At 35.2% G+C, this 65640-nt stretch overlaps 1 protein-coding gene across 1 annotated transcript; it reads right to left on the bottom strand.

Annotated features, from left to right (window-relative positions):
- Positions 1–22848: 22848 nt before the first annotated feature.
- LOC142351642 (uncharacterized) lies at positions 22849–45831 on the bottom strand. Its single transcript, XM_075403781.1, has 5 exons — positions 45741–45831; positions 41560–41752; positions 40984–41102; positions 35599–35726; positions 22849–23077 (listed from the first exon to the last, which is right to left on the bottom strand). The coding sequence occupies exons 2-5, from the start codon at positions 41690–41692 to the stop codon at positions 22849–22851; spliced, it is 609 nt and encodes a 202-aa protein (XP_075259896.1). The 5' UTR covers positions 41693–41752; positions 45741–45831.
- Between the last annotated feature and the right edge of the window lie 19809 nt (positions 45832–65640).

Here is a 65640-nt window from a genome sequence, read left to right as displayed (position 1 = left end):
AATAATAATGAGTGGAATTGATCGCGGACACAGGAAACCCAATAGACCTCATCAATGAGGAGATGGCAGAGCACATACTGAAGAATTGCCGAAAGGCAAAAAGACTACAGTACACTCAAGACCCGTCGAAGTATCGACGTTTCAACAATGTATCAATCCCTCACGTCAGGCGACCTCACATCAGGCGACTGGACACCCAAGGACAACTGGATACTAATAGTAAGGATCCGCACGGTGAACCTAATTGGAAGACACATTTTCCCAAAGCCTGGATTTGCACTGTCCCAAAGCCCAGTTAAACAAATAAACTATATATCACAGACCTTTCATTCAAAACAAAAATTGTGGAACCATTCCCCCACCTCTGTACAAGAATAGTAAAATCCAAAAATCACGTAGCGAAATCAGATATAAAAAGCAACATCAACCCAGCACAACATAAGGGAAGACAAGTACCGCTCCACCTGACGGACAAAGTAGACAAAGAGATAAAACACTTGCTCGACACAAAACAAATAGTTCAAGTCGACAAAGGCTCCGACGATGGTTTAATAAGTCCAATCTTTATTACCGTAAAACATGATTGCGTAAGACATGAGTGCAAGTCCATCAAACTCGCACTCGACTCTAAACTCCCGAGGGACGCTATCAACAAAAGCAAATACCAAATGCCACAATTAATAACCTAATGCATGCCGTAGCCAAATAAATATCAGACAATAAGCAATTCCACAGTGAATTCTTTTTCAGTAAAATGGTTCTAAAAAACGCTTTTTGCCAAATACCCCTTCACCTATCAATTCAAAGACACTGCAAATTTAACATCCACCCAATGAACCTAATAACGACATGTATATTCTAGTAGCCGTAGACCGATATTCGCGCTGCCCATCGGCAATCGTACACTCAAATTGTGACACGCCTACCGCATTAAGCTTCTTACAAAAAGATTGTAAACTCCAGGGTATACCACGCAGCGTCTGCTGCGACCAAGCACAAGCGTTCAAGGCAAAATCATTCGATCTCTTTTGTAAAAAAAAACATAAAACTGATTTCTCCCCCACGCACGACCATAAAGCCACAGGCATGGTCGAACGACTAATTCGAACTCTTAAACGTAGACTAGCCTCGATGATTGCAGACCCACTATTGGACAAAACTACCCACGCAGAAAAAAATCTCAGCTATAATTGAATCGATCAGACTCATACCCAATAGGGTCACAAAAATAACTCTTTTGAAGCACACTTCGGGCGTCCACCTAACACTGAATTGTCTAATATACTAACCAAACCAAATAAAAACAACCTGTTCTACTCTAAGATAAAATCTTTCTACCTAGACAAGAAACTGCTACAACACGCCGCCTTGACGCCAAGCGACAAATGGGACAATGAGACAAACAGCGAGGCCAAGCTCAACATTCGGTACCAGAACCGCCAACTGACTCCCCAGGGATCGAAATCGGACTCAGATGCCAACTCAGAACATGTCTCATCAGGAAGCGTAGCAGACAGGGATACGATTATACCTTCTAAAGTAACCTTTCAATTAGGAGATAAGACAACAACAATTGACCAAACTAGGAAAAACTTAGCCCGCAAAACGATTAGAAGGCGAGTACCTGAACCAAGAGGAACTCTAACACCATTATAATCGATAATCCCAGACGGAAGGATTACTAATTATACTCCCCACACAGTAGATATAGACACACATAAAAGGAAAAACACATTAATAAGAAAAAATGATATCGCAATCTCAACGGAATCGCAATCTCATCGAAATATTGAGAAAACTTGAACAACTATTATCAAAAGTACTAAATGTGTGACATTTCTCGGAAAATGGAGTTAAATTGAAAAGAAATAATGGCTGAGAAAATTAGGACTTTATCAGCGGTTTATACAAGTAAAATTGATCTTGACAAGTAATCGCCTTTATGATTTTGCCTAAAATGAATAAACTTGAGAGCCTTTAATGAAACCTAAATTACTCATCTCAAGTTAGAAGTTACCAACTAAATTGTAGAGGAGCTTGTTTTAACTATTTTAAATTTTTTGGTATTCTCTCATATCACTGAGTTATAAAACAATGGATTTGATTATATCTCTATTATTTATGCGGAAAAAATATTCCACTTGATTTTTGTACTTTTTGAGAGCATCTTTTCAATTTAACTTTGTAAGTGACGTCTCTCCTTTCTGTTGGTATTACAAAGAGTTCGTAGTTGGGTTTCGGCGCATTTTGTAACTTTCTTAGTAGGTATAAGTACTACAAGTTAACTAGGGTAAGTTAACTTTTGTTAAGTACAGGTTTATGCCCGTTTCCCTTTGCAGGGTTGGTCGGGGCAGTAGGTCTTGAAGAGATTTAAAATCAGCTAGAGGAAAAAAACAGTACCTTTTAGGAATTATGTTGGTCGAACCATCTTAGCTGAATTCTAAAGTTCTTAAGTTAGCATTAAAAACTTTTTTTATCAAAATGCTCCAAAAACAGCTAACATTAGCCAGAGTTTGAAATACAACAACAGGGAAATAATTGTTTGTTTTCAGAAGAATCAAAAAGCCTTAGTAACCTTCATTTACGAAAGAACATTTAGTTGCCCCTAACTTATTGTAAAATATTTTCAAAAACTTTTTCCTCAAACAAGTTTTTACAAAGCATAAACCATTTAAGTTTCAATCCTATTTACATTACTGGCGATTTTGATTATGTTTTACACAGGGGCGAAGTGATTTTTTTGTTTTAAAATAATTTTCCTCAACTATGTTTCTATCAAGCATAAAGCAATTAAGTTTCAACCCTATTTGCATTACTGTTGGTTTTGATTATGTTCTATCAGTCTTTGTCTGTAGCTCATTGAGCACTTGATATTATACTTTTCTGTGTTCAAAAAGATTACTTATTATTCAAAGTTAGTTGTTTTGAAAACTTTCTGTATTTTTCTCAGGAAAAACTATCTGATGAAAAACAGTCAGACGTTGTTGTAGAAGTCCTTCTATTTTTTTATAAAACTATAATGCTTTATCTAGATAACTAAAAACGAATCAAAATCATCAAGGAAATAGTTAGTCACGTATGTTCGCTGAAACCCTTCTCGTTCAACCTATGCGGAGCTATGAGATTGTGTCTCTGAAAAAGACCATATTGGAAACTGAAACAATGAATTTTTGTATTAACTGCCATAATTATGTCGATTATGTGGCTGACATCATCAACGACACAAATTTGTTTCAACTTTCTGTATTTTTCCTGGTTGCGTCTGCTTGAATTTGGTTTTGGTAAAGCGAAGAAAATAAAAGCCTGAAAGTAGCTTGCAAATTAACAAAGGATACCTAATTTTAGCTGACTGATTGATATCAATTGACAAAAAAATGATGCTTCACAATTGGGAGAAATGTATGACAAAATCTACTATCTCAAACATCCTGTGGAATCAAAGTAATCAAAATATAAATTGGGGCAGATTAAACTTAGCACCCTATTTAAGCACACGCTACATTCTATAAAAAATATTTAGTACAAAGAAGGCCCTGAAATGAGGCCAGAAATTGCTATTATGATTTGGATTTTGCAAAAAGCGCGGCCTCCCACTTGTTGTAAAGTAAGTGACTTTTGAAAAATTATCAAAAAAACTAATATATAAGGTATCATATATCTAAGTAGCATTGACAATTTTGAGATTCAAACAATTAAATAATAAAGCGCTCACCTTCTTTCTTCACCATCTAAGATATGTTTGTTTCGTTGTTTATTACATCAAGATTTATACTTCAAAATTGTTCCATGACTTGAAATTGATCAATGGAAATTAATATGTTCAATTCGATATTTGACAAGTTTGGCAAAAACAGATAATTTTATTCGAAAAAAAGATAATTGTAACATAAAACTTAAGAAACAAGAAATCAATAATGGATACTTGAGTAGTATCGCATATATGCATGAAGATGGGGAGATCTTTTCGAGATCCGTTCGGCAGAGTGGGATCCCTGACCCCTTAGGGGAGATCTTTTATGTTAGGAAAGTGGTAACTGCGCTACATAATTTTGTCTGGCGGCTTATTGTTGGTATTGCGCTATTGGAAAGCCATTCCAGTTTCAATTTTTCTTGCTTATTTGTGGCACCACAAAAAAGAGAATAGATAAGAGAATTAAACACGTACAAAAGCGTCAAATTGAATAGAAAATACCGCTTTGTTTTGTTAATTAAGAGTGTGATTCCATCGCTTCACAATCAATAAATGGGTTATACAATGGACGTTCTTCTTCTATTTCAATTTCGTCGACAATTTCATCAGAATCAATATCAGACTCTGTGATTGCGGCGGTTCTTAAGAAGCAGGGGTCAGGAATTTCAGCGTTGTCAGTATTCGTTTCAACTGTGGTTTCAATTTCCCTTTGGTTTTCAATTTCGTGTAACTCTCCAGGCAACCAAGAACTCAACGATTCATCATCGAAATTGTCGTCTTTGTCGAAGAAACGGTTGTGGACAACAATTATGTGACCAAACGGCAGCGTATCGTTCCCATTGTCAAGAATGTATCGTTTATCGTCGAAAGCGTTGAGCGACACTTTATTAATGGTTACTGTGTGGAGCTGGTGGCTGCTAGAAGCTATTCTATGGTTTTGCGTGCGGATCAAACCACTAGAGGAGAGATTTCCTTTGAATCTGTCATGCGTCAGTACTCTTTGTGCTAATTTTGTGACGCCTTTAGCTGATTTATTTTCCCCGCCATCTAATTTAAAAAATTAAACATTAGGATTAGTCCCAATTAACAAGCTGTATATTGATACGTGTCAGTGTGATGAAAAGTAACCTACCAATTGCAACTACTGAGTAGAGTTTCGGCTTGAGAGCACAAAATTCTTAAAAAGGCACGCCGGAAAACTCGTCCTTAAACTTCAGGACGAAATATTCGTTCAATTTGGAGAAGAGCGGGTTCTGTGTTGGATAATTAGAGAAGTAGAAATGTTGCAAAATATGAATTTTCCGTCGTATATCCTTATAAACCTCTATTGTATTGATTCGATATAGCAGTGAATCAGTATCTGAGTAGAGGACTTTGCAATTAAATTTTGGCTTCATCACTGTATAATGGAATTAGAATATGTGTAATTTGGCCAGATCCAGTACACATGCCCCTAAAATAGTAGGTTTACTCAAATAAACCCGCTCTTTTGCCATTTTCATCGCAGCCATGCTTTCTCCAAAGATTTTGAACAATTTAAAATGAAAGTTTTGCGTTCTTTGTAGCACACTTTGAGCATTTCGAACAATAACGACTTGATCACGGTTCCTTTTCGACTCGCACGTTTTTCCGAACTCTGAATTATTCGTGCCTTTATAGAACTTTTTGCCAAAAACAGTAGTGGCAGCAATCGAGAGACTGGTATTTAGCTCCACGTAGGGTCGCATCCAGTTCGCTTGCTCAAACTTTAATGCCCGATGAAGTTTTGAGATTTTGAGCCCCAATGAATTGTAGAATTGTGCAAGCTGATAATGTAGCGTGTAGCGGTTTTTAATCAACAGCGTTTGAACGAGTTTTGGCCCATATGACTTTCCAGATAAATGTATCTGTACCTTCAAATTTTTCTGGTAACCACCCAGCCAAGAATGTTTGATTTTCAATTTGGATGGCGCCAGAGGGTAATCTTGATGAGCTTCATGAAATTTGGGTGGATAATCAATATCAACTTCAACGATATATCCAAGCTGTTCCGTTGACGAAACTTTGAGTACTTCATCGAGCGTGATGTGAGCATCTAGCGCAAAATCCTTCAGGAGCAAATGATCGTTCTGCATTACGCCGCCGTAAAGGTTATTTGCGTCTAGCATCAACGCATATGTAGACGGCTTAGAAGCATCATAGTTCGGCAGATGGCAGTTGTTTGCTTGAAAAAGTCGTTGCTCACAGATTGAAGACACTCCTCCGCGCATCATGTTCTCTACAATTTCAAGTTGTTCTCTCACAGTTAGCAAAAGCAGGTCGGATTTGAACACCTTGAGGAAGGCATTTCCTGATAAATTTGATGCTCCATAGTACTGCACGCAATCTAAACCGTACGTGTCACAGAAGATATCTCTGAAAGCCCCAAAGACGCACGCCGAGAGCAAAGTGTCACAGGTTAGATAAAGGTCGTGGTAGTCGCCGATGTTTTGACAACCAAATTTTGAAAAAACTGTTTAAGCATGATTGTAGTCGGTTTCGCTGATAGTGACTTCACTGCCATGCAGTGTATTTTTCCATTCCGATAATGGAGGCAAGACTTTTTCTTCAAACACTTGCTCTGATGTGATGTAGGACTAACAGTTAAAACCTTTTTGGCAGAGAAGTTGTAAATCGCTATTGAAGTAAGATTCATACTTAGAGCGTAGAATGTCAAAGCGATTGTCAGGCAGATCAGCTACCAAGGACTCGAGTGATTGCGGCATGAAGTTAAACGAGTCAATTAACCTTATGTATTCGAAGATGGGTACTTGTTGTCCCGCCTCCGATTCCAAGCTTCTTATGAACACTCCGACAGAGAGTGATATATAGTTTTCGTCCGTAGAATGTATTACTTCAAACTTCGTTTCCGGCTCACACTCTACTAGTGCGAGACATATATGATGAATATCATACTTTTTGATATTATGACCAATCATTGGCGTAAAGTTACATGTTGTTCTGAGACGAGTGCTACAGAGTTGATGCGCCCACCCTAGAAAATGGCCATCGTAGTGACAATGGTCAAGAACAAGCTCAGCCTCATCGTTTATATCGTTTTCACAGATGTAACATCTTGTGTTATTTTCATGTGCTGGAACATGTCCTCGGTAGGGTCGGTAAAAAGCTCGTTTTCGGTTGTAGATGTCACGCGCCAGTACGTGCAAAGATTTTACAAATTCGTTCAAACTGTTGTCACCTCTTTTCTGTTCAAAGTAGACAGGAGTTGCTTTACCGTGTTCTATGGCTGCTATGGCATAACCACAAGGTTCGTGTTTTTCAATTGCAACTGTGCAGGAAGTAGAGAGTGAGGGTTGTGCTGTAGCGATTGGAACAAGATAAGATTCTGTGTCAAAGTATAGAACGATAGGAAGAAACCAGCATGCTTTCCTGTTTTGGAACTGTAGGGAAGTGTTGCTTTGTTTTGGCATAAAAATTTCTGCTGCTGCATGTTCACTGCATGTTTTAACAGTGTTTTGATAAGTTTCTCTGTTTGTACACAAATGAAAACAATTTCGACAAATGCGCTGCGCTGCACGATGCGCTATACCTTTGAAGTATGCGACAAATCAATCCAGATTCAAGATCAGATCGTAGTGATGGGCATTCTCATCGTAGAGGAGGAGAAGAAAGTCCATTGTGAAGGGTTTGCTTGGCTTTTTGGAGACATAAATCATCACCAAACGTGTTCCCTCGATTCTGTAAACAAAACAGATTCATGAAGAACAATACAGTTTCAACATTTTGATTCGTTCAGCAAGAATATTTGATTTTTATTGATTTTATTAAAGAAACACGTACCCGAAAACATTAACGCGAAAGTCTTTGGCGTCTTCAAAGTATGAGATCCTGTTTATGGGCATGGGCATTTGATAGTCACCAACTGGCAGTCGTTCCGCATTCTTGTACGTATCTGGATTCGTCTTTTCAATTCCCGATCGACCTTCTGTCAGTAAATTGATTAAATTTTTGATGTGATACGCGGCAACGAAACAATACACGAAGCCGTTGTGGTCAAAATGATTTCGTATGTTGAGCAATGAACGGCATCCGTTCAGGAATCTAGGTAAAGCTTTATATGACGATGCATGCACGGGGGAAAAGGCGGCTATCTGAATTTTCAGTCTGTTTAGTTTGCGTAGAATCTATCCACTGCCTTGTGACGGAAACATGAACAGAATACTCAACATCATACTCATTATCTTGAAAAAATCTTCGTTTGAGAGTCCGTCCAAGTACACTGTAGTCATTTCAGAGCTAGCAAAGATTTCGATAGCTTGTTCTTCGTTGTCATTTTCGTTTCTTTCTTTGTAGAGGTCCAGAGACACAACAAACTGAACTTTTTTGTCAGCATTCGAAACTTCGCTGTTTATAAGGTCAGTTATTATAGTCTCTATTGTTCAGCATGAAATCCATGAGATCTTGGTCGTCCTCCGTTCCATCAAGAGTGAAAACTTGAAGTGCTCCTTGAAAGGCAGGTTCTGTTGGTTTTCTGCTTGTTTCACTAGTTCTTGAGGGCAGTCCATGTTGATCTCTTATGTGTGTGGCAAAGCGATCAGCAGAATCAAAGCCAATGTAGCAGTAGAGGCAACATTGTACTAACGGCTTACGTCGGTTTCCGAAATTTTGTTCGAGAGTTCGTAGATCTCTTGAAGTGAAATCACAGTGTTCACAGCGGTACCTTGGCACTCCGACTTCATCTGGATGCAAGTTTCTTTGGTGACAATTGCAGTTGGTGCGAAATGCAAATTTGGCGTTACAAAATTTGCATGAGAAACTCATAGTTGAATCAATTTGAAGATAAAATGGTTTTGAGTTCGAGCTAAACCAAACCTTCAACTCTCCAAAAATAACCAACGTCCTGAGCGGTTGAATTTGAACACATAATCAAAACGAAGTTTCTAGGGACAAAGTTTGCTTCCAATTAGTTAACTAAAGGATTACACAGGAGTGAATAATATCATTGCACAAGGTTCACAGCCCAATTGATTAAATTAGGAGATGGATGAAGCTTTAGAAACAGCATTTTTCTATCCCGTATGAGGGTGTTCAGCATTTTATGCAAATTTAGTCCCTGCTTTTTGCAAATTCCATCATTCGCCAGTGAGGGCGTAGATCATGTTGTATGCAAATCCATTTGCATATATGATTGGTATTCTGGCCAACGAGGGCTTGAATCATGTCTTATGCAGAGTTGAATTAAATTGTAAATACCAATGTTTTGCCGTAATATTCGGCAACATATGCGTAACTTCTATGCAATATATGCGTAATTTCTATGCAGTGACGTGTTTTAGCAAGCCCTATATGGTTAAATAGCTTTATTGGTGTTCTAGTGGAACTGAATATCTCTTTTTAGTGACAAAAAACTTGATTATTACCGTTTTTTTAACCAAAAACATTGAAAAAAAACATTTTTGAAAATAATTTTGAATTTTAGTATAAAAAGTCTCATCAGTGATTACTGGAGGCTGTAGTAGAATCCATTTAGGGTTGAAAAATTTTGTAAAAGAAAAAATGTTTCTATAAATTGGGAAAAAAATTGATTTTTCGTGGTTTTTTTCGCAATTTTTAATGGAACTCATACTCAAAGTTTCACAGCGTGAGATTTTGTGAAGAATAGTTTTTACAGAACTCTGAAAAAACTTCGGGAACACGATTTTTCAAAACATCTGGCAGCCACATGTTTCCAATTGAAAACAGGTGTTTGCAAAAATCGTGTTACCGGGGCTTCTTGGCCATGATCAGCATAAACTTTTATTTCTGTTAAAAGGACGTAAGAAAAACTCATTCTGAGTATTTTTCAACAAAACAACCACATCATCAATTTTTTCAATTTTTCTGAAAAATTGACCTTTTTTCAGAAAAAAAGTGTTTCATCTCTAAAAATTTTTATGAGGCATTTCTAAAGTTACACCTTCAAAATCTATTAAAAACATAGGGATAACATTGAAACGTTAAAAAATTGCATACTTTCAAGTTATCTGAAAGAAAAAAGTTTTCCAAAAATTATAGTTTTCACAAATTTTTTGCTTTTTTACAAACAACTTTTTTCTGTTACAGATATGAAAAAGTTTATGAGGACCAAAAATTTAGAGTGTGTTGTTTTACATCAAATGAGATACTTCTCAGTAGTTTCCTCATCAGTCTTCCACTTGTAGGGGGATAAGCTAAAGACAAAAATATATGACTGAACATAGATTTTGTTCTCTGTGACCCGAAAATTGTGATCCTCCAAAAATTTTGTTAAGAGGTTTATTGCAGAACACTTTGCGCTCAGCAAAATGTCTCCTTGCAGAATTATCCAACTTTTTCATTTTCATTGTTTTTCGTTTTTCTTCAAAAATTTGCCAATTTTTCGAGCAATTTGTTCAAAAATGGTTTGAAAATGGCCACCACTTTTCAATAAAATTGTTCGAGTCCTATTTTGTACACAATATTGTGCTCTATAAAACCACGTTTATACATGTTTCTTCGTTTGGCAAAATTAGTCACGTTTACAGGTTTTCGAAAAAAAAATTTCAACTTGGCTTTACTTCTTCGAATTTTTTTTTTCATTTTTCAAAAACCAAACTAATTATACTAAATTTTTATTTGTACACAAGCAATATTTAGTCTCCTTTACAAAATCGAAACAAAATAATCATGGAAATTGACTCAACATTTTCATAAAACACAATTTTTGATTACTCCAATAAGCAATTTTTCAAAAACATCAAACTGAGAGTTAAAGTTTCCTTTCACACTTTTTAATCAAAGAGTTTTTCACAGGGTCCAATGCACCTTCTTTTTCTTGGCGCGAGAGTGACTTTTGGCGTCTCGGAGTTATCAGGTGTTGTCTCTGTTCGTCTGTTTTCATTTTCTGCCGTTGCTTCATGCATGTTTTCCAAAAAAGTTGTTGTTGTCGTCGAGCCAGACGGTGTTCTGAAGTCGGTCGCAGACAAATTCTGCAGCAACTGACTTGCAGTTGGTAGTGAGCCAAAATTCCATGCAAGTTTCTCCTCTGTAGTGGGGGAAAACAGAGACGGTGAGCTCTCCGGAGTCAAATTTGCACTAGAATCACACTAGAAACACTAGAAACACATCCTGGTGTTGGTGGTGACTCTGGAGAATGTGTAAGGCCCCATAAATCGGCTAGGTCATTGCAGGTCCGAACTACTCCCATTTGTTTTTCGAAAAAGGGTACGCAGTCACAGTCGTATTTGTATAGAATAGTTCGAGTTTCTTTTGGCAGTGTCACGATGTCATACGGGTAAAGATGATGTCTTAACAAAAAAGTTGGAACGAACCCGTCTGAAGTGATAAAGGTTCCACCGCAATCTTCACTCTCCTCTTTGTCCGGCAAGGTTTCAATGAAATTAATGAAGATTTTGGGTATCATAAAGTGTTCAAGAGTTGTCCAATTCTCCTCTTTCTCGTTTGTTCTTTTTTGTTGGATAAAAACCACAAAGTTTTCGTAAAAGGTTCGTTGATTTGTTCACTCAGGATATGGAGAGAATTTATCCCCATGTAGTTTATGTTAGTTAACAATGGTTCCAGTGGCCTCAATTATCTGCCCCCTGCAAACCCAAAGACCAACTATTTTGACCCAGAATTTTTAATGAAAACATATGTGCTTTATTGCTTTGTCTATAACAGATTTAGGCACATGCCTTAAAACTGCACATGTAATTACAAAATTTTATTGAACGCCAGTTGTTTCTCATTAATTTGGACCAAGTTGGATAAGTAGACTAGACACGTGTAACCCACGCATGCCGCGCGCCTGAGGTCGAGAGCACGTTGCTTGTAATTGAAACCACACTTTGGTTCTTGTTACGAGGGAATTACCACAACTAACACGTATTCCCCTCTTATCAGTCAGTTTCTTTGAAACTCGTTGTGTTAGGCACTATTACCAGTGTGTATTTGTGTGTGTGTGTGTGTGTGTGTGTGTGTGTGTGTGTGTGTGTGTGTGCAGGTGTGGGTAGCAGGGTGCGTGCGCGCGCGTGTGTCTATCTGTGCCTTTGTTTGTGTGAGAGTTGGTGTGCATTTGGTTTGTGTTGACGCGTGCGTGCCTTAGTGTGTGGGTGCGTGCGTGTGTCTCTCCGTTTACACGTGTTTATGGGCGTGTGTTATGTGTGTTTAAAGCGTGGTATTTGTAGGTGCCTGGTTTGCTTTGTGCGTTTTATCGGTGAATGCGTGTTTCTGTATGTAATTGTGTGAGTGTGTGTATGTGTATGTGTTAGCGTGTGTGTGTGTGTGTTTGATAAGAACCTAATAAAAATCTATGAGATCTTCACAGAGACCAAATGCCTTTGGGATTCATGCTCCAACGAAAAATTGATCAAATGATAAGCAAGACCACCAGGAACTAAATAATTGCTGCTAACTTGGTTTGAGAGCAGTAAAAGTACGTTAGAAGAAAACAGAAATCACCCTTTTTGAAAATCAAGATGAATAATTAATTCAATTAATTGAAAAAATTGCAATGCCCATTAAATTTGTTATTTTCATTGCTACTTAAAGTTCTTTATTAACTAAATGAACACTGAAAAAGCTTTTTTCTATACGGGGCAATAGGTTCAGGTAGACACAATGATCAAACCATGAAAATGCGGCAGCCTTGTTCTGCTGTTGTTGGTGCTTGAGGTCAAGTTGGTACTGCAGTCCAGCTATCTGGGCCTGTAATTCTGACTCCATCTGCACTTTTTCATCCATCAACTTCTCCTCCAACTGAAATAAATCAAATTGTTGTTCCAGCACATTTTATCAAACCGGAATAAATATGCGAGGCAGGCTTTTTCTTTAGTCAAATTTTGACATCTTGTTTACGCATCAGAGAAAAAAAGAAAAAAATCAATTTGTAGCATTTAGAGGCTACTTTCAATATTTATTTAAAAATATTTATAATGGATTATACAACTTTGTCCAATAACACAGAAATCTGTTGATTTTTTCGACGTTGAATTTCGAAAATCCGCTGCTTGTATTTGGTTTACAAATTTCGTTCTCGACGGAAAAAAAGATCAAAAGCTACATCAAAAAGGACACCACTGTAGATGATATTCAACAACAAACAACATTTAAATGTCGTTTTAAATGTTCAATTTAACGTTAGTACGTTTCACATATAACAACTCATTGATAAAAGTTTTTGCCGAATTTCAGTTACACTTCCTCATGTAATCTTTTCAAATTAAGCAAAATATAGCGGGAAATTTATCAAATTGTTCAATCAGAATGAACATTCAATACATATTTCATAAAGTAATCAACGATAAAAGTGATGTTTTTCGTAGTATCTGTCAAAATCCTTGACAATAGATGTGTAAGTTTTGCTTTATGTACTTCAGCATTACAAGTGTACGCTCCAAAAAAAATTTGGAAAAAATAGGCTGGTCAATCAACAGGTTATAGAAAAAAACCTTCAGAATTGCCTGACTAAGATTCTCATAAAAAAGTATATTGACAGATATTACATAATTTATGTTTCATAGACATAAAATGGATGATACACAAAATTAAAATGATTTAAATAAAGAGCCAGTTTAAAAAACGCAGTCCGCTAATGCAGTAGTTTCGCCAGTTTTGTAATTCTTTGGTTTGCAAATTTTTCTAAGATTTTTTTTTCTTAAATATTGTTGCTCAAGAGAAAGAGATTGTCTTTTGTGTGTGTGTGTATGTGTGTGTGTGTGTGTGTGTGTGTGTGTGTGTGTGTGTGTGTGTGTGTGTGTGTGTGTGTGTGTGTGTGTGCGTTATCAAGGCTATGCCAGGAAACTCCTCGTGTTGTTCTAAATAAAACTCCGCGATATGTAAATTATAAGGTAAATACACGGACCTCTAAAGACATTGATATATGTAAACCACTTGAAACACCCTTATCAGTACCATTTCGGAATGAATAGTAAACATTTGAATAATTTAAACTTTCGCTAACAGTTGACTACGTCCTACAACAAAAACTTCCACGCTAATTTGATACAAATGAGTTTCACTGCAAGCAAAGACAAAGAGTACGGTGATGGCTATTTCGATATATCTAAAACAGAAAAGAGGTTGATAAGAGCTACTCTCAAAACCTATGAAAACACCGACACGTATGTCTTTTTGAAACTTTTTAATAGAAAAGACAATGAATATGAATTTGAACAGAGAATATCCCTTACAACAGAGGAATTTGACAAACTTATGAAAAAAAAGTGGCAGGATGCGAAACTCGGTGCCAGAGTCAGAAGGGAAAAAAAGAGACTTCTGTTGCTATAAAACCGGTCGATTAAAAGCCTAAGCTAGCGGAAAAAGATTCTCGATACGAATCCGCGTCCTCATCCTCGGCTGCTTACACAGATTAATCACAATGGTTGAAGCAATGTTTGAACGATCGCCAGGTTACTTCAAACAATTTCAGAAAGCGTTCAAATTCTCAGTTTGAGATGAAAAACCGGAGGTGTAAAAAATAAATGTGTAAATAAATGGTGTAAATAATTTTGCAGTGTGTGTTCATTTTGAAAACCCCTTTTGAACTTTGAAAACTAACCATTACCATGTTTTGGTGGATACATCAGACGTGACAAAGTCTTCAGACAAATCAAATTTTAAAAAAAGCTATACAGTGCCTTGTCTCTACACGACATTCAAGATTTTGGTTGCCAATTCAAATACCCTAGAGTTGAATGGAGAGAATTTTTTCAAAGGCTTTTTTGGCGGTTGAACACAACAAAAATTTGAGCATAGACTCCCACTCAATTCAGAAACTGTTGCCAAACTTCCCTAAAGTAGCTGCTAATCAAAAGCTCAACAACAACAGCAGCAACGTGACGTTGTATGAAGACAATCAACGACGACTACAGCAAGGAAACAGCCCACTGTTTCAACTCCATCGAAAGTCATTGCAAAATTGTATTACAACGTCCATTAAGAAACAAACTCAAACTGATAGCTTTGCAAGTGAATCTCTAAAGAGATTTCAAAATATCTTGTCTAGGTCACACTCAAGTGCTTTCTGCCAAATAATGGACATTTTTTGAGCGAATTTGGCAGTGAAGAGAAAAAAAATTTTGAAAAAAAAACTTTATTCAACTAAGCAGAGTTTTAGTAGAGTTAGTTAGAGCATCATATGAAGCGCAAATCGAGTCAAATCAACATCAGTCATTTTTACAGTTTCTGTTTTGTTATAAATGTAATGAGCAACTTAAGAACAAAATCAGCCATACAAAATGGAGTTTTGTGTTTGTATAGGTTGATTTCTACGCAATTCATACACGTTTTGAACATCAAGCGCAGCAGAGGCCAGTCTGTTGTACAAATATTTGTATGATGTTAGTTTCTGTCCAAGCGGATCTGCAAAAGTATAATTGCCATTCTTCCTACACAAAAGTGTCCAATGTGTTCAAATAGAATCAGAGCTGGATACATTCACAATAATGAGTATGTTCTGTAATAATTTCAAGGGAAAATTATCAGCTGCAGAGAAACCACAAAATTTGTACTTTAGAAGTTTAATTGAATCAGGCTGTTTATTTCGTCGTCATCCAATAGTTTGTCAGAATATGATTTTTCGAAACTTTCCGAGCCGATTCGATGAAAATAGTACTCGCTTTCTCACCAATAATGAAAATTTGTATATTAGTTGGCAAGGCAACTGAAAACTCGAGTTCAATTGAAATTGAACAATTGGTGAGTTCAGGGTGAATAAAATCATGCGACGCCTGCTGAGTGCTAGTGAGATCAAACATCATAATAAAATGGCTCGAATACTGAGACAATTTAATTCCATGATCATTGTCATTACAGGTTAAGTCTGCCATTGTGTTGAAATATAAGCGTTTTTTCATCAGTTGTATTTATTGGACTGTCAGCAACAGGAAGTCCATTTCGGTAAATACAAATCTGCTCCAGATTGAATTTACGAAAGTGGAAAGGATTGAGTTGTTTGCGTCCTAAAAATGCTTCATTTGTGTTAAGGCATATAGCTAGACGTCGAATTGGATCCCTGCTGAAAACATTCTCTTGTTTTCAGCTTTGCAAGCCAGTGGAAGCAAGAAACGTTTTAGTTATAGTCTCTAAATACGGATAGGACGCTGGACTTGATAGTAAAATTTTTTCAATCGCAGAGACCACGTCATCGTTCAACGTCATTTTTCTCACATACAAATTAGCTTCTATGATTTTTACTTTGTAGGATTTTGCAGCATCGTCGGAAATTGTGACAAAATCGTCTATTCATTGTCGAAATGAAACTCGCGGCGTCACACCATATTGTCTAACTAAAGCTTTTCGTCTGTTAACTTCAGCTGCCGGAATTGCCCCGGGGTTCTCTCCTTGACATGCCAACCAAGTTGTTTTAGCATCTTTGTAATGAGAGAATTCAGTTTCAATGAAACTTTTGTGAGCATAATTTCCATTTGCATTTGAAATTTTTAATCCGCTGGCAGATACTGTGCAGTCAGAAAAGAGCGAATGTAAAACAATATTGCAGAAGTAAGGGGCGTCTGTTTTGGTTACGTCCGCTGCAGCTCCAGCGTCATATTTCAGATCGGCTTCAGAACCTTGAACTACCTTGCATTAGACTTCCAGGAATATTTTTTGTGAGTCAATAAAATTCTTTCTGTCTCCAGCCACCTCAAATTTGAGCATGGGTCCGTTAGGGCTGTACACCGGCCCTACTTTTTGACAAAAACTACCATCAAAAGTTACAGGAAGCGCTGGTTTTTCAAACAAATCCAGAGAACTATGTGCTGCCTCTGTTGGTAACATATTACCGATCATCTTTAACTCTAGCAAAGAAATCTGACCGACTTCTTTTTGGCTGTTACTTTTTTGAAATGACTGTCTTTCTCATATTAGTACTTTTTCTAGCTTTTGAACCAGAACGTTTAGACCGTCTCCGATTCATTCGGTTTTGTCGTCTCATTCGCAGTGTTAATGAGCCTCCTGTTTGCTTTTTGACTGTATTCGAAATTGTGTTTTTCAACGACTGTTTTGCGGATTTTTGTTGCTGACAACATCCACTAACTCTGGTACACTTCGTAAGAGAAGTTTTTTTCAGACACGTTTTGCTGCGGGTAGAATGAATTTCCGTTCAAACGGTAAGGCGATTTGACCTATGCCACTTTCTAAAGTTCCAAAGCCGCTTCCTTTTTGCCTATAGTGTCCAGAAAAATAAGGCAACGAAGATGCTTGATTGGTATAGTACGTTTCCATTATTTTAATCACCAAACTTTTTGAACTGTAACGTCAGAATTACTTTATCGATCCCTGAAAAGGGGACTAATTGACCTGTTTCGGTACGTAACTCTATGGAAATTGATTGAATTGTATTTGAAAGTAGTTTTTTATAGTCCAAGTTTGAAAAACTATTCTATGTGCTGGTTCAAGTTCACACACGCTACCGTTTTCCAGACGTTGTTTTGAATCAGTGACGCATAATAACGGTGCCCTAGCATCACCAACATACTGATACTCGATAATGTTTGTGTAAATGAATATTAGGTTCTTTCCCGCGCACAGATCAGCATGGAATTCTCCATGAATAAGCTTTTGTCTAATCGTTCTTCATTAATTTATTTTATGTACTGGAATTCCTGTAAAACCCACAATAATGGATATTTCTTCACTAGGAAAAGTAATTCCCTCATTTTAACCAAAAAGTTTTTTGTGTTTTCCAGTACTCTTGATTTCGCGAAACAACAAATTGGATAGTCCAACTGTTCGCTTGTTAGTAAATAGAAGTTGAGCAAGTTGAGTCAAAGTTTCCAGTCATTAAAGAGAATTTTTCTCCACTGTAAGGTATAGAAATGACATTGGCATCAGATGAGATTCTTTGTGAGTCCTCGTAACCCTTAAGACTATATGCTATCAAATCTCCATTCACAACATGCTGAATTTTGGTCGGAAAAATAATTTCACTTAGAGCTACCCTCCAATCGCCAGATAGTTGAATTTCATCGTTAAAAAATTTCTGAACGAAAGTTTCTGTTTTGATCAAAGATCTCCATCGAAGCGCTAGAAATAACATGTACCGTAAACTCGTCTTCGAATCGTTTACTTCCCATTTTTTATTGGAGACTCTCGCACTAGTTGAAGTTCGGGTTTATAGAAAATATCCTGGATAACTTCTTTATCCGCATCAATAAGAGAAGACTTGGGAAGATGCAAAGTCTGGATAGATGCGATTTCAAATACCTCGTCAGTAAACTACTGCTTGTAGGCCTTCCCGAAAGTCTCCTCTTTTTTCACTATGCGCACAAAACCACCAATATAGAATTTGGGTTTTTGAGAATTTGCTGTATTTGCAGTCAAGGACACAAACCTTGGAACGTCTTTCATTGTGACTTTGTTCGGAGTGAGCTTTATTGTTCTATTTACTCCAGAAATTGATTGTTTTAGCAAACGCATCTAATTTTTCTAGATATGAATCAGTCCACTTTTCGTCTAAATATCTGTAGATTATATTTTTCAAAGAGCGTATATTTCTTTCCGCAAAAGCAGACCTTTTCTCACTGAACGTACTGTACAAATGAATTCCGCGTTCAGTGCATAGGGCTTTGAAGGCGCTTAGGAACTCTGTACCATTATCAACCCAAATTTTCTCAGGTTTTTAATGCTTGATCATCTTTTTGAAGACCTGTGCTGTCTCTGTGGCATATTTCTTTTTCAGTGGCTCAAGCCTGAGATATCTTGACAAACAGTCAACAGCCACAAGCAGATATTTTACACCACGCTTGTATTTTGCAAGTTTATCAACATATGCTAGATCTACGGACCAGATCTCATTTATGTCGTTAACAACAGATTTAAGCCTTGGAAACCTGAGGCGATGTGAACGGTATTTGTTGAAAGATGGTTTCATTTCCAGATACCTTTTAAATTTCTTCATTGATAATTTACTCAAATTTTGCAATCTCTTCTAGCCTCCAAATGACGCATGACCGTTTAAATAGAGCTTGTTTAGTTTCCGCACATCGTCAATAGATATCCCAGTCTTTTCTACGCGCCTCTTCCGCTGTCTTCTCTTTACTTTCATCGACACTTGGCTTTGCGTTTTTTCCTTTGGTTCAGATCGTCTTCCTTCTTGCTCTTTTTCGTTTTTTTGCTTCGGTTGTCTTGATGCAGTTTCCTTTTCATCTTCACTGTAGAACTGATCTTCAACTTTTTTTTGCGTGAGTATTATAAACCAAGTCAGCTGATATATCAAGTTCACACAAGATTTTGGAATACTTAGACAAGTCAATTTTGTGGGTTGTTGTAAACTGTACAAAAAGCTTGTTACATCTACTCCTTGAGGCTCATCGTTAATGTGCATAACGTTAGTCTCTTCACTAATAGAAACACTATTTGAAATAAAAATTTTATTCAAGATAAATGCAGCTCATTTGGTTTTGTTTTCGTCCACTAATTTCTGTTCTAACATTATTGAGTCGAATGCTGAATCCCTCTTTTTTTCACTATTGGCTCTATTTCATTGTCATCACTAAAAAACGATCCGGTTCTTATATTGTCTGCATCACTTGTTGCATCACCGCTACTCTTTGTTCTCTTGATCGGCCTATCAGTGTTAGTGTACGCATCTTGTACTTTTTTCTCATTATTTCGTTCAAAATTCGGATTAGTCCTCTGTAAGAGTGCTAACTGAGTTGCTTTTTGCTGATACATTGGATTATCAAATACTTCTTCCTTGGTTGGGTTTTTTGAAATTAGCATTTATTTGGGGTTCAAAACAAAGGCTTCTACATGTATTATTCGACCTTCAATTAAATATAGCACGACAACCCCAACGCTCGAAAGAGTTCTGGTTTTTTTGCTGAAAGGTTTCGAATTTTCTCCAAACTTGTTTCCTTTGATAATAATTGTTGAAATGATTTCTCCTGATTTTTAAGTAACTGCTTGTTCACTGGAACGTTGCCATTGATCACATTGAGCAAACACTCACAGAGCAAGTTTATAAAGCTATCTGGTGCTTGTTTGAGGAAATTTCTCAAACTGCACTCGGGCAGCTCGAGCATTTGCTTTAGCATACATAACTCTTTCTCTCTCATCTGTCAAAGTAGTGATAACCGCTTTGGAGGACGGTAGATAAAAAATTGTTGGACCTGTTTGTACAATATTTGAACAATAACGCAGGGATTCTGATGTTTTTGGATATAAGTCAATGAGTAAGTGTTCAAAAGGTTGTTTTGTCGCAAGTTCATAGCTTTCCTTCAAAAAAATTGTATTGTTCAACTGTTTTCCAACGTATGTGATCTGTTGCATGTCTCTAGGTGATTTGAAAAAAATGATTTGAGTTGTGTTCAGATCATTTGTTCGCGACCGTTTACTCTGGTGAAATAAATTATGCTTAACATAAATCACAATAATGTTTCTATGGCGTCCGGCAGTTGCAAGTTTTGAAAATTCTTTCTTTGTCATTAAGAATTTCTTCACACGAATCGTCAAACACTAGCAGACATTTTTACAGCTGAGAAATGAATTCGAATACAGAAAACTTCGTGAAAAAAATGTTCACTTTGCGCTCTATTGTGCTGAATTTGGCTGCTCGTGTTGATAGAAGTAGTAAAAAGAACTAAAGTTTGGATAGAAAGTGTTTCTCAATAACATTTAACATATAAATTCTTTTTCTCCACAACACGACGGACCACAAACAGCCATAAAAAGCCTATCGCTAGTGGATATTATTTTGTTCATAGCTTTGGATTTGGAAGACCGTAGCCAACTGTGCAGGAAAGCAATGAGAAAACCAAAATGTTGATTCTTCACTATAAAGTTGGGAAAACACAATCTGGGTTAAAGACACTACGATAAGAAAAAGTATTATTAACATTTGAGTGAAATAGACGACTTTGGAAAGTGGTAGCCGCGAATTAAAAAACTTCCACGAATGCCTCTCTTGATTTTCCCAATCAAAAACTAAAGCATTCAAACTCCCTACATTAGCGGAGTCTATCTGGTCTTCTTTAATACTCATTTGAAAATAAGTTATTTGCAAAAACGAATTAACACTCAGTTTTTTTAGTTTAAATTGTTTTTTTGTTAGTCTCTCTTTCAATCCAAAAGAACTCATAGGTAGTATATTTAGAGTCTATGTCGTCTTTTTTATAAGTCACTTTAAAGTTTGCCTGCATGCCGTAACCACTTCCATGCCAGACAATAGACTCTACGTTGCTTTCACTGACCAACATTTTAATTTCATCAGGGAGATTGTCATTGTCCAGGAGTACTTGAACAGGTGCTGGCTACTTAGGCGTAGGTGAAGGGGTTAGTTTCAGTTTTCTCGTTTTCTGTTGTAACAAAATGGTACTTTTGAAAATTTTCAAGTAATGAAAAATATTTCTTCGACGTCTCAATTTCTTTAGTGTTGCAGAGAATCTGTTGTTTTCGCAGAACATTCTGTCCCCGTGATTCCATTTTTTTCTTCATTAAATAAAGTCAATGTCAACTGATTATCATTCGTTATGTAACTGCATATTGTCAAACTTGGAGATAAATTCACTTGAAGAACTGACGGAGCTGCCTTTTCCACTCGACGGCTCATTGGATGGCAGAGAGATCCAATAGAAATACAACTGTGCTTTCCTTTTAGCACACTATTTCCTCTTTTGCTCTTCGGGTAGGTAGAAAGAGTGCAGAGCGCGAGTAATATTATCAATTGGCAATTTAATGTCTTTCGGACATAGAAGAGTTTCCAAATCTATTACCTCTTTCTGCAAGAGAGTTGGGAGTGATTCTGTTTTCTTTTTCCCTTTGGCATAAAATTTCCCAAACGGAAACCGAAGTTTAATGGAGACAAAAATTTGTGATAGAAACCAGTAAGGAAAAGTACCGCTGTTCCAAGACAAACCATGTAAAAATTTAGTAACCCAATTTTGAGATCTCCTGTCACTAGCGGAAAGTGAGTTATAGGAAACTGGCGGAAGAAAAAAAATTGTGTCCGAATAATTATTTGTACAAAGCAATGACTCTTTTATTATAAGCCAGTTTTCTTGTAACGAAAACCTTCAAAATCTAATATCACTATTTCTTGTTTCAGCATTCCAACAAAGTGAACAAATTGTTTTTGAACGTCTTCACAAACAAACAAAAAGCCAATCCCGTGATGTGACCCAAATACTCGTTCGTAATTGGACAAGGTAACACATAGGAGTATCCAGGGCCTTTACGACTGTACTCTGCTATAAAACTCGATGCGTCGTGGAGTGTTGCATGAAATCGCAGTATTTTGAGCATTTTGAAGTAGTTGTCCAGCGACGAATTATCAATTCCAATTAGACCACCATACGGTCTCAGCTTCAATGTTGCCTCCAAATCAATATCAGGATCAAGGTATTGACAGGCAGCTAGAAAATACAGAAATCTTTCACCGTACTTTGGATAATTGTTCTTTATAACCAGGTAAATTTCATGAAAATTTTTTCGATCATTGGTTGCTATCGTTTTGGCCATCCTTTTCAACAAATATTATTCTGGCAAAATGAATCTTAATCTTACCTCCTAGGATTGACCACTTGAGCTCCCAACCGAAGTATATTCACACAAATATATGTAGCGAAAATACCACTAACATGAAGGATCTTCCCTCTCTCACACTTGCGAAATATATTTACCAACAATAAGCCGCCAGACAAATACATGTAGCGCAATTACCACCTTCTTAACATAAAAGATCTCCCCTAAGGTATCAGTGATCCCCCTCTGTCGAAAGGATCTCGAAGGATCTCCCCTGAGGGATCAGTGATCCCCTCTGCCGAACGGATCTCCAAAGGATCTCCCCCCCCCCGATCTTCCTGTATATATACGATACTACTTACTTGAACAATTGAAATATTTTCAAACGCAATTCCAAAAGTCTGAATAATGAGAACTCAGCAGTCGATATTTACAGAGCCGAAGTGTATTACTCTCTAGACTCTATACTTAATTTGCAGCATCAAATAATTTAAGTGGAATGGTTTATACCTAACTAACTAGCATTCTTCTTCTGACATTATAATCTCTTCATTACAATCATGACATTCAGTCCCAAGTTCAATTTAAGAACTTGAAAAACAACTATTGCAAATTGGGAACCAGATTTAGCCAGTCTTGCGAGCAATACATTTTTTTCAATTCCATAAAAATAACTCGACCTATATCTTAGCAGCTTGGCCGAAAATGCCCAGCTCAGTTCAAAACTTCAACTGCTGATCTGAAGCCACTTGTGGGCTGGAGAAGGAATTGTTGTTTGCAGACGCTGATGTGATCCCTAGTCTACCCTGTCCATTGACCTGACATTTGCATCTTCGCAGCTTTGCTTCTATCTCTTTGATCTTCATTTGCAGAGCACGCACTTGTTTCTCATGTTCTGCTTTCATATTGGCCAGTTTCTTTCGGTGCATTTGCTCTTGAGAAGCGTTCCTACAAAATGGGAGGAATTGGATCTCTCCTACCCCCGATTGACATGACGTCAGGTCGAAGATTTTCCCGAAAATAAGGAAGAGATGAGTGCAAATGTGTAAAAATGAAATTTTTACACCGTTTTAGTTTTCTTTAGATGTGGAAATGAAATGCTAAAGTGTAGTTTTGAGAATCATTCGTGTAAGATTTTGGATTTATTCTAGTTGTACACTCTTTGTTATCATCAAGTCCATAAAATTAAACCAGGGCCTTGTTGAATGAATATTTTTTCCAATCACTCATTGACAAAGAGTTGCAAATGAGTAACCTGGCATGCGAGATTTTTTTCCTTTTGGATGTACTCTGGTGACACAATCAGCCATACCGGGTTTTCAAATAATCGAAAGCCTGTGCTATAGGACGAACTTTGATTCGGGTTTAATTTTGAAAATTAGATTGTCGTGCTTGTATCCAGAAAGCAAATTGAGCAATAAACATTTTGTTGGCGTCCGATCTTTCAATTTGACTCAATTCCATCTCGTTAAGAGGCGTGATGGTGTAAAGTTTTTATTTCTACACTTCTTCTTCCACTCTTTTACCGGTTGGAGATTTAAACTGATATTCAATGCAACAATATGTACGAACAGCGGCTAAAAATCAAGATTCACCAAACGCATTAACGATAATCTCAAATCTTAGAAAATAGTTACCGTAACTCTTATACGGATAAATAATAATATCAGTGCCAGCGCAGTAGCTCATTAATTAGGCCAGTACGCAGAATGAATTTTGTATGAGGAAACCGTAAAAGGGAGCCAATCGACAAAATAGCATAAAATAACTTCTGTAAAGATACATTTTTACAGTTAACTTTCAATGTTTTTCTTTCCTGTGATGCCCTTTTTTGCAAAATGTAAGTGAAAAACAATGAATCAACGAAATTATCCCAAAGCAAAGTTTACTGATCAGAGAATAGTTAGATTGGTTTCAAGATCGGAATGCGCGGAAACTGGAGCATCTGATTTCCAAAGTTTGTAAGATTAAATCATTCCAAGATATTTTTCTATTTTATGCTATGACTACGGTTTTTGGCTTTCTTTTATGATTGTACGCAAACTATCTGCGAGCTCTCAGTCTCTTACATATATTCGTAGCAACAAAAAAATCGGCTGACTCTCAACAAAAAACATACCCGACAGATTGCCGGAAAATAGCCGCCGTTGATTCCAATTAGCATGATTGGGATTGAAAGAATAGAAGACCTTGAAAAAAAGATTATTTTACAAAAACATTTTTTAATGCCATCAAAATGATTTATTTTGATCGCATTTCGTAGTTGAACATACTTCTGTTTCTTAGAGAGAGGCTACAGGGGCTACTATCAATACCAATAAGCATAAGAGATGGTAAATAAAATTTATAGGAACGACGTTCAAATAGCGGACATCTAAAATTGAGCTTTATTGGTTTATCCCGTTTCTATTTCTGTCTTCAATTTTTTATACTCACTCTGTTCATTTTGAATTGCTTTGCTGAGCAACTGATGTTCAAATTCACTTTAAGCAGAATGAGAGAAGAGAGAAACTAGCCTAGAGAAGTCAAAAAGATTTCATGCAAAATGTCGAAAAAGCGGCAAAATGGTAAAGCGCAAAAAAATCTACGAAGTAAAAAAAATTAGGAGCGCTATAATAACCGGCTGAGATGAGGGCGGCTATTAATAAGAAAATAGAATGTACAGAACAGACATTTCTGCCCATAGAGTTAAGTTTAAAACATAACCAAAACTATGCCTGATTTGCAGAATATGGATTTCTTTCGAGTCAAATAATTGTTCCGACCCCCACTTTAGTGGGGAGGGAGGAACCATATACTCAACTGGGTTTTTTTTGTTCAGTCAATTTTCGCCAATCAGTTTTGGTATCATTAAAAAACCTATCCAGTGTAGAATACGGAATTAAAAAGCTTTTTTCGATTTTCGTCTTTTACAGGGAGGTATCGAGGTTTAAAGTTTTGTGAATATTCGACTGTTTTTCTTCACATTTTCAGTAATTTTTGCTAAAATTTGGCACAATTTCGTTAATATAATTCAAAATAAATTAAAAGTTTTCACAGCAAAGTGTTGTTGTTACCGTTAGAGATAGAAGATCGTTGCTGAACTGTTTGATTGAATATTTTTGGCTAAAAAATTTGATAAAGTTTTCAAAATTCAAACTTTTTTCATCAAAACGGCACAAAATATGCATTTTTGGTCCACTTTGTTAAAGTTTGCCAGACTTAGTGACCTAGAAAGCTTAACATAGAATCCCTAACCTCAAAAAGAGCGCTAGTCGCAATTAGACGCCGTATGAAAGTCTTCTGGAATTAAAACTTTTTGCAGATCTAACTCGATATTTATACAAAATGCATCGTTGTTTTTTAATATTTGAAGAATTCTAATCAACAATTGGTCTAATTTGCAAAAACTTGGAACACTTGGTCGGCTTGTTGGGTGCGCGAAAAAATCAGGGAGAGGTTCGATAATATCATGGATTCTTAGATTCAGAGACTTTTTGGTTTTTATTTTGATGCTGCCTTTATTCAAAATATTTTGCTATTGTTTTTCAATGTTAATTACCGACAATATTTTTTATTCATGGCTCTGTTAATGACAGCTCCAATTTACGTAAATTTGAGGCCGAATTTCGATACAGTTTGTTTTCAGAGAACCAAAGGGTTTTTATGGCTTTTAGGATGAGTTTTAGTGAAATTTAACTGAATTCTTGTCTTTTGCCTTCAATTGTTATTCTTTTGGCAGTCTGAATTTTAAACTAAACCTTTCAAAGATCTCAATTTCTTTATCAAGAGGTGCAAGTGAACCTTTTATATTCATTCAGTTGTTACCTAATGTCTCTTATGTTATTGAATGAATGTTTTAAGGAAATTTCTGTGGTTTTTTGAACTTGTCAATTTTTTTACTATGTTAGTCAACACTTAGCTTATTCTCAGTAAGTACAGGTCAACTTTTCCTCCCTGTAGAATACAAGTTAATTTTGTGGCCGATTGTCTTAACAGAAGGTTTTCTTCTTATTGGTACTACGAGTTTTCATACAAAATTTTCGGATTTTTGTGCATAATTGTCCAATTTTGCTGTTGTGTTTCTTTCTTTTGTAAATTGTCACATTATCTGACAATCTAACTGAAAAAAAGCTTCACAAACTTTGAAACTGAACACATTTTTTGTTTTCATAGCATATGGTTCGAAGGGCTGCGACACCGTTCTCTCGCAGAAATTGGTAGTTTCTTTATTTTTGCCCTTTATTTGTTGTTAATTTTTGTTGTCAAATGCCCAATAATGTGTAATTAAAGGTCTCAGTAGCCAACTATAGATAAACAAATGAGCTTAATAACTGATATCGGTAAATAGATAATGGTTGTTTTGACTTCCGAATTAATTTTCTAAAAAAAAGTAATAGTATTCTTCAATTCATCCCTTTTTTTCTGGTTTGCGTTTTTTTTCGTATTTTACTTTGTTGTATCATTTTCGTAAATTAGCCTCATTATTTAGAGTTTTTTAATGATTTGTTCAATCAAACAATAATTTTTCTGTTGTTTAAACATTTTAAACGGTGTCTTCAGGGCTTAGACAATTTGTTTCAGAAGAAATTTGTGAAGTTTAGATACTTTTCAGTTTTTGTGGTTCCTTTGTTGTCATTTTGTGATAGTCGTTTTACAAACGACGCTATCATGACCAAAGACACGCAAATGAAGATGTTATATTCTCGCGGTTTTTATCTTATAAAGTCAATGGCTTCAAAACTGTTGTTTCGTAAAGTTGTTTTTGAAACTTATTAGTTCAGCTTGTATTTAATGTTATTTTATATTCTAATGATTCAGTCTCATTAATAACAGTTTCAATTAGTTTTCAGAATAGTTTTAAAACAAACTGTCTACTCTTTTAGTCGTAAGCTTTTGTTGGCTTTGAATTTCGAAAATATTTGTTTTTAATAAAAAAGAGATAGATTTTTGAGATCTGCCAATTTTATTTCTGTTAAATTGTAGCTAAGCATCTCTATATACAATTCACGTCAATTTTCTTTTCACATACAATTTGCTCTTCATAACGATTTCTTTTTTCTCAAATGGTCTTTCTTCTTGGAACAATCAGTTTTCATAATACCAATTTTCGTGATTTTTGCATATTTGCCCCTTTTTTGTAGGTTTTTGTTTTCTTTTCACAGTATTACAAAAATGGGCGTCATTTGATTTACAAATGTTGTCACCTGCAAAAATTGTAAACGAAGACTTTTTTGTTTTTAGTGATCAGCTTACTATTTAATTGATTGGGGGACATCGTCTTCGTGCATAATTTTTCGTGCAAATTTATCGTTTTTGCCTTTATTTGTCGTTCTTTTTGTAGTCGTGACATATCCTGGATAATGAAAGGCCTCAGTCGCTCTTAAACGACTCTCTTAATGATTTCATTTGATGCCTATTGTTTCTAATCAGTTCAAATTTAATTCTTTTTTTGAGAAAAAGCAATCTTTTGATAAACGCATTGAGGAAAAGTCCCTTATTTTGTTCCAAAAAAGTACCAGTTAATCTTCCTAGTATAAATTTTATCTGATGCCATTTTGATTTCGTTATTAATGGTTTTCAAAAAATGGACATGGAGTTTTGGTCGTAATTAATATGTGCAACTAATTGATTTTTATTGCCGTCTTTTCTGGTAGTCATATTATGGTAGCCACAGGTCTCATAGGCCCTCTAGAAAAGATTGTTTTATTCTTTTAGTAGTTTGTTGAACGATATGTTGATATGTTTTTTTATCTCATTTGGTAGACAATTAAGTAAAAATGTAGATGAGCGGGGTCGGAACTTAATGTGCGAAAGCACATTACCGAGCCTCCTTGTTTGGTAAAAATTCAAAAATAAAGAGAATTATTTTGCGAACTGGATTCTATATCAAACATTAGCCAATGTATATATAGCTCAAGAGTTAGAAGTCAAACAGTTAATGAAGATGTTCCTAATTCTAAACTTTGCTAAACATCATTTGGATTGAACTGGCAATTACTTGTTATATTTTTTATTCACGGCTCTGTTAATGACAGCTCCAATTTACGTAAATTTGTGGCCGAATTTAGATACAGTTTGTTTTCAGAGAACCAAAGGGTTTTTATGGCTTTTAGGAAGAGTTTTAGTGAAATTTAATTGAATTCTTGTCTTTTGCCTTCAATTGTTATTCTTTTCGCAGGCTGAATTTTAAACTTAACCTTTCAAAGATCTCAATTGCTTCATCAAGAGGTGCAAGTGAACCTTTTATATTCATTCAGTTGTTACCTAATGTCTCTTATGTTATTGAATGAATGTTTTAAGGAAAATTCTGTGGTTTTTTGAACTTGTCAATTTTTTTTATTATGTTAGTCAACATTTAGCTTATTCTCAGTAAGTACAGGTCAACTTTTCCTCCCTGTAGAATACAAATTATTTTTGTGGCCGATTGTCTTAACAGAAGGTTTTCTTCCTTTTGATACTACGAGTTTTTGTACAAAATTTTCGGATTTTTGTGCATAATTGTCCATTTTTGCTGTTGTTTTTCTTTCTTTTGTAAATTGTCACATTATCTGACAATCTAACTGAAAAAAAGCTTTACAACCTTTGAAACTGAACACATTTTTTGTTTTCATAGCATATGGTTTGAAGGGCTGCGACACCGTTCTCTTGCAGAAATTGGTAGTTTCTTTATTTTTGTCCCTTATTTGTTGTTAATTTTTGTTGTCATATGCCAAATAATGTGTAATTAAAGGTCTCAGTGGCCAACTATAGATAAACAAATGAACTTAATAACTGATATCGGTAAATAGATAATGGTTGTTTTGACTGCCGAATTAATTTTCTAAAAAAGTAATAGTATTCTTCAACTTATCCCTTTTTGTTCTGGTTTGCATTTTTTTGTATTTTACTCTGTTGTATCATTTTCGTAAATTAGCCTCATTATTTAGAGTTTTTTAATGATTTGTTCAATCAAACAATAATTTTTCTGTTGTTTAAACATTTTAAATGATGTCTTCAGGGCTTAGACAATTTGTTTCAGAAGAAATTTGTGAAGTTTAGATACTTTTCAGTTTTTGTGGTTCCTTTGTTGTCATTTTGTGATAGTCGTTTTACAAACGACGCTATCATGACCAAAGACACGCAAATGAAGATGTTATATTCTCGCGGTTTTTATCTTATAAATTCAATGGCTCCAAAACTGTTGCTCCGTAAAGTTGTTTTTGAAACTTATTAGTTCAGCTTGTATTTAATGTTATTTTATATTCTAATGATTCAGTCTCATTAATAACAGTTTCAATTAGTTTTCAGAATAGTTGCAAAACAAACTGTTTACTCTTTTAGTCGTACGCTTTTGTTGGCTATGAATTTTGAAAATATTTGTTTTTAATAAAAAAGAGGTAGATTTTTGAGATCTGCCAATTTTATTTCTGTTAAATTGTAGCTAAGCATCTCTATATACAATTCACGTCGTTTTTCTTTTCACATACAATTTGCTCTTTATAACGATTTCTTTTTCCTCAAATGGTCTTTCTTCTTGGAACAACCAGTTTTCATAAAACCAATTTTCGTGATTTTCGCATATTTGCCCCTTTTTTTGTAGGTTTTTGTTTTCTTTTCGCAGTATCACAAAAATGGGCGTCAATCGATTCACAAATGTTGTCACCTGCAAAAATTGTAAACGAAGATTTTTTTAGTTTTAGTGATCAGCTTACTATTTAATTGATTGGGGGACATCGTCTTCGTGCATAATTTTTCGTGCAAATTTGCCGTTTTTGCCTTTATTTGTCGTTCTTTTTCTTGTCTTGACATATCCTGGATAATGAAAGGCCTCAGTCGCTCTTAAAAGACTCTCTTAAAGATTTCATTTGATGCCTATTGTTTCTAATCAGTTCGAATTTAATTCTTTTTTTAAGAAAAAGCAATCTTTTGATAAAAGCATTGAGGAAAAGTCCCTTATTTTGTTCCAAAAAAGTACCAGTTAATCTTCTTAGTATAATTTTTATCTGATGCCATTTTGATTTGGTTATTAATGGTTTTCAAAAAATGGAAAAAGCGTTTTGGTCGTAATTAATATGTGCAACGAATTGATTTTTATTGCCTTCTTTTCTGGTAGTCATACTATGGTAGCCAGAGGTCTCATAGGCCTTCTAGAGTAGATTGTTTTATTCTTTTAGTAGTTTGTTGAACGATATGTTGATATATTTTTTTATCTCATTTGGTAGACAAATAAGTAAAAATGTAGATGAGCGGGGTCGGAACTTAATGTGCAAACGCACATTACCGAGCCTCCTTGTTTGAAAAAAACTAAAAAAAGTGAATTTTTTTTGCGAATGGGATTCAATATCAAACCTTAGCACATGTATACCCGGGTCGTGACCGATTGGTTAACTTGTAAGAACTTGCAAGTTTCTTGCAAAAGATGGTTAACTTGTAAGATTTTGCAAGTTTCTTGCAAAAAATGGTTAACATGTAAGAACTTGCAAGTCGAATGATTAACTTGTAAGAACTAGTAAGTCGAATGGTTAACTTGTAAGAACTTGCAAGGCGAATGGCTAAATTGTAAGTTTCTTGCAAGTTCGTTCCGGTCGAGCTCAACTCTTATTGGTTAATTCAGCTTAACATTCAGTCATTTACCGTAGAAAGCGCGTGGGAGATAGTTTCTCTGCTAGGATAACATTATACTAAGTAGACAAAAAAGTTACTTTTTGAATTTTATCAATTCATGGGAGTTCCTTTTGCAACTTCATTAAAAAACTGTAGATCTCAATTAGCTTTTTCACTGTTGCTTTTCTAAAATTGTTGCCAAAATATTGACTTCGATTGAATTTTCAAATTCATATGTCAGTATTTTCTAAAAATAATTTAGTGACCCTTCATTTTTATACCCTTTTTTATAATTTAATTCACACTCTTCCAGATTCTATTTTTTCCAAACATCCATTTACATTTGAGTCTTGCAACGTTTTATTTACGGTTAAGTGCGTATGTGTATGTGTGTGCGTGTGTGTATGTGCGTGTGTATGTGTGCGTGTATGTGTGTGTGCGCACGAGTGTGTGCGTGCGTGGTGTGTGTGTGTGTGTGATATGTGGTGTGTGTGGCAATGGCTAAATTGTCAGTAACTTGTAAGTCGAATGGTTAACTTGTAAGAGCATTGTTAGTTGAATGGTTAACTTGTAAGAACTTGCAAGTCGAATGGCTAACTTCTAAGAACTTGCAAGTTTTTGGAAGAAAAACTTGCAAGGCGATGCATCGCCTTGTAAGTTTCTGCAAGAAACTTGCAAGTTCTTACAAGATAACCAATCGGCCTCGACCCGGGTATATAGCTCAAGAGTTAGAAGTCAAACAGTTAATGAAGATGTTCCTAATTCTAAATTTTGCGAAACATCATTTGGATTGAACTGGCAATTACTTGAACTGGCAAAAAAGCAAAGAAACTGTGGCTATTTTTCTAGACCTTTCAAAAGCGTTTAATTCCATTTCGCATAACATTTTCCTTAAAAAAATTGAAATGTATGGTTTTTCCCAGGAAGCGAAAGAGTTATTGTTTTCATTTCTTGCCAACCGCAGACAAAAGGTAAACTTAATGGCGTATTCGCTGATTGTGAAATTTTGAATCACGGTGTGCCACAAGGAACTGTTTTAGGACCACTCAATTTTCTTTTATATGTGAACGATTTCTCATCTAATATAAGCACAACGGAAAGGTATTTCAATTCGCAGATGACACAAGTATTGTCTGTTGTGGACAGAAAGGTAGCTTACATGGAAAAGTCACGGAAATTTTACAAAAAACAGAAGAATATGTAGAGATGAACAAACTAACTTTGAATACAAACAAAACCGAATTAATCTTTTTCTCGCGCGATAATTCTGATTTTGGATCCATTTTTTGCAAAAACGAAGTTCTCACAACACAAAAAAGTTGCAGATATCTTGGTATTCAAATTGACAGGAATCTTAGTTTTGAGGAGCAGCTGAAAAAAACCTTGAAAAAGATGGCTCATGCTATAAGATCAAAGTACCTTATAAGACATCAAGTTCCCCTGAACGCGCGCATTTTTCTTTTAAAATCACTTGTGCTTTCGCACTTATCATTTTCGGCAATCTTTTTTCAAAATTTATCTGCAAAAAACTTAAAGCGCTTTAACCGACAGATTAACTGGGGTATAAAGGTGTGCTTTCTACGCAAAAAGTTTGACAAAGCGATAGATCTGCTAATCCAGACAAAAACCCTACCAGCTGAGCTAATAATAGCAAAAATCTTGCTAATAAAATTTTATTATGATATCGCTAGGCCAGAAAATTCTGAAAATTTTCACGGGTATCTGATTCTTCATCAAAATACTCGAACAAAACAATTCAAAGTTAGACAAAATGCCGAAACAAGCTTTGGAATGAATTCGATTGTTCGTCAATGCGTACAAAAATGGAATAAGTTACCACATTGGCTTCGGTTGGCAAAAAATGGAAACATTTTTCAAGAAAACGTTGAATGATTTCATGCTCTCACAACATGAAAAATTTCCTTTGAATAGTAACCTAGGAGCTTTTAAAAGTTTTTTTTGTTTTTAGGAAGAAAACAATCGAAAGAAAATTTTAAAATGTGATTCTTTCAGAAAATTGTTGATGTTTATTATATTATTTTGTTTGAATGATTTGAAATATTTTTTGTTTCAGGTATATTTAACCGTATGGTTATAATTTTAATTTACTTGTTGCAAAAAAACAGGAGAACTCAAAAATCTCGATTTTTTTACCTAATGCTAAAATAAAAGTCGAATGCAATAAAAACGCGGCACTGGTTTCCAAAATTAATAAAGACAACTCCTAAAAGCAATGAAAGCAGTTGGTTTATCGGAAGTTTAAGTTGTGGCTGTGAGCGCATGATCAACATTTATCACGGAGAAACTACAAAGAACAATCCACGCTTAGGAAAAACAACGCCCATTTTGAATAACAGACCAATTCCAAATTAAACACAAAATGAGAAAACAGGACTTTTTAAGGATTAATTCACTTTTGTAATAACTCAATTAAAATCGTTCTTAGAAAACAAGAAAACAAAAACTCTCGAATTGGAAAGAAACACATTTCATTACACTTCATGCCCTCAGAAGAGCGAGTACGCAGAAGAAGTAGTAGTTAACTTTTGTTAAAATTGAAAAACACAGAAATCTTCTGATTTATTCGACGTTAAATTTCGAAAATCTGCTGCTTAAATTTGGTTTATAAATTTCCCTCCGGACGGAAAAAAGATCAAAAGTTACATCAAAAAGGACACCAGTGTAGATGATATGCAACAACAAATATGTCGCCTTAAATGCTCACTTTAACGTTAGTACGTTTCACATATGACAACTCATTGATAAAAGTTTTTGCCGAATTTCAGTTACACTTTCTCATGTAATCTTTTCAAATTAAGCAAAATATAGCGGGGAATTTATCAAATTGTTCAATCAGAATGAACATTCAATACCTATTTCATAAAGTAATCAACGATAAAAGTGATGTTTTTCGTAGTATCTGTCAAACTCCTTGACAATAGATAAGTACGTTTTGCTTTATGTACTTCAGCATGACAAGTGTACGCTCCAAAAAAGAAAAATTGGAAAAAATAGGCTGGTCAATCAACAGGTTATAGAAAAAAACTTTTAGAATTGCCTGACTAAGATTCTCATATAAAAATTAAGTATATTGACAGATATTACATAAATTATGTTTCATAGACATAAAATCGATGATACAGAAATTTAAAATGATTTCAATAAAGAGCCAGTTTAAGAAAACGCAGTCCGCTAATGCAGTAATTTCGCCAGTTTTGTAATTCTTTGGTTTGCAAATTTTTCTATGATTCTTTTTTCTTAAAGTTTGTTGTTCAAGAGAAAGAGATTGTCTTTTGTGTGTGTGTGTTTGCAGGTGTGGGTAGCAGGGTGCGTGCGCGCGCGTGTGTCTATCTGTGCCTTTGTTTGTGTGAGAGTTGGTGTGCATTTGGTTTGTGTTGACGCGTGCGTGCCTTAGTGTGTGGGTCCGTGCGTGTGTCTTTCCGTTTATACGTGTTTATGGGCGTGTGTTCCCAGGTTGAGGTGCCATCCGGAAGTGACCTCTGATCATCCGAAGTTCAACGCACACGGTGTGTTCCCAGACCAAAATTATAGGGTCTGGGTCTTGGTTCCGGATGGGAATAGTCTGATCAGGGGTCAATTGCGGATGGGAATGGTATGATCAGAGGTCACTTCCGGATGGGAATGGTATGATCAGGGGTCACTTCCGGATGGGAATTGTATGATCAGAGGTCGCTTCCGGATGGGAATAGTATGATCAGGGGTCACTTCCGGATGGGAATTGTATGATCAGAGGTCGCTTCCGGATGGGAATAGTATGATCAGGGGTCACTTCCGGATGGGGATGGTATGATCAGAGGTCGCTTCCGGATGGGAATGGTATGATCAGAGGTCGCTTCCGGATGGGAATTGTATGATCAGAGGTCGCTTGCGGATGGGAATAGTATGATCAGGGGTCACTTCCGGATGGGAATGGTATGATCATAGGCCCCTTTCGAGAGCACAATAGTATGATCAGAGGTCGCTTCCGGATGGGAATAGTATGATCAGGGGTCACTTCCGGATGGGAATTGTATGATCAGAGGTCGCTTCCGGATGGGAATAGTATGATCAGGGGTCACTTCCGGATGGGGATGGTATGATCAGAGGTCACTTCCGGATGGGGATGGTATGATCAGAGGTCGCTTCCGGATGGGAATGGTATGATCAGAGGTCGCTTCCGGATGAGAATAGTATGATCAGGGGTCACTTGCGGATGAGAATAGTATGATCAGGGGTCACTTCCGGATGGGAATGGTATGATCATAGGCCCCTTTCGAGCGCACAATAGTATGATCAGAGGTCACTTCTGTCTGGGGGTAGTCTGATCAGAGGTCTGTTCTGGATGATAACCGTCTGATGCTGGTAACCGTACTGTCGGAAAAAAACTCACGTCCCCACAAATGTGTGTTTAAAGCGTGGTATTTGTAGGTGCCTGGTTTGCTTTGTGCGTTTTATCGGTGCATGCGTGTTTCTGTATGTAATTGTGTCAGTGTGTGTATGTGTATGTGTTAGTGTGTGTGTGTGTGTGTGTGTGTGTGTGTGTGTGTGTGTGTGTGTGTGTTTGATAAAAACCTAATAAAAATCTATGAGATCCTCACAGAGACCAAATGCCTTTGGGATTCATGCTCCGACGAAAAATTGATCAAATGATAACATGACAACCAGGAACTAAATAATTGCTGCTAACTTGGTTTGAGAGCAGTAAAAGTACGTTAGAAGAAAACAGAAATCACCATTTTTGAAAATCAATATGAGTAATTAATTGAACTAATTGAATGAATTGCATTGCCCATTAAATTTGTTATTTTCACTGCCTCTTAAAGTTCTTTATTAATTAAATGAACAATGAAAAAGCTTTTTTTTCTATACGGGGCAATAGGTTCAGGTAGACACAATGATCAAACCATGAAAATGCGGCAGCCTTGTTCTGCTGTTGTTGGTGCTTGAGGTCAAGTTGGTACTGCAGTCCAGCTATCTGGGCCTGTAATTCTGACTCCATCTGCACTTTTTCATTCATCAACTTCTCCTCCAACTGAAATAAATCAAATTGTTGTTCCAGCACATTTTATCAAACTGGAATAAATATGCGAGGCAGGATTTTTTCTTCAGTCCAATCTCGATTTCTTGTTTACGCATCATAGAAAAAAAAGAAAAACATCAGTTTGTAGCACTTAGAGGCTACTTTCAATATTTATTTAAAAATTGTCATATTTATAATGGATTATACAACTTTGTTAAATAAAAACAAAGCTGGCAGATTGTCAGAAAATAGTCGCAATAGCTTCGCAGATCTGCTGTCTCGAAAGGATTGTAAAAGAAACAGACCGAAAAAGAAACGAAATGAAATGCTGAGATGATATATTTTGATTAAGAGTCTGTTTAACTTATTGTTTTTTCTATTAGTTGATCTCAAAAAACCTCAAAAATCACTCGCTTTTTTGCTCTACTTCGTTTTTCAGTGTGATCAAAATCACTTCTCCGATTTGACTTCATAAATGAAAAAGTGTGAACAGATCTTAAAAAAACACAGTACCCAATGCAAATGTAACTCGATGAGTTCTAAAAATCGTGAGAAGGCCAATAGTAGCCCCAGCTATCGCTTTGAGGCCATTAAAAAGAATCGAGCAATTAATCTTTTTTTTAAAACAGAAATAAAAACTCAATAATTTTGAGAATATAAATGGAGAAACATTCATTTTCTTTTGCTTATGTGCAACTAGCAATATATCTTACCTCAAACATCATAATTATGGCAGTGTTTTGATTTTACGAAAATCGAAAGCAAACACAATTGGTCGAAAAGAACTTGAAGAAAAAATCGATAGAAAAAAATTACTTGTAAAAAAAGTCATAAGACAAAATCTTAAAGCATTTATTCTATGTTTGCTAAATTCTCAGGTTTTATGCACATAATAAATGACATAGTTTCTAAACGACTAAAAAAGTAACAGTTTAATGGACCGGAAACAATACAAAAGCGTTAGTGTATTGCAATTGAAATAAGAAGTGAAAACAAAGATAACTTTTTTGAAGAAAAGTAAACGTTTGATTTTCCAAATTGCTGCCAGTACTTAAAAATATTGAAAACCATGTCGCTGCGTTATTCTGAAAAATTATCGATTCAAGATCAGCACAAATGAAAACAACAAAATGAGATAGAGCCGATAAATGAAATCTTGCTTCTTTTTGACACCTATCTTCTTCTCTTCTCCCGGATATTTAAAGCTTAATGTGATTTTCCCAACTAATTTCTGCAGTTCAATTCATGCTAATTGATAATTTTTGTATGACAAAAAACAAGGTTCATCTTTTTTTTTCCAATTTTCATAAAAAACGGCGGTTAGTTTTTTTTTTACATTAAAGTAGAAAATCATTTTCCCTTATTTTCAGCAAAAACTAAAAGCAAAACACGTCTTTTATACAGTCAATAAATAAAAATGATTGCAAAATAGAACTCAATTGATATGCAATATTGGAAAATAACCAAAGAACGTGATCAACTGAGAGACGCACACGAAAAATTGTTATCAATTGCAACTCAAACTTCAATCAATTTTTTTACAAATACTTTAATTGACTTTAAATTTTGTGTTCTACAATTGGATATAAATTGATGAGCAAGTTATTTCAATTCATATTCCATGGGAATCCTAAATATACTCACACATTAATTAAGAAAATTCAATTTTTTTGGAACTGGATTTTTCTTATCTACTCCCTCAATTTCATTTGCCTCGAAATTTATATTCTAAAATTTGATCCCTAGGGTGGTAGAGTTAATAGCAAAGATTTGATGAGAAAAAACTACATGATTTACAAATTTATTACAGAAATAGTGTAAGACAACCGATCTCGAAGCTCATATTTTTCTTCAGACTTACACTTGAAGATCTTCGAAACATTTAAATGTTTAGTTTCCCGCCAGAAAAGCAATTCTTGTCATGATGCTCATTTCACAATTTCAATCATTTTTCATGTTTCTTGGTTTTTGCCAAAAAACATTAATTATTATAATGATTTATTCAGATTTTCGATGATTTTTAATCCTTTTATAATTAATCAGTTTAAAAAGTTTCAACTAATATATAAGTTTCATCCGTCCTAGATACTTGAGAAAATGGGAAAATATATGATTTTATCTTTCAATATCTCAAGCTAACCATAAAGATTATCTCCAGCGAACCATTTTTACACCTTGAAATTAGTCGCCATTTGTTTTGAAAATTTGTTGGGAAAATTAGGGTGTTTTGCAATTTGCTCTGTTTGATTTCTTCAGCTAAATTGTTTTACTCAATTACTCAATTGGTAGTCAGTTTAGCACTTTCAAATGCCGCAGTGATTATTCTCGTTGAAAATGAATCGTTGAAATTGTATGGTTCCAAATTTGGTAAAAAAAGCTTAAAGTTATGGTTCTTCCGATTTTTTTTTCAGAAAAGTCTTTTCAGAAAAGTCTCTACAGAAAATTATTCCGAAAGCAATTTATTAATTTTTTGTCTCGTTTTCATTATGTTCCAGTTTATGGTGTTGTTCTCATCGAATAATTTCATTTATGTCCTTAACTGAACAAGGTGAAAAGAAATCCGAATCCACATAAGTTTGCAATGTATTAAAGAACTATTTTTTTCAAGTTGCACGTTTAACGCTATCCAACTTGAGGAGACGACTCAAAAACTTTTCACTAATATTTTAAGATGAATCGTTCTCTAAAACTTTCGTAGTTTTAGGCGGCTAGCCTTTAAAACTTTTAAATTCACAGTTTTATTCGCCGTTTTTTTCAAGTTGCAATAGATTCCAATTTGCTTTATTTGATTACCATATCAACTTTTTTAGTCGGTTTTTTCTTTAATTGTTAAGGTGTCATAGTGCTCTCAATTTGCAAAATCACTTGAACCACAAATATCAGTCAAGGAGGTTTTTGTCAAACTGTTTTCACTTTTAATTACAATTCGGCCATAAGTTTGAACACGATCTACGTGACTATTTCTTTAAAATACTGGTCAAAATGACCAATTCTTACGTTCAAAAAATGTTCAAAGCAATCATACCAATAAAAATAATCAAAGATATTTGTCCGTTTTTATTGGATTACAAGGTCTTCGACACTTTTCTTCTCGAACATATTTCTAGTTCTTGTTTCTAGCACAAAAGCAAACAAACGAAATAAGACAGGCGGCATTAAATTGTTCAAAAACGTGGACCTATTTTCTACATCAGGCGGTTCCTGTGTGCGAGATAACAAATGTAGAGATGGCAGCGCATTTTCTTGTAAGAATTTTGCTGAATACGCGGAAAGTGCGTAAAAAATGCACTGAAGACACTGAAATGCGCTGAAGACATTGAGAATGCGCTGAAACTTTGAAATTTCAGCGCAACTTCAACGTAACTCCTACATAATTTCAGCTCAATTTGAGCACATTTCTTGCATAACTCTTAGCACCTTCTGCGGAGCATTTGATGGACAGTTTAGTGTATTTCAGCTCACAATTACGCTAAAGTTTTCCCCTGAAACTTTTACCGTTTTTGTAAGAAATGAGCATAAATAGTTGAATTTTCAGCGCATATCTTATATAATTTCAGCACAATTTCTTACAGAACGGTTTCTTCATTTAAAATGAAACTAATTCAAATTTAGGAATCAAAGGCGCAGTGGATTGGGTGACGAATAACAAACAGTAGAGCAGGGTTCGAGACAAAGGCGAAACGAGAAGTGTGAAAATCAGCTGAATTTTTTGAAAATTCAGCGCGTTTCAGCGCACTTCTTTCATAAATTCAGCGCATATCAGTGCATTATCATGTAAAGTAATTGCGCTGAAGTTATTTAAAAAATCAGCGCATTTGTTACACATTTTTTGAGAATTTTCGCGGGCCGGCGGTGGGTACCCGGATATTAGAATTGTAAGAAGTTGGACACTACGCCGTCAAAACGTGCAAACTGAATGAATGCTTTTATTAAATTTGTTCACTGTTTTTAACTGCAGAGGGTAACATGGGAGTTAGCAAAAATTGAAACAACTGAAATTGTAAATGGTAACATAAAGGTCTTTGCATTTCTAATTGCTGATTAAGAAGACAAATGGCATATTAGTATATAGTCATATGAGTTTTGTGGGATGATTAGCTCTACTAGTAAAGGAAATACTTACTACAACCGGCATAGAAGTAAAATGGAAAATTGAAGGGAACTTGAAGTATTCACTTTGAATGATTGCGGAATTTTGAAGGTTTAAACTTGAGGTTACCTCAAACGTTTGCTGTGAATCTACCAAAACCGAACAAACTATCCACAACAGCAGAAATCAATCAAAAAATATTTTGAAGTTGGTTTGCCAATTAGATTTCTGAACAAATGCTATTGTGGATAACTTGTTCGGTTTTGGTAGATTCACATCAAACGTTTAAGCTAATCTCATGTATGAACCTTCAAAATCGCACAATAATTCAAAGTGAACACTTCAACTTTCCCTTCAATTCTCTAATTTCATTTCTATGCCGGTAGTAGTAAGTATTTCACTTACTAGTGAGCTAATCATCCCACAAAACTCATATGACTATATACTAATATGAAATTTGTCCAAATTTTGGTTTTCTCTCTATTGCCCTTCAATCTTCCGACCTCTAATGACCTGTCCCCCTGTAAACTGTCCAATCATAACTGTTCCGTAATGATTGATGCCAATTGTTAATTTGTGTTCATTCACATTTGCGCAGCAACTCGAGTCTTGAGGGCGCTGCATGATGATGTTAGTGGTGTTAGAGTGCTGATGACAGAAAAAAACATTGCTCCTGGCTCTCTTAAGCTCACTCAGAATAATTTTTGTTATCAGACCATCACCCCTCGGGGTTTAGAGCAGCCAGCATCTTAACACATCTGAGGGGAAAGTAGCATTTTGCTTCAGCAGTTGCGCTCCTAGTATCTTACTGTGACTAAGAGTTTATTTTAGCCTATCGTGGTGGATTCACACGCAAAATCAAATCGCTCAAAAAATTAGGACCATTTTCAAATTTGAAATTTTAATGTATCAGCAACCCAAAAATCAAAATTCAAGAAATGGGCACAGTGTATTGGCCGTATAAACGTGAGTAGCGTGATGCCGTTAGGTTGCCATATTACAAAACTTTACTGTTTGATTATGATGAATCAGTACTAATACAATCTGGCGTGATGGTCCGGTTTCCAAATACTAACTGTTTTTGTTTTCGACCTGCGTGAAGGTTAAATTGGAAACAATCAATTGTTTACTGAATGCGAGCAGCAAAGTTCAGGTGTAATTGAATTTTGACTCTCTGACCTCAACTCGGACACATTCACTTCTTGCTACAGCCTCCTTCAGTTCCTCCTCCTTTGCAACCAGCTGATCTTCTAGCATCGCCACTTTCGCCTCGTTTTCACTCGAAGTGGTCGACAGTTCTGCATAGGAAATATGCTCTCAAATTCATCAGGTCGATCTTCTCTACCACAAAACTCCTCAGTGCCATAATCGGACGGTTATCTTAAGAGAATTCAGTACAAATATTGCAAGATTGCGCATCATCTTGCAAGATTCGCATAATATCCTGCAAGATAACCGTCCGATTTGCAAGAGTCTATGCGTTAAATGGCAACATCTTGAAAGATCTTACAAGAAAACCCGTACTGGGGCATCAGTAATTCCACAAGCAGAGCTATATCTTATTATTTTTTCTCTAATCACAAGTAAATTACTGCCAGGTAACATAACTTCGTATAGTATTTGCTATTTGCAAAGTTTTGCGGCGGTGTATTATTCAAAAATACAGATCTATATTAACAAAACATTAAAATTGCGAGGCGATTTTGAAAAACTTTGTTCATTAATTCGTAACGCAATCCGTGAAAGAATACAAACTCAATTGCATTTGTTGCAAATCTTTCTCGTATCCCTCGGTGACATTTTTGATTATTTCCTCGTACTTGTTTCTCTCTTGATCAACTGAGCGATGTTTCTCTTCATCCTTTGAAATGAGCAGATCTCGCATCATTTGCAATTCAACCTCCTGTTCAGCACTTCTAGCAACCGCTGACAGTTCACCACAATCCGACTATCCATGTACAAAAAGAGAAAATTATCATATTCCCATTAAACAAATACCAAATACTAGTAAAAGTAAAAAAAAACTGAAAATGAGAAAACTTTTATTATGAATGCGGCGGGTGATTCCTTTTTTCGTTTTTTGTCAGAAAGGATCTGATTTCAAAATTAAATTTTTAAAACGTTCCCTCAGCGAGCTTATTTTAAGTAATTTATCAACAGGAATTATACCTTTTTGGTCGAATTAAGCGATCTATTGACATTCTAAACAAGAAGTTCCTGAGCGCAGACAACTTTTGACAAGAACAAAGCCGAGCAATAATCTATTTGCACTTTACCGTCGACTGATCAAGTGGTGACACGAAAGTCATTAAACGTGTTCGCGCCAGGGCAAAAAACCCTAGAAAAGCCATAGCTACAACTTTAAGAAATCTTTTTTAATGAATAAATATTTTTTATTTTAGTCATAAAAAGTGTGAAGCAGTTGATATTGTGAACTAATAAAAATGAGAAAATTTTATGTTATCCAAAAATCCTATCTGATTAATCAAACGAACGAAAATTTCAACAATTACTAATTTGATAATTATTTTCCGCTGAATAAGTGGCTAATGATGCACTCGTATTTAGTTGGAATATGGACTACAATTTTATCATGATCAAAATCAACATGGAAAAACATTTATTGTCACGGAGTTTGAGGATGTTAATTTGTACTTTCCTAAATCGCTATAATGTGGCAAAGTACAAAAACGATGTTTTTTGACTAAAGTAGGTTGCACTGCAAAACTTTTGAAATTCTGACCTACAGCCTAACTCAATAGATTTGAGGCCATTGGTTGACAAACTCTCCAATTTATGCTTCTTTCTACATTTCTCGAATGAGTATAGACACTCTGAGATCCTTTAAAGATATTTGACTTCGTAGCTTCGCAGTTCTGAAAAACCGAGCTGATATAAATTCATATTTCACTTGCAAATAGGAGGCTCAACTGAAGAGAATTGAAACTTTGGAAGGAAAATTTTGTTTATGGAGTTAAAAGTAAAAAGTGTCACATTGCCCAAAATTTTTAAAACATCAATATTTCCGGCTACCATTAAATTTGTCTGAGCAGAAGTTCAAGAGAACATTTGGTATCGTGTTTCATGATGGAGACGTGTTCTCCAGGGCACGTGAATTACAATCATTTTACTTTCAATTTCTCAGCTGTCGGTATTTGTGGTCCTCAGTTAGCGTTAAGCTTGAAAATGGTTTTTATGGGGCGGTTGCAAACATTTTGCGACAGTACGTCATTTCCAAAGATTTGCATTGGGCAGCCGCTAAAAAACGGTTCCTAAGTTTTGCGCGTGCGCTTTAGTTTGACTATAGTGTTGGTTGCTGCTTTTTTGCGAGACGTATTGTGTAGAACAGTTTTTCGCACGGGGAAAACTAATCTATTTTGACAAGTCTCAGGGTGATCTAGGCAGTTTGAGCGCCAAACTTTCCTTCAGAATCTCATAATTTTGTCCATTTCGCTTTCCTCCAGCACCGCACCCAAAAAAATTGACATACATAGTTTTTTGTAAATGTCCAAGAGATTTATATTAGATAAAAATATTAGCTACTTTTAACAGCGCTATTTTTCGAAATCTATCGTTTCCACACTTCAGTGAATCTTGTTTTAGTCTCGGGCAACTCTGATAACAATCGTGCAATTGGTACATAGCTATATATAATTCGTTCAAGATTGAGAAATAGAATATGATCCTAAGAAACTGGTTATTTGGTTTCTTTGAACTTTTAAAGAAACACCCTAAATAAGGTATGCTTTTAAAACAACCAAAAAAAAGTTTTGTTAACTTGAATCTTTATTAGAGTCATTGCAAATTATAATCTGTTTTCTATTAAAGAATCTATTAATCTGTGTTCAATATGATACCAACACTCATTACAAATTGTCATTAACAATTTTAACAGTTTTTTCGAGATGAACGATTTGCAAGTCAGCTTTGTTATCAAAACTTTGGTCAATCACTTAAAAAAGAACAAAACAAGAGCTTTCTAATTAGTTTAATGACTTTTAGAGAGCCCATTGATGTTGAATACTGACCTTGCGTACGATTGATTCTTCTCTAAATTATTAAATTGTGACGGAGTGTTATCTATATTCTATCTCTCATCTCCAAACGTTTTTATTGAACTCTGTATTTCAATTATTTTTACTACCTGCTCATTAGCCAAGAAAAAAATTGTGTTCAAGTTGTCGGATCTTTTCCGTTTGTGCCCCCCCCCCCCCCCTCCCACCTTAGTGGTTGCATATTATTTGCACCCCCGGACTAAAGTGCCATATTTTTACATTTTTTCACATAACTGCGTAATGGCACGTGCTCTGTGACTGGGGGGGGGGGGGGGTTGCAAAAAGTACTGACTGGGGGGCACGAACGGAAAAAGATCCAAGTTGTCAATATACCCGCTCATCAGGAGATAATCTGCCTTCACGTTGGGCGAGTAATGTAAAACCGTAAAAATTGAGGTCTCCTGCAAATAGCATTGTTGCATATCCCCTCAGAGCGTTGACTGAAAACAAATTTATAAAATTAGTGAATTCAGCAGACAACGACTAGAAAGCAACTAAATACTTTTTTTCTGAAAGCCGTGGATACTCCACCGTGATCTTCGGTTGCGAGAGGAACAAATGTGATAACCATTTTCGCGCAGTAATCTTCTTGTAGGTAATCTTTGCGTTGAATGGCGGGCGTAGAATTTAGTACGGCTCTTATACAACTACTCCGCTGAATACCCATGAGCTTTGGCTGTTTGTTTAATTTCTCAAGTCAAAAGCGCAAAATTTTTCGGTCAGACAAAAAAAAACATCAGAAAAAACTGATAGTTCGAAGTATTGCTTGAAAAAAAGGCACTCATAATTGATATAATTCTTAGGATCTTTTCCGTTTGTACCCCTAGTTCTTTATACGCTCGCAGTTACAGAGCGTGTGCCATTACGCAGTAAAACATTAAGTAAAAAGATGGCGTGTGCGTCTGAGGGGTGCAAATAATATGCACCCACTAAACTGGGCGGTGGGCACAAACGGAAAAGATCCAATTCTTACATTAGGTATCAGGCTATCTTATATTCTTTATTTATAGGAAAAATCAGTTTTCTTGACGTGACTAGACTGCTCAAAATGGCGCTAAAAACTTTGCCAAATGCTACCGGAAAGGCAGTTGTCGCGTGGTAAATGTGGATTTGAGCAACTGAAAAATGAAAAAGTACAAAATCTTAGCAAAAATTAAAGAGTTTTTGAGGCCTCAAAAAATCACTCTCCGCGGAATGTGACGTTTAAAAAAAGATACCTATCAGCTGTTCAGAATTTTTAATTATCAACGAATGCTAATCAAAATTTAATAGATTCTTTTACTCTTCAGCACCTCGTTTATCGAAATTTTGGCTTGCTTGAAAATCGTATCCAGCTCATTGAAGAGCGGACATTTTTTCCTGTTGTAGCCAAATCCGAGCAACCTCGCCACGGAGCTGGCGTTTCGTTAACTAGGAAAACGGCACCCGAACTACTGTGATATATAGGCAATTCTGTGGTCTTACAAGTTTCAAGCGCAAGAACATGTTCAATTTCCATTGCTGTGTTTTACCAATTTTGACACTCACAACCGAGCTGCCACTCGATTTTATTTTGTGAGAACTAATTAGTACACCTACTTCCAGAGTCATCTTATCAGCCAACCTCTACTACTTCCATTTGGCAAGTAGTTGTTATAATTCCGTTGAGCGTGCAATTAAGGATTTCAAAAATTGCTACACGCAGAAATTCAGACGGGAAAAGATACTGTGTTAATTTAAATTGCAGTGATTCGACAGTTAGTCTCATTAAGTTGCAAGTGAACGCTAGAAACAAAGTCGGCAAACTGCAGGAAAACAGCCGCCGTTGACGCGCGTGATTCTACATGTTATAAATTTGAACTTCGAAACGCACATTTCTGGGACTAAACCATAGATATAGACCTTTATTTTTTCAGCCACGTACAACTTGAGGTCATCCGCAGTCTTGACTAGTTGCTCATTTTCATGTTGCAAAGTTACATTTTGACTCTGAAGACTTTCGCACTCTTTTTGGTACCTCACGTAAGTTGAGGTGAAGTCCTGCAACACTTGCCTGCATTCATCGAAGTACTGCTTCAAGCTACTTGCGTCTGTTTCGACTACAGATGAACTGGTTTCCATTTCTGAATTCTCAGTCATTGTTTGAACGTGAATGACCCTCCGCCTTGATTAAATTTGTAAATATATCTGAAGTTAATCATATCGTACCTTTTCCGTTCAATCATTATACACGCAACATAATCCTCAAAGATACTGAACGGCAAAAGTGAGTTAGCACCCCCTATTTTTACGAAGTAAAAATTTAGTTTTTGAGGCAATATTACTCCAACTTAAAATCAAATTTCTATTTATTTTGAAATTTGTTTTTCATATTTATTCAAATTTTTCTTAATAAATTCAAATTTATTATTACTCTATTGAGCCCCTGCACTATTCCTCTCGCCTAACTATGAAATTCAGATGAAACACAAGTTCAACTATGATTGAGTTTGTATTTGCGTTAAACATTAGAGGAAGAGAAGATGTGATTACAGTGATTTCGTGACAATTTTTTTGTGAGAATTGGATGGAGTTGATCAACTTTTCATTGGGCTATCTGGTGAGTTACCGTAACGTATCATCCGAATTTCACAGGTAGGCAAGATCACTGGCGTAGGGGATCAATGGTTGTTCAAAACTTTTCCCAAGTCTGAATACAAGTTGTAATTTTGCATCAAAAATTGAACTTTCACTTCGTAAAACTAGGGGGTTCTAACTTTCTTTTAACGTTCAGTATATTTCGATGCCAGCTCACAACTTCAAGATTTTTATATTCGATGAAAGCAGTTTGTTGCTTCGTGCTTCGTCATTACCATCCATTATCAGCTACAGCAAATTATTGTTTGCAGAAAATTCTAACACACTATTGGCATAATAAAACAGGCTTTGAATAAAGTACTTTTCCTGTTAATTACGACCCTCAAAATTAAACTAAACACAGTAATTCAAAACAATGCACGCCAGATGTTTCAATTCAATATTTGTTTTTCTAAAAAGTAAAATTTATATAGACATGGCAATTCAAAAGATTAGCAATATAGTCTCTACAAATTTTAAAAATTAACCATATCAAAACTATGATGACATAAAGCTAGAGATAACAATACAACACACAGAATAAATAGATTTACATCAGTTGCACCGAAGAATTACAAAACGCAGTCGAAATATTGAAAATTGAAAGCAGCAACACAATTCAACTCTGACGTCACCAAAATAGAACACTGTTAGATATATTTACCATTTTTCGGTACTTTTTGCAATTCTTATTAACCATTAACAGCCAATTTGTGTACTAAAAGCTAAGTTCGACTTTTTTCAGCTCACAGTTATAACCCAATGGCATGTAAAAAAGGTAAGTTCATCACTTCCGACTCTCATTTTTTTTCAACGAAAAACAGGAACCATTTTAAACAATTTATTCTCTTACCGGTCCTTGACACACTTTTAGAATATATCTGGCGCAGAAATGAAAATGTAACCAAATATTTAAATTAAACCATGCTGATACAAGGGAATTTGAACCAGATGAAAAGTGAATCACCAATCCTATGAGTATGTTTCGCACGCGACATTTCCGTCAGAATTCTACAAAACCGCAAGCAAAATTAAAATAATCTTAATTCTTCAAAAAAAATAGCTAAAACGCCTCTTCTAAAAGCTAACCTTGGTCTTTTTATTGGTTATGGATCAATGGATACCGTTCTTCACTCCAATGAAGGAAGTTGACGTTTATAGTTGACCTTTATATCAAAACATATCAAATCTGTGAACCAATGTATAATTCACTGATCAAACTTTTTGTTAGGCTTTTGCTCTTACAAAATGACATTTATTGATTGGGGCTATAATTTGCCGTTCCATTTGTTACAATACGAAATATCCAATTTGTTACAATACGAAATATACGAAATACGCCAAAGCGAAGCGCTGATGCAAATTTTCGTTTACACGCAATGCCATTAGATTTATTGGGTGTCCTAACGAGTGTTAATGCGGGTTCTCCAATGGAAATCCTTGCCGAACTCAGCTGGTGCACTGTTGAAACGTTCAAGTCCATCAAACTTGTTCTGGATAACTGACAATTCACTGCACACTAATTCTCACTCGTTGCAGCTGCAGCTTTCACCAGTCAATTGTGAAGAAGTGCTTGAGTAAATTGTCACTGTCGCCAGTTTAAAATTTGAAGGCGTGTTCAATTTCTATATCTTGTTGCAGAATTGTTCTCAAAACAAATACAGGCAATTACGTTAGTCATTGCGACAAAAATTACGACGTATTGCGTTTTATTGGCGCTCCTTCAATGTTTCCGTTCTTGCAGCAGTTATCAAAACAGTCGTGGTACAGACTCTATCAGATTTTTGCACTCCTTTTGCGTTGATTAGCACCACTTCGATAGTTGATGCTGTACATTTTTAATCGCAGACGTTGCAAAACAGTCCAGAATCAATTGCAAGCAAAACTACGTCAATTTTCAGGTAAATAACGCGATCAAACATCTCTTAAGCTCCTTCGTACCACTCCATCAAAATCAATCTTTCCGGAGAGTGTATTGGTCTAGATAGCGCCATAATCTGGAAAAGTGAGGTTTGTGGGAGGTTGAGGGAGGTTAGTTGTGGTTGGGTGGCTGTTTGGCGGGGGATGGGGGTTTCCGTTCGTTTTCTGCGTTTTCTTTGATGTTCTTTTCTTGTATGTATATTAACATAGTGTCTTTCAGAGTTTTCTTTGATTCCTCTTTGACTGCTTCTCGTCTTTCTAAGGTGAATTCCTTCTGCTTCTTTGCAAGCTTGCTTGGCTAGCTGCCACTTTTCTCGTTTGGGTTCGTTCTGCACCGCAGAACTTCAGTGTTTGGGCCCGCCGGGTCCGCTTGCCCACAACGTTGTAGTTTGTTGCACATCAAGAAGGTTCCTAGAAGTTTTAAGCTAATCTTGGGTTTTCAAATTAGCGCTTTTTTGCTTTTTTAGAGCTTCGGTTTTCGGACCGACTCTGGTCCGTTTGCCGACGTTGCGCGATTTTTTTTCATGCAAAGCAAGAACGTCGTTGAAAATTGCGTTCAATTTGGGTTTTTTTAAGAAAAATTGCTTCACAATTTGAAATGCAGGCCTTCAGGTTCTGAACCTGAAGGCTAAGAAGTTTGAAATTTCTATTCTCATTTTTCTAGTTCTCTCGGGAGAACCTAGTTGTACGAGATAAAAGCCAGTTTTTTGGTTTGCTGTTAATTTTCGAGTTTCACGTAGAGAAAAATGAGCAATTTCTAGCGTGATTTTTTTTCAAATTTTGATTCAACTTGATTTTCTTTCGGCCCTCTGCCGTTCAAGATCAGTTTCTTGTATCACTAATGAAGGTTTTCCATTGCATAAAGAACCAGAGTTTAGGTATAGTCGAGTCTAGTAGCAGATAACTTCTGTTTTTGTATCAAAAAAATTCCCGAAAGTCTTCAATTTTTCGTGGTATTCTAGATGTTTGATTTTGTCAATTTTTCCGTTATTTTTGTTCTTTCCTGGAGTGTACCTTTGGTATTAGATGCATTTGATTAAAAAAATTCCTTCGGAATATGAAAAGTAGCAGATAACTTTTGTTTTTGTCTCAATAAAGTTTTCTGAAGTCTTCAATTTTTCGTGGTATTCTAGATGCTTGATGTTGTCAATTTTTCCGTTATTTTGGTACTTTCCTAAACAGTACCATTGGTACTAGATGCATTTCATTTAAAAATTCCTTCGGAATATGAAAGTCTCAAAAAAGTTGGGTCCAGTAACACAACTTCTGTTTTTTCTCAAACAAGCGTTGTAGATGTTTGATATTTTAAAAATTTTTTTCGTGATTTTTGTACTTCCCTTGACTGTACCTCTGGATCACATGCAAATTTTTAAAAATGCATCGGAATGTGAAGGGCTCAAAAAATTTAATTTTAAAAAGATCAATTTTTAAATAGTTTTTTACCTCCATTCGAGTTTTTTTTTACCACTTTGAGAAAATTAAGTTTATATCTGTTTCTTATATAGTATTTCCTGCATTCACAACGCATATCGAAACGAAAGACTTTTCGATAAAAGGTGGGTTGCCTCTTTTGATGATATCGTAGTTAGTAGAGTTAAGTCTTTTATCAAAATTGTTCTTTTTGTGAGTTTCTTCAAGTTGATTTTTGGTCTTTTGAACGGCTGATTGAGTTTTTTATTGAATGGTGTTACGAATCATTCACTGGCCCTTTTGTTTGGAGGAACCTGGGGAAAGTATTGTCTTCCTGCACTCTGATTCGTCATCTGAACACGTAGCTTGCAAGACTTGTGTGAGACATTGGCTTGAAAATTTTTTCAGGCAACATCTCTTCATTCCAGTAGAGCCCCAATGTCCAATTTGCAGGCAGTCTATCGGTGATGTTCTATGCGACCTGAACTTTGTGTGCTGCCCGAAATATGATACTTAGGTCCCACAATTTTTTCTCAAAAGTGATCTAAGTGCTTCTTGGGGTTGCGAACATGCAACCAGCCTTGCATATCCAGAGTTTTGATTTCAAAATGTGGATTTTTGTGTAGAGGAATGAAGCCTTTCTTGAATGTCAAGCAGTGAAAAAATGTCGAACTATCTAGTTGGTCAAACCATAGGGTCTAGGCATTTATTTGACATCTGAATTTTTTTAAGAATTCCTAAATTAAAACCTTATATTTGTTTCAGAATGAACACACCCAAAATTATTGTTCAGCGTAACAAGCATTAACTTATATTTTACGATTTCGATTGAAAAGAAGACGTTCAGACAATGATTGATTATTCTTATTATTTGCGCAGTGCCGTTAAGTTCAGTATCGTAAACAAGTTAATATTCGTTGGCCATAGAAATATGAGACGAGCTTGTGAAATTGATCCAGATAATATCAATTTGCTAAATTGTAATCCTTAAATTTGAGCTAAGGGCGGACGAAAGCATACCATCTAACAGAACTGTACCCAAAACTTGTACAATTTAAATATATTTGTATAATGCTTGGTGTTAATGACCTCAAATTTTGATACTCTAATTAAATACAAAATTGATTTTATTGGACACTTGCTGTTTGATACCTATGAAGTAAGAGTTGTGTCACTTTTTCCTAGTAAAGATCACGAGGATTATCTTGTTGAATTTGTCAATGCAAAGAAGAAAACAGAGTTGAAGTTTGTGTACTACCCTAATACCCATGTCAAGAAAGCATTTTCTAGATTCACCGAATAAAGATAGATGTTATTTAAAGCCTCAGTCACAACAGAAATTATTATCATTGTTGGGAGATATTGCAACAAACAAGTTTTATAACTTTCATAAGGCCCCCAAGTATAAATAATTTGATTTCGTGCGTCATTTCTGGCTTCCAGAGTTAAGGTCTAGTCGAGTCTAGTAGCAGATAACTTTTGTTTTTGTCTCAAAAAAGTTTTCTGAAGTCTTCAAATATTCAAGGTGTTCTAGATGTTTGATGTTTTCAAGTATTTTGTGTTATTTTTGTACTTCCCTGGAGTAAACCTTTGGTATTAAATGCATTTTTTCTTTAAAAAATCCTTCATATTATCAAAGTCTCAAAAAAATTTGAATTTTCAAAAAAAAACATCGTTTCTTGAATAGGTTTGAACTCGTGCTATTTTTTTCGACCTTTCTGACAAAAACATATTGATGTCTGATTGTTAAATGGTGTTTCTCGGAATTACAATGTATATCGAGACTAGATAATTGTGCATAAAGGGAGGGTTGTTTCTTTTGATGATAGCGTAGTTGGGAGAGTTACGTCTTTTTTATTTCAAAAGTATAGCATTTTTTTGGGATTTTCTCTTCAAGTTGGTTTTCTTTTGGCCCTTTGACATTCTGGACCTTTCTTTCTTATAACAAGTAATATTCTTTTTTATTGCAAAAAAGAACCAGAGTTTTGAAATAGTTGGGTCCAGTAACAGATAACATCTGTTTTTGTCTCAAAAGAAAATTCTCTAGAAAGTCTTCATTTTTTCGAAGTGTTGTAGATGTTTGATATTTTAAAATTTGTGATTTTTGTACTCCCCTTGACTCTACCTCTGGTATCACATGAAAACTGTTTTAAAAATGCATTGGAATGAGAACGGCACAAAAAAGTTTGAATTTTCAAAAAAGATCATTTTTTGAATAGTTTTGACCTCAACCTTAATTTTTTGACCATTTTGAGAAAATTAAGTTGATATCTGTTTGTTAAATAGTACTTCACGCATTCACAATGCACATCGAAACGAGAGATTTGGGGATAAAAGGTGGGTTGTCTCTTTTGATGATATCGTATTTTTTTTCGAATGGCGCTACGACTCAGTCACTGCCCCTTTTGTTTGGAGGAACATGGAGAAGGTATCGTCGTCCTGCACTCTGATGCACAAGACTTGTGTGAGACATTGGCTTAAAAGTTTTTTCAGGCAACATCTCCTCATTCCAGTAGAGCCCCAATGTCCGATTCGCAAGCAGACTATCGCTGTATTTCTATCCGACCTCAACTTTGTGTGCTGCCGGAAATGTGATACTTAGGTCCCAAGTTTTTTCTCAAAAGTGATCTAAGTGAAATTTTAAAAATTTTTTCTGATTTTTGTACTGCCCTTGACAGTACCTCTGGTATCACATGCAAATTATGTTTAAAAAATGCATCGGAATGTGAAAAGCTCAAAAAAGAGCATATCATAACTTAACATTTTACGATATTGATGAAAAGAAGACGTTCGGGCAATGATTGATTATTCTTATTATTTGCGCAGTGCCGTTAATTTCAGTATCGTAAACAAGTTAATATTCGTTGGCCATAGAAATATGAGACGAGCTTGTGAAATTGATCCAGATAATATCAATTTGCTAAATTGTAATCCTTTAACTTGAGCTAAGGGCGGACGAAAGCATACCATCTAACAGAACTGTACCCAAAACTTGTACAATTCAAATATATTTGTATAATGCTTGGTGTTAATGACCTCAAATTTTGATACTCTAATTAAATACAAAATTGATTTTATTGGACACTTGCTGTTTGATACCTATGAAGTAAGAGTTGTGTCACTTTTTCCTAGTAAAGATCACGAGGATTATCTTGTTGAATTTGTCAATGCAAAGAAGAAAACAGAGTTGAAGTTTGTGTACTACCCTAATACCCATGTCAAGAAAGCATTTTCTAGATTCACCGAATAAAGATAGATGTTATTTAAAGCCTCAGTCACAACAGAAATTATTATCATTGTTGCGAGATATTGCAACAAAAAAGATTTATAATTTTCATAAGGCCCCCAAGTATAAATAATTTGATTTCGTGCGTCATTTCTGGCTTCCAGAGTTAAGGTCTAGTCGAGTCTAGTAGCAGATAACTTTTGTTTTTGTCTCAAAAAAGTTTTCTGAAGTCTTCAAATTTTCGAGGTGTTCTAGATGTTTGATGTTTTCCAGTATTTTGTGTTATTTTTGTACTTCCCTGGAGTAAACCTTTGGTATTAAATGCATTTTTTTAAAAAAAAAATCCATCATATTATCAAAGTCTCAAAAAAGTTTGAATTTTCAAAAAAAAACATCGTTTCATGAATAGGTTTGAGCTCGTGCTATTTTTTCGACCTTTCTGACAAAAACATATTGATGTCTGATTGTTAAATGGTGTTTCTCGGAATTACAATTTATATCGAGACTAGATAATTGTGCATAAAGGGAGGGTTGTTTCTTTTGATGATAGCGTAGTTGGGAGAGTTACGTCTTTTTTATTTCAAAAGTATAGCATTTTTTTGGGATTTTCTCTTCAAGTTGGTTTTCTTTTGGCCCTTTGACATTCTGGACCTTTCTTTCTTATAACAATTAATATTCTTTTTTATTGCAAAAAAGAACCAGAGTTTTGAAATAGTTGGGTCCAGTAACAGATAACATCTGTTGTTGTCTCAAAAGAAAATTCTCTAGAAAGTCTTCATTTTTTCGAAGTGTTGTAGATGTTTGATATTTTAAAATTTTGTGATTTTTGTACTCCCCTTGACTCTACCTCTGGTATCACATAAAAAGTATTCTAAAAATGCATTGGAATGAGAACGGCACACAAAAGTTTGAATTTTCAAAAAAGATCATTTTTTGAATAGTTTTGACCTCAACTCTAATTTTTTGACCATTTTGAGAAAATTAAGTTGATATCTGTTTGTTAAATAGTACTTCACGCATTCACAATGCACATCGAAACGAGAGATTTGGGGATAAAAGGTGGGTTGTCTCTTTTGATGATATCGTATTTTTTTTCGAATGGCGCTACGACTCAGTCACTGCCCCTTTTGTTTGGAGGAACATGGAGAAGGTATCGTCGTCCTGCACTCTGATGCACAAGACTTGTGTGAGACATTGGCTTAAAAGTTTTTTCAGGCAACATCTCCTCATTCCAGTAGAGACCCAATGTCCGATTCGCAAGCAGACTATCGCTGAATTTCTATCCGACCTCAACTTTGTGTGCTGCCGGAAATATGATACTTAGGTCCCAAGTTTTTTCTCAAAAGTGATCTAAGTGAAATTTTAATTTTTTTTTCTGATTTTTGTACTGCCCTTGACAGTACCTCTGGTATCACATGCAAATTATTTTTAAAAAATGCATCGGAATGTGAAAAGCTCAAAAAAGAGCTTATCATGACTTAACATTTTACGATATTGATGAAAAGAAGACGTTCGGGCAATGAATGATTATTCTTATTATTTGCGTAGTGCCGTTAATTTCAGTATCGTAAACAAGTTAATATTCGTTGGCCATAGAAATATGAGACGAGCTTGTGAAAATGATCCAGATAATATCAATTTGCTAAATTGTAATCCTTTAACTTGAGCTAAGGGCGGACGAAAGCATACCATCTAACAGAACTGTACCCAAAACTTGTACAATTCAAATATATTTGTATAATGCTTGGTGTTAATGACCTCAAATTTTGATACTCTAATTAAATACAAAATTGATTTTATTGGACACTTGCTGTTTGATACCTATGAAGTAAGAGTTGTGTCACTTTTTCCTAGTAAAGATCACGAGGATTATCTTGTTGAATTTGTCAATGCAAAGAAGAAAACAGAGTTGAAGTTTGTGTACTACCCTAATACCCATGTCAAGAAAGCATTTTCTAGATTCACCGAATAAAGACAGATGTTATTTAAAGCCTCAGTCACAACAGAAATTATTATCATTGTTGCGAGATATTGCAACAAAAAAGATTTATAATTTTCATAAGGCCCCCAAGTATAAATAATTTGATTTCGTGCGTCATTTCTGGCTTCCAGAGTTAAGGTCTAGTCGAGTCTAGTAGCAGATAACTTTTGTTTTTGTCTCAAAAAAGTTTTCTGAAGTCTTCAAATTTTCGAGGTGTTCTAGATGTTTGATGTTTTCCAGTATTTTGTGTTATTTTTGTACTTCCCTGGAGTAAACCTTTGATATTAAATGCATTTTTTTTAAAAAAATCGATCATATTATCAAAGTCTCAAAAAAGTTTGAATTTTCAAAAAAAAAACATCGTTTCATGAATAGGTTTGAGCTCGTGCTATTTTTTCGACCTTTCTGACAAAAACATATTGATGTCTGATTGTTAAATGGTGTTTCTCGGAATTACAATTTATATCGAGACTAGATAATTGTGCATAAAGGGAGGGTTGTTTCTTTTGATGATAGCGTAGTTGGGAGAGTTACGTCTTTTTTATTTCAAAAGTATAGCATTTTTTTGGGATTTTCTCTTCAAGTTGGTTTTCTTTTGGCCCTTTGACATTCTGGACCTTTCTTTCTTATAACAATTAATATTCTTTTTTATTGCAAAAAAGAACCAGAGTTTTGAAATAGTTGGGTCCAGTAACAGATAACATCTGTTGTTGTCTCAAAAGAAAATTCTCTAGAAAGTCTTCATTTTTTCGAAGTGTTGTAGATCTTTGATATTTTAAAATTTTGTGATTTTTGTACTCCCCTTGACTCTACCTCTGGTATCACATAAAAAGTATTCTAAAAATGCATTGGAATGAGAACGGCACACAAAAGTTTGAATTTTCAAAAAAGATCATTTTTTGAATAGTTTTGACCTCAACTCTAATTTTTTGACCATTTTGAGAAAATTAAGTTGATATCTGTTTGTTAAATAGTACTTCACGCATTCACAATGCACATCGAAACGAGAGATTTGGGGATAAAAGGTGGGTTGTCTCTTTTGATGATATCGTATTTTTTTTTCGAATGGCGCTACGACTCAGTCACTGCCCCTTTTGTTTGGAGGAACATGGAGAAGGTATCGTCGTCCTGCACTCTGATGCACAAGACTTGTGTGAGACATTGGCTTAAAAGTTTTTTCAGGCAACATCTCCTCATTCCAGTAGAGCCCCAATGTCCGATTCGCAAGCAGACTCGCTGAATTTCTATCCGACCTCAACTTTGTGTGCTGCCGGAAATATGATACTTAGGTCCCAAGTTTTTTCTCAAAAGTGATCTAAGTGAAATTTTAATTTTTTTTTCTGATTTTTGTACTGCCCTTGACAGTACCTCTGGTATCACATGCAAATTATTTTTAAAAAATGCATCGGAATGTGAAAAGCTCAAAAAAGAGCTTATCATGACTTAACATTTTACGATATTGATGAAAAGAAGACGTTCGGGCAATGAATGATTATTCTTATTATTTGCGTAGTGCCGTTAATTTCAGTATCGTAAACAAGTTAATATTCGTTGGCCATAGAAATATGAGACGAGCTTGTGAAAATGATCCAGATAATATCAATTTGCAAAGTTCTAATCCTTAAATTTGAGCAAAGGGTGGACAAAAGCATACTATCTAAGAGAACTACACCCAAAACTTGTACAATTCAAATATATTTGTATAATGCTTGGTGTTAATGACCTCAAAAACACTGATTTTGATACTCTAATTAAATACTAAATTGATTTTATTGGACACTTGCTGTTTGATACCTATGAAGTAAGAGTTGTGTCACTTTTTCATAGGAACGATCACGCTGACAATCTTGTTGAATTGGTCAATGCAAAGAAGAAAACAGAGTTGAAGTTTGTGTACTATCCTAATAACCATGTCAAGATCGCATTTTCTAGATTCACCGAATAAAGATAGATGTTATTTAAAGCCTCAGTCACAACAGAAATTATTATCATTAATGGGAGATATTGCAACAAACAAGCTTTACAACTCTCATAATGCCCCCAAATATAAATAATTTGAGTTTGTGCTTCATTTCTGGCTTCCAGAGTTAAGGTCTAGTCGAGTCTAGTAGCAGATAAATTCTGTTTTAGTATCAAAAAAGTTCTCGAAAGGCTTCAATTTTTCGTGGTATTCTAGATGTTTGATGTTGTCAATTTTTCCGTTATTTTTGTACTTTCCTGGAGAGAACGTTTGGTATTAGATGCATTTTATTAAAAAATTCCTTCGGAATATGAAAGTCTCAAAAAAGTTGGGTCCAGTAACACAACTTCTGTTTTTTCTCAAACAAGTGTTGTAGATGTTTGATATTTTAACAGTTTTTTTTTCGTGATTTTTGTACTTCCCTTGACTGTACCTCTCGTATCACATGCAAATTTTAAAAAATGCATCGGAATGTGAAGGGCTCAAAAAAATTAATTTTAAAAAGATCAATTTTTAAATAGTTTTAAACTTCTTTCGAGTTTTTTTACCACTTTGAGAAAATTAGGTTTATATCTGTTTCTTCTATAGTATTTCCTGCATTCACAACGCATATCGAAACGAGAGAATTGTGGATAAAAGGTGGGTTGCCTCTTTTGATGATAACGTAGTTAGTAGAGTTAAGTCTTTTTTCGAAATTGTTCTTTTCGTGAGTCATCTGAACATGTAGCTTGCAAGACTTGTGTGAGACATTGGCTTGAAAATTCTTTCAGGCAACATCTCTTCATTCCAGTAGAGCCCCAATGTCCAATTTGCAGGCAGTCTATCGGTGATGTTCTATGCGACCTGAACTTTGTGTGCTGCCCAACATGTGATACTTAGGTCCCAAAATTTTTCTCAAAAGTGATCTAGGTGCTTATTCGGGTTGCGAACATGCAACCAGCATTGCATATCCAGAGTTTCGATTTCAAAATGTGGATTTTTGTGTAGAGGAATGAAGCCTTTCTTGAATGTCAAGCAGTGAAAAAATGTCGAAATATCTAGTTGGTCAAACCATAGGGTCTAGGCATTTATTTGACAGATGAATTTTTTTAAGAATTTCTAAATAAAACCTTTTATTTGTTTCAGAATGAAAACACCCCAAATTATTGTTCAGCGTAACAAGCATTAACTTATATTTTACGACTTTGATGAAAAAGAAGACGTTCGGACAATAATTGACTATTCTTATTATTTGCGTAGTGCCGTTAATTTCAGTGTCGTAAACAAGTTATTATTCGTTGGCGATAGAAATATGAGACGAGCTTGTGAAAATGATCCAGATAATATCAATTTGCAAAGTTCTAATCCTTAAAGTTGAGCAAAGGGTGGACGAAAGCATACCATCTAAGAGAACTGTACCCAAAACTGAACAATTCAATTATATTTCTATAATGCTTGGTGTTAATGAGCTCAAAAACACTGATTTTGATACTCTAATTAAATAAAATATTGATTTTACTGGACACTTGCTGTTTGATACCTATGAAGTAAGAATTGTGTCACTTTTTCCTAGTAACGATCACGAGGATAATCTTGTTGAAATGGTCAATGCAAATAAGAATACAGAGTTGAAATTTGTGGACTACCCTAATAACCATGTCAAGAAAGCATTTTCTAGATTCATCGAATAAAGATAGATGTTAAAGCCTCAGTCACAACAGAAACTATTATCATTAAAGGGAGATATTGCAACAAACAAGCTTTATAACTCTCATAATGCCCCCAAGTATAAACAATTTGATTTCGTGCTTCATTTCTGGCTTCCACAATTAAGGTCTAGTCGAGTCTAGTAGCAGATAACTTTTGTTTTTGTCTCAATAAAGTTTTCTGAAGTCTTCAATTTTTCGTGGTATTCTAGATGTTTGATGTTGTCAATTTTTCCGTTATTTTGGTACTTTCCTAAACAGTACCATTGGTACTAGATGCATTTCATTTAAAAATTCCTTCGGAATACGAAAGTCTCAAAATAGTTGGGTCCAGTAACACAACTTCTGTTTTTTCTCAAACAAGTGTTGTAGATGTTTGATATTTTAAAAGTTTTTTTCGTGATTTTTGTACTTCCCTTGACTGTACCTCAGGTATCACATGCAAATTTCAAAAATTGCATCAGAATGTGAAGGGCTCAAAAAAGTTAATTTAAAAAAGATCAATTTTAAAAGAGTTTTGACTTCCTTTCGAGTTTTTTTACCGCTTCGAGAAAATTAAAATTATATCTGTTTCTTCTATAGTATTTCCTGCATTCACAACGCGTATCGAAACGAAAGACTTGTGGATAAAAGGTGGGTTGCCTCTTTTGATGATAACGTAGTTAGTAGAGTTAGGTCTTTTTTCAAAATTGTTCTTTTTTTTGAGTTTCTTGAAGTTGATTTTTGGTCTTTTGAACGGCTGATCGAGTTTTTTTATTGAATGGTGTTACGAATCATCCACTGCCCCTTTTGCATGGAGGAACCTGGGGAAAGTATTGTCGTCCGGCACTCTGATTCGTCATCTAAACACATAGCTTGCAAGACTTGTTTGAGACATTGGCTTGAAAATTGTTTCAGGCAACATCTCTTCATTCCAGTAGAGCCCCAATGCCCAATTTGCAGGCAGTCTATCGGTGATGTTCTATGCGACCTGAACTTTGTGTGCTGCCCAAAATGTGATACTTAGGTCCCAAAAATTTTTCTCAGAAGTGATCTAAGTGCTTGTTGGGGTTGCGAACATGCAACCAGCATTGCATATCCAGAGTTTTGATTTCAAAATGTGGATTTTTGTGTAGAGGAATGAAGCCTTTCTTGAATGTCATGCAGTGAAAAAATGTCGAACTATCTAGTTGGTCGAACCATAGGGTCTAGGCATTTATTTGACATATGAATTTTTTTAAGAATTCCTAAATTAAAACCTTATATTTGTTTCAGAATGAACACACCCAAAATTATTGTTCAGCGTAACAAGCATTAACTTACATTTTACGATTTTGATGAAAAAGAAGATGTTCGTACAATGATTGGTTATTCTTATTATTTGCGTAGTGCCGTTAATTTCAGTCTCGTAAACAAGTTAATATTCGTTGGCGATAGAAATACGAGACGAGCTTGTAAAAATGATCCAGATAATATCAATTTGCAAAGTTCTAATCCTTAAATTTGAGCACAGGGTGGACGAAAGCATATAATCTAAGAGAACTGTACCCAAAACTTGTACAATTCAAATATATTTCTATAATGCTTGTTGTTAATGACCTCAAAAACACTGATTTTGATGATCTTATTAAATACAATATTGATTTTATTGGACACTTGCTGTTTGATACCTATGAAGTAAGAATTGTGTCACTTTTTCCTAGTAAAGATCACGAGGATAATCTTGTTGAATTGGTCAATGCAAATAAGAATACAGAGTTGAAGTTTGTGTACTAACCTAATAACCATGTCAAGAAAGCATTTTCTAGATTCATCGAATAAAGATAGATGTTAAAGCTTCAGTCACAACAGAAATTATTATCATTAATGGGAGATATTGCAACAAACAAGCTTTATAACTCTCATAATGCCCCCAAGTGTAAGCAATTTGATTTCGTGCTTCATTTCTGGCTTCCACAATTAAGGTCTAGTCGAGTCTAGTAGCAGATAACTTTCGTTTTTGTCTCAAAAAAGTTTTCTGAAGTCTTCAAATTTTCGAGGTGTTCTAGATGTTTGATGATGTCAAGTTTTTTGTGTTATTTTTGAACTTCCCTGGAGTATACCTTTGGTATTAAACGCATTTTATTTAAAAAAAATCCTTCGGATTATCAAAGTCTCGAAAAAGTTTGAATTTTCAAAAAAAACCTTTCTTGAATAGGTTTGAACTCAATGCTATTATTTTTACCTTTCTGACAAAAATATATTGATATCTGATTGTTAAATGGTGTTTCTCGGAATCACAATGTAAATCGAGACATATTTTTTCAAAAGTTGGGTTCAGTAACACAACTTCTGTTTTTTCTCAAAAAAGTGTTGTAGATGTTTGATATTTTAAGTTTTTTCGTGATTTTTGTAATTCCCTTGACTGTAGCTCAGGTATCACATGCCAATTTTAAAATTGCATCAGAATGTGAAGGGCTCAAAAAAGTTAATTTAAAAAAGATCAATTTTTAAATATTTTTGACTTCCTTTCGAGTTTTTTTACCGCTTCGAGAAAATTAAAATTATATCTGTTTCTTCTATAGTATTTCCTGCATTCACAACGCGTATCGAAACGAAAGACTTGTGGATAAAAGGTGGGTTGCCTCTTTTGATGATGACGTAGTTAGTAGAGTTAGGTCTTTTTTCAAAATTGTTCTTCTTTGTGAGTTTCTTGAAGTTAATTTTTGGTCTTTTGAACGGCTGATCGAGTTTTTTATTGAATGGTGTTACGAATCATTCACTGCCCCTTTTGCATGGAGCAACCTGGGGAAAGTATTGTCGTCCGGCACTCTGATTCGTCATCTAAACACATAGCTTGCAAGACTTGTTTGAGACATTGGCTTGAAAATTGTTTCAGGCAACATCTCTTCATTCCAGTAGAGCCCCAATGCCCAATTTGCAGGCAGTCTATCGGTGATGTTCTATGCGACCTGAACTTTGTGTGCTGCCCAAAATGTGATACTTAGGTCCCAAAAATTTTTCTCAGAAGTGATCTAAGTGCTTGTTGGGGTTGCGAACATGCAACCAGCATTGCATATCCAGAGTTTTGATTTCAAAATGTGGATTTTTGTGTAGAGGAATGAAGCCTTTCTTGAATGTCATGCAGTGAAAAAATGTCGAACTATCTAGTTGGTCGAACCATAGGGTCTAGGCATTTATTTGACATATGAATTTTTTTAAGAATTCCTAAATTAAGACCTTTTATTTGTTTCAGAATGAACACACCCCAAATTATTGTTCAGCGTAACAAGCATTAACTTATATTTTACGATTTTGATGAAAAAGAAGATGTTCGGACAATGATTGGTTATTCTTATTATTTGCGTAGTGCCGTTAATTTCAGTATCGTAAACAAGTTAATATTCGTTGGCCATAGAAATATGAGACGAGCTTGTGAAAATGATCCAGATAATATCAATATGCAAAGTTCTAATCCTTAAATTTGAGCAAAGGGTGGACGAAAGCATACCATCTAAGAGAACTGTACCCAAAACTTGTACAATTCAAATATATTTCTATAATGCTTGGTGTTAATGACCTCAAAAACACTGATTTTGATGATCTTATTAAATACAATACTAATTTTATTGGACACTTGCTGTTTGATAACTATGAAGTAAGCGTTGTGTCACTTTATCCTAGGAAAGATCACAACGATAATCTTGTTGAATTGTTCAATGCGAAAATGAAAACTGATTTAAGTTTGTGTACTACTATAATAACCGTGTCAACAGAGCGCATTTTCTAGATTCAATGAAAAAAGATATGTCATTTAAAGCCTCAGTCACAACAGAAATTACTATCATTAATGGGAGATATTGCAAAAAACAAAATTTATAACTCTCATAATGCCCCCAAGTATAAACAATTTGATTTCGTGCTTCATTTCTGGCTTCCAGAATTAAGGTCTAGTCGAGTCTAGTAGCAGATAACTTTCGTTTTTGTCTCAAAAAAGTTTTCTGAAGTCTTCAAATTTTCGAGGTGTTCTAGATGTTTGATGTTTTCAAGTTTTTTGTGTTATTTTTGAACTTCCCTGGAGTATACCTTTGGTATTAAACGCATTTTATTTTTAAAAAATCCTTCGGATTATCAAAGTCTCGAAAAAGTTTGAATTTTCAAAAAAAACCTTTCTTGAATAGGTTTGAACTCAATGCTATTAGTTTTACCTTTCTGACAAAAATATATTGATATCTGATTGTTAAATGGTGTTTCTCGGAATCACAATGTAAATCGAGACTACATATTTGTTCATAAAGGGAGGGTTGTTTTTTTGATGATAGCGTAGTTGGGAGAGTTACGTCTTTTTTATTTCAAAAGTATAGCATTTTTTTGCGATTTTCTCTTCAAGTTGGTTTTCTTTTGGCCCTTGGACGTTCTGGACCTTTTTCTCTTATAAAAAGTAACTTTCTTTCTGATTGCAAATAGAGACAGAGTTCTGAAATAGTTGGGTCCAGTAACAGATAACATCTGTTATTGTTTCCAAAGAAAATTCTCTAGAAAGTCTACATTTTTTCGAAGTGTTGTAGATGTTTGATATTTTAAAATTTTGTGATTTTTTACTCCCTTTGACTCTACCTCTGGTATCACACGAAACTTATTTTAAAAATGCATTGGAATGAGAACGGCTCAAAGAAGTTTGAATTTTCAAAAAAGATCATTTTTTGAATCGTTTTGACCTCAACTCTAATTTTTTGACCATTTTGAGAAAATTAAGTTGATATCTGTTTGTTAAATAGTACTTCACGCATTCACAATGCATATCGAAAAGAGATTTGGGGATAAAAGGTGGGTTGCCTCTTTTGATGATATCGTAGTTTTTTATTGAAATGGCGCTACGACTCAGTCACTTCCCCTCTTGTTTGGAGGAACATGGAGAAGGTATGGTCGTCCTGCAATCTGATTCTTCATCTGAACACAAGTCTCGCAAGACTTGTGTGACATTGGTCTGAAAGTTTTTTCAGGTAACATCTTTTCATTGCAGTAGAGCCCCAATGTCCAATTCGCAAGCAGTCTATCACTGAAGTTCTATCCGACCTCAACTGTGTTCTGCCCGATACGTAGGTCTCAAAATTTTTTCACAAAAAGGATCTAAGTGCTTGTTGAGGTTGCGAACATGCAATCAGCATCGCAAATTTAGAGTTTTGATTTTAAAGTGTGGATTTTTGTGTAGAGGAATGATTCCTTTCATGACTGTCATGTAGAGCAAAATTGTCGAACTATCTAGTTGGTCGAACCATAGGGTCTAGGCATTTATTTGACATACGAATTTTTTTAAGAATTCCTAAATTAAAACCTTTTATTTGTTTCAGAATGAACACAACCCAAATTATTGTTCAGCGTAACAAGCATTAACTTATATTTTACGATTTTGATGAAAAAGAAGATGTTCGGACAATGATTGGTTATTCTTATTATTTGCGTAGTGCCGTTAATTTCAGTGTCGTAAACAAGTTAATATTCGTTGGCGATAGAAATATGAGACGAGCTTGTAAAAATGATCCAGATAATATCAATTGGCAAAATTCTAATCCTTAAATTTGAGCAAAGGGTGGACGAAAGCATACCATCTAAGAGAACTGTACACAAAACTTGTACAATTCAAATATATTTCTATAATGCTTGGTGTTAATGACCTCAAAAACACTGATTTTGATGATCTTATTAAATACAATACTAATTTTATTGGACACTTGCTGTTTGATAACTATGAAGTAAGCGTTGTGTCACTTTATCCTAGGAAAGATCACAACGATAATCTTGTTGAATTGTTCAATGCGAAAATGAAAACTGATTTAAGTTTGTGTACTACTATAATAACCGTGTCAACAGAGCGCATTTTCTAGATTCAGCGAAAAAAGATATGTCATTTAAAGCCTCAGTCACAACAGAAATTACTATCATTAATGGGAGATATTGCAACAAACAAAATTTATAACTCTCATAATGCCCCCAAGTATAAACAATTTGATTTCGTGCTTCATTTCTGGCTTCCAGAATTAAGGTCTAGTCGAGTCTAGTAGCAGATAACTTTCGTTTTTGTCTCAAAAAAGTTTTCTGAAGTCTTCAAATTTTCGAGGTGTTCTAGATGTTTGATGTTTTCAAGTTTTTTGTGTTATTTTTGAACTTCCCTGGAGTATACCTTTGGTATTAAACGCATTTTATTAAAAAAAATCCTTCGGATTATCAAAGTCTCGAAGAAGTTTGAATTTTCAAAAAAAACCTTTCTTGAATAGGTTTGAACTCAACGCTATTATTTTTACCTTTCTGACAAAAATATATTGATATCTGATTGTTAAATGGTGTTTCTCGGAATCACAATGTAAATCGAGACTACATATTTGTTCATAAAGGGAGGGTTGTTTTTTTGATGATAGCGTAGTTGGGAGAGTTACGTCTTTTTTATTTCAAAAGTATAGCATTTTTTTGCGATTTTCTCTTCAAGTTGGTTTTCTTTTGGCCCTTGGACGTTCTGGACCTTTTTCTCTTATAAAAAGTAACTTTCTTTCTTATTGCATATAGAGACAGAGTTCTGAAATAGTTGGGTCCAGTAACAGATAACATCTGTTATTGTTTCCCAAGAAAATTCTCTAGAAAGTCTACATTTTTTCGAAGTGTTGTAGATGTTTGATATTTTAAAATTTTGTGATTTTTTACTCCCTTTGACTCTACCTCTGGTATCACACGAAACTTATTTTAAAAATGCATTGGAATGAGAACGGCTCAAAAAAGTTTGAATTTTCAAAAAAGATCATTTTTTGAATAGTTTTGACCTCAACTCTAATTTTTTGACCATTTTGAGAAAATTAAGTTGATATCTGTTTGTTAAATAGTACTTCACGCATTCACAATGCATATCGAAAAGAGATTTGGGGATAAAAGGTGGGTTGCCTCTTTTGATGATATCGTAGTTTTTTATTGAAATGGCGCTACGACTCAGTCACTGCCCCTCTTGTTTGGAGGAACATGGAGAAGGTATGGTCGTCCTGCAATCTGATTCTTCATCT

Source organism: Convolutriloba macropyga, chromosome 13 (genome assembly GCF_964194025.1).
Source record: "Convolutriloba macropyga chromosome 13, txConMacr16.3, whole genome shotgun sequence".
In the NCBI taxonomy this organism is placed as follows: Eukaryota; Metazoa; Xenacoelomorpha; order Acoela; family Convolutidae; genus Convolutriloba; species Convolutriloba macropyga.
This window is presented reverse-complemented; position numbering and strand designations above follow the sequence as displayed.

What these genes read in the sequence shown, in the direction of transcription:
- LOC142351642 (XM_075403781.1), bottom strand. Translation starts at nt 41,692, where the DNA reads ATGATGCGAGATCTGCTCATTTCAAAGGATGAAGAGAAACATCGCTCA. An exon ending in TTTGCAACAAATGCAATTGA is followed by an intron (nt 41,103 to 41,559) that starts GTTTGTATTCTT and finishes TTTCCTATGCAG; the next exon opens with AACTGTCGACCACTTCGAGT. An exon ending in GTGAATGTGTCCGAGTTGAG is followed by an intron (nt 35,727 to 40,983) that starts GTCAGAGAGTCA and finishes GATTTATTTCAG; the next exon opens with TTGGAGGAGAAGTTGATGAA.